Genomic DNA, 71,709 nt, shown 5'->3' on the forward strand with positions numbered 1-71,709 from the left:
CACGCAGGGGAGCCAGCTTCATTAGCAAGGCTCTTGCTCCCTCCCCAGACTCCTCCTCACAGGCTATCTCTTCTGTCCCCTGCAGGCAATAACTCACATGGAAGGTGATAAACTGGTGTCAACCATCAAAGGCATCAAGTCTGTGACAGAACTCAAGGGTGATATAATCACCAATGTAAGTTGGTGCTCTGAGCTTTTGGCTCCCAGTGCTTGGAGCAGGGAGGATGGCGGGGTGGGGGGAGGTGCTGAAGGGTGAGGAACAGCCCTCCTGCTGCCTTTCCTGTTGTCAATCTCTGCTACCACTTACTGAGGGTCTGTGATGTCCCAGGCAGTTTACACACGTTATCTCTGATCTTCCCAACAACCTGAACTTTTTAAATGGGGAAACTGAGGCAACAAACAGCCAGGAAATGGCAGAGCTAGGGTTCCTGTGAACCGGGTCTGTCTCACAGGGCTGCCATACATGGTTGTACAGGGCCCAACCCTAGGGGGAGCTACTCCCACTATAGACAGTATAGATTTGTATACTTATTACAATCTTGCAGTGCATGCCAGTAAGGCATCTTGTTCTGACAAAACCAGTGCAGTATATTTGGGTAGTTTTCCAACAGATAGAAGTGTAGTATCTTGAGGAAGAGGCAACCCTTTCTAATTCACCAAAAGCCCCACGTGTGCTGGCAGCGGCCCCAGCTGGTTCCTCCTGAGTTCTCTTAGGCTGTCCTTCAACCACCACTTTGCAGGTCAGGGTCAACCCCCCAACCTCCCCTACTTCCTTCTCTCCTCATTGCCATCCCCTGTCTCCTCTCCCCTTCCTTCACTAACACCCAGATAAGATGGGGTAAGAGAGGTGCTCGGAAGGAGGCGACCCCCAGGGTCATGCAGAGCCATAGCCCAGCCCACCTTTCGAGGTCTCCGCTGGGATGTAGCCCCAAGGCTCGCTCACAGGCTGGAGGGCAGAAATCCATTCATTCTCTCCTGTGGGCCTCTGATTCATGGAGCAGCCCTTCCCGCTGATGCAGCACCCACACACAAGGAAGGCTTTGTTTGGCCAAAAGTTGGGCTCTTTCATTGCCTTTTCTGTTTTATGAGATTGCGGTATTAGTAGCTATAACTCTCCCCTTCTGCCTCAGCGCTAACCAACAAGCCACAGAGTCCTCCACCTGCCCTGCAAACCCAGGGCGCTCAGCAAATGCCTTTGCCCTTTTGGCATTTGTAAGGAGAATCATATTCATGGCAATTTTACAGCAGCTTTCAGTCTGGCACACTCCAGTTGTGTGTGCCACATCAGCCTTGGTGCCTGCCTGTCGGCCAGGGCCTGTCCTTGATTTGGGGGTGAGTAGTGCAGTGTTTCTCCTGCAGTTATGTCCCCTGGGCTCTTCTTTGCCCCCAGGGTGTGCTTTAGGGTGTAACAGAGGCCAGAACACCACCCCAGGGGTCCATCATAACCTTTTCAAGTGGAGAAATCCCTCAACTAGGGAGAGTGTGAGTCAATCAGGAAACACACAGTCCCCAACCCCTACCCTGGCACATTCACAGCCGAGTAGAAAGGGACCAGCAGGGAGTGAGAGATGAGCCTGTCCTGGACTCGGTCCTGACCAACATCCTTTGATATGCTTCATCTCTGCTAATCCTCTCGTCTCCTGCGAGGGAGGCAGGTTGAGGGATTACCCTGTCCAAGGTCACCCACCTAATGAGTTGTAGAACCAGAATTCAAACCTGGATCTTTCCATTCCATTCCATTGCTGCTGGAGCTAAGGGGCTCCTTTTTAATCCTGATGACATTACCCCACGTCATTGCCACCAGCAAGGGGGAGGGATGTGGGGAGAAAGGAACATCCCTCAAAAACACAAAAACTGATGAATCCAATGAATCTGATGTTTTTGTGTGCTTCACAGCTCTTTAGGAGGAAAACTGCACAACCTACCATGTTCCAGGCTGGGTGCCTAAGTGTTACCACGTACATGTGTCCTTGGTGTTCAACACATGTTTGGTACCTAGTGGGCACTCAATGAACCTTCGAGAAATTGGATTGGACTGGACTTGTTTGGATGGTCTTGTTCTCACAGGCATTGATATAGAAAGGGATTCAGTAAAAGGCAGGATAATTCTCCAAGTGAGGAAGTGAAGTAACAGAGACTTAGCATGAGGTTTTAGAAAAAATTGCCAACCCTTCCTCTGGCCCTATAGAAAACAGAGGAATCCATGAATTGTTTTATATGTTAGCATATCTGGGGCTATTTTGTAGGCTTGGTTATCTTTTACAATTCAACAGCAGATGAACATTTCACGATTTCTTTTCTGACTTTCAGACCATGACACTGGGCGACATCGTCTTCAAGAGAGTCAGCAAGAGAATTTAGACAAGTCTGCATTTCATATTCTTTTACTGTGTAAAACTAAGGTAGTAAAGTGAATTCGTTTAAAAAAAATGTCTTTTCTTCTTAATGGCTTTTCATTGATGGTGCTATTGGTGTCAGTGGGCACTGATCACCTATATTTTTGTAAACCTTGATAATCCGCATGTTCCATCCTGCCGGGTCAGGTCTGATGGAAGCTTCTCAGCCTGAAAGCAGATCCCAAAACACCGACTCAGGTGACCCTCTGAAGAACACGAGATGTGGCTGGATCTGTAGAACAGCCCTAGAATGATCTTTCCTAGTCATCCCCACAGGCAAGGAGCTTGGGCAAGAGGGTGTGCAGTGTGCTGGCCCTGAGGGTGGTTCCCTGTGGGGACAGAGAGGAGGAATGCTGGACAGGAATGAAAAGAGCAGGCACTGACCCTCCCAAATGGACAATTCACCCCCTTAGGGGAGGGCTGAGCAAGGAGCCTACAAGAGGTACCAGAAGGACAGAGGAAGCTTGGGTGGAAGCTCCCTCCGTGCAATGGGCAGAGGCAGAATGTGGGAGAAGGAGGACTCCTCTGAACCGCACTTTATCCCAGGCTCTGGGAGCTGTTTTTGGTTGAGCTGCATCTCCCCAAAATTCACATGTCAAAGTCCTAAGCCTCAGAACCTTGGACTGTGAACTTATTTTGAAATAAAGTCATTGCAGATGTAATTAGTTAAGTTAAAATGAGGTCATAGTGGAGCAGGCTGGGATCCTAATCCAATATGGCTGGTGTCCTCATAAAAAGGTGAAATTTGGGTACATGGAGACACACACAGGGGCACGCCATGTGAAGACTGAAGTTACACTGCCACGAGCCAAGGAACCGGCAGAAGCTAGGAGAGAGACCTGGTACAGATCCTCCCCGACCTCTGTTCAGAGGAAGGATGGCCCTGCCATCACCGTGATCTCAGACTTCTGGCCTCCAGAATAGTGAGATAATAAATTTCTGTTGTTTAAGCCACCCAGTTGGTGGCACTTTGTTATGCCAGCCCCAGGAAACTCATACAGTGCTCATTCCTCATGTCTGAAGAGCTGCCAAGCGTGGGCATTTCTTCCTTCATCATATCTTTCAGCTCCCTGGTCTGTGCCCAGCCCACAGAAAGCTCTCAACGGAGATGCCTTACTAAGTGAATGAACCTGTCACATTTCCCACCTCCTCTCTTCTCACTTCTGGAGTTGAAACTCCATTACTTGTCACTTGGATTGTTTCACAGGCCACTTTGGCATCTCCCTGCCTCTCTCTCTCTTACCTGCAAACCTCCACCCCAGTGGCAATCATCCTCCTTAAACACGGCACTGATCATAACGCTTCCTAGTTCATTGCCTGGCACGTAAGAGTCAAACTCCTAAACCTGCATTCAAATCTCTACATCAGGGGCCAGTAAACTTTTTCTATAAAAGGCCAGAGAGTAAATATTTCAGCTTTGTGAGCCACCCAGCCTCTGTCACAACTCCCCACTTCTTTTTTTTTTCTATTGAGATAACATTGGTTTATAACGTTATATAAATTTCAGGTGTACATCATTATATTTTGATTCCTGTGTAAAATATAAATTTCAGGACACTTCCCCAATTCTGCTGTTGTCGCACGGAAGCAGCCACAGATGGTACACAATCAAATGGGCGTGGCTGTGTCCCAATAAAACTTTATTTGTGGACATTGATATCTGAAATTTATATCATTTTCATATGTCATAAAATATTCTTCTTCTTTTGATTTTTTTTCAATTTTTTTTTTTTTTTTTGAGGAAGATTAGCCCTGAGCTAACATCTGCCGCCAATCCTCCTCTTTTTGCGGAGGAAGACTGGTCCTGAGCTAACATCCGTGCCCATCTTCCCCTACTTTATATGTGAGACGTCTGCCACAGCATGACTTGCCAAGCAGTGCCATGTCCACACCCGGGATTCAAACCAGCAAACTCCGGGTCACCGAAGCAGAATGTGTGAACCTAACTGCTGCGCCACCAGGCTGGCCTGCTTTTTTTTCAACCTTTAAACATGGAAAACCATTCTTAGCTTTCACACTGTACAGAAACAAGTGGCAGCCAGATCTGACTTGTGGACCATAGGTTGCCGACCCTTGCTTGAGCACAGTCTGTCCCACCTTACCTAGGTTCACAGCCTTTCCTATAATAAACATTCCAATCAAACTAAACAACCTCTGGTTCCCCTCACTATTTAAGCGCCACCTCCTTCAAGAAGGCTTTCTAGATTGCACAGCTCAGAGCACTCTTTCCTTCTCTCTGGCATTTTATGTGCACCAGTCTCTTGGAATGCAGGCTTCCTGCCTTGCACGATATTTTCTCCATACATTTGTCCTCCTTCTCCCACATGGATTGGAGTCCTGGGGAAAAAAGGGAGACCATAATTTGGGGAAATGAGGCAGACTTAAGGAGAGAGCTTCAGAGCTTCAGTAAGAACTGAGAGTTGGGAGATACAGAAAAAACCACCACCACAACCACCAGTAGCACACTACAATATGCCATTCACAAAACTAAATTCCAGATGAATTAAAAAGCTAAATGAATAAATGTGAAATATTAGAAATAGATATTGTGGGGGACTGGAATTGGCCACCCCAAGATATGTCTCTTTGGCATGAGGATTATTTTGGGCTGGTTACTTTTAAAAAACTGCAGACAGGAAAGACACTCTGAAAGGTAGAATTTACTTCCCCTTTGTTAAGAGACATTTACATTATAAAGGAAATCTCCATCTGTAACGGTGTCTCCCTCTCTGTACCAGGAAGGAGGGATGACCTTATCTCTAGAAACTCTTAATCAATGCAGAAGGCAGGGAGTTAAATCTGCATAATAACCTGACCCTTGTTTACTGTACTTGTCTGGTAATCTCCCATAACTGACTCCCCCCACCCCCAACATCCTCCTTTGTCTTTGACTGAAGATGATATTTAAGGTGGTGGCTTCAGCCATTTTGACGAGTTGCTCAGGTTTCCTGAGCCTCTCCCACGTATACATGTTATAAAGCTTTGTTTAATTTTCTCCTGTTATTCTGTCTCATGTGAATTTAATTCGTTCTCTGGCCAGAAGAACCCAGAGAGGGTAGAGGAAATGTCTTCCTCCCCTACAATATGATGGTGGATAAATAGCCTAAAGTTTAAAAGACCTTCTTAGACAAGAGCAAAAACCATGAAGGAAAAGATTAATTCATTTTACTACTTCAAAAATTTAAAGTTTTATATGAAAAAAGACTCTGTAAATGCACTTTCAACAAAAAGCAACAATGTGGGAGAAAATATTTGTGTCTCACACAACAAAGGTTAGTAGACAGAATATAAAAACCTCCCTCAAATCAATCAGAAGACCAATAAGTCAATGGAAAGGTGGGTTGAGGACATTTTTAGGGAATTCATTAGAATTCCCATGAAATATACTTAGTCTCATGGAAATCAGGGAGGAGGGATATAAAATGAGATGTTTTAGAAATAAAACTAGTGAAAAGTAAAAAGATGGATAACATTCAGTGTTTGCAAGGATGTGATGAATGGCTCTCCCATTGGTGGTAGAGATATAAACTAGTACAGCCCATTTGGAGCACCATTTAACAGTATCCATTAATATTTTCAAAGTGAATTCCCTAACACCTACCAATGCCACTGCTGTATTTCTCCCTAGAGAATCATTTATACACATACACATATACAGCGTATAAAAGGCACAACAGCCAAAAACTGGAAACAAATGCCCATCAGTAAAAAGGGCTTAGACAAACTGTGGTACAGCCATCCTCTGAAATAACCTATGAAAGATTAAATAAACAAGGTAGATCTTTAAGAACTGTCATAGAACTCTCTCTAAGACAAAGCCTTTTTTTTTTCTAAAAATGCAAGTTTCAGAACAATATCAATAATATCATTCATGTAAATTTTGTTACAACATGGAACAAAATTATCTATTTATAGCGATATGCATACATGTATGTGACCATGCACAGTTGGAACACTAGATAACAGCCATTACCCCTGGGATGGGGACAGGAATTGGGTGGAAAGTCAAGAGAGCTTTTTGCATTATTTATACTGTTTGAATCTTTTCCAAGGAACTAATTTTGTGGAACTTTTTTCTTTTAATGAGCAATGAATATTTTTAAAAGTAGATTATTTAAAATAAAAATATTGGGCTTGAAGACATGGCTGTAGTAAATCAATCCATGATTTTTCAATAGTTTTCTCATCTGTGAAATAGGTGATACAATACCTTCTCTTGTGGCTTTTCTAAGGATCCCATGAAATAATGCAAGTGCCATTCAAATGAAGCATATCATTACTGCCACTCAGATTCCTCAGGGAACTGCAGTTGGGTTTGACATTCAGATGTTTAGCAGAAACCCTGTGATGCCAGAACCTCTGTGAGCAGATGGAGAGGCACAGAGAGGAGAAGAGGTTTGCTCAGGACCACCCAGCTGATAAATGGGGGAACTGAGGCCCTTTGACTCTCAAGCCACAGGTGGAAGAAAGTAGTAGAAACAAGCCTCTAGGGACCTGACAAAATTCCCAAAGCCTCTTCTTAACTGGGAACAACTCTGGGTTTGGGAGGGGATTGTTTGTAGGTTTCTGCCTGAAAAGGAGAATTCATTTTAAATGCTGAATTTGGATTGTGTACAGGTGCCCAGAGAACTTTGGGTCTGAAGCCTGCTTTAAATAAATTGAATAAACAGCTGTTGACAGCATCAGCTATTTTTACCTGGACCCCTCTTCCCTCCTGACCTTTCCTCCTCCTCGCCACCTGTCCTGTGAGCACCCCACTAACAGAGGGTGCTCCTTCCCTGTGAGAGTCGATTGATTTGTAAAGAGTCAGTTTTTGGAGTCTATAGTCACAAAAAAAGGAAACATTGCTGGGTGTTTTTTTCTTTTTTAACTGATTCCCATTAGCGTAAAGAAAGCGATTTTTTTTAAGGGGGTATCTAATTTAGTCTATATTCAATCTTGGGAACACTTTTTCTGTATATACTAGAGACATGTTGACCATCCCATGATTTCCTAGTATTTCTTCCTAGAAAAACATAGAGACATAGGATTAAATGTGTCTTCTCCACACAGCCTGGCCTCATTCAGCCAAATCAAGGCTGGGCAGTGTTAAGCTCGGAGGAGACAATGATCCTCGGGAGACTGGCTGTCTAGGGAGGAGACTAACCCATAATCCATAACGGCAACAGTATGATCCGCACCATGACGTCAGTGTGTACAAGCTCCAGACCCTGCCTGCCTAGGAAAATGTCTCAGAGGAGGTGACCTTTTGGCCAACTCTCAAAGCATCCAAGGGTATTTGCTTGGCAGAGAGGTGGGGTATAAATGGGGGCTTGGCAAGAGACAAGGCAGAGAAGGGACGTAGAGTCTCTGTCATGAATATCCTTTTACTCTGGTAAGGAGTTTGGACTCGACCCTGGAGACAGTGTGGAATCATTGAAGGGCTTTCAGCTACAAGAGTAACCTGATCCTAAATACACTCTTAGAAAAATTATTTTGGCCCTGGTGTCGAGGATCAATGGGAAGGGCCAAGGCTGAATCCAGAGACCATTAAGAAACTGCAGCAATGGTCCAGACAAGAGATGTTGGAGGCCCGAACCAAGGCAGTAACTGTGAGGATGGAGCAAGGTAGAAAAGGTTCAAGAGCATTTAGGAATGCGAATCAATGGTGATTCAATAGTGATTAGATGTGAGAAGTACATTAGAAAGATACATGTCAAGGACGTATCAACAGGAAATAAAGCTCGCTCAAAGGCTTCTCCTGCTGAGATTTTAATGAACGCACTATTTACAAAGGTGTGGTTTGAGTAAAGGGAGCCCACAAGGTAGGTGAGGCATCCAGAGACTAGCAACCACAGAAAGCCATTACCACCTGTAGGCCTGAAGGGCAATGTGGGGAGAGTGTTACTAGAGCTCAGTGAGAGCTGGAGCCATTGGAGAGCGACTGAGCAGGGGCTGCACCCTGGTTAAGCAGGGAGGTGGCAGGGAAGAGAGGGTGTGGTGGGGAATAACACCCCACCTCACTCTTCTGTCTTCCCATCTGCTGCCGGTGCCTCGCATTGGCTGAACAAGCAAGCAGAGGTCAGCCTTTCTGGGCACAGAGCAGGGCAGAGACAGGTGGAGAGGGGATGTAGGGGGTAGATGGAGATAAGCTAGCACAATGGGAACTCCGTTAGTTGCAAGTGAGAGAAACCCACTTAAACTGGTTTGGGCCATAATTAAAGGGGGGAATATGTGGCTCACTGATTCATGTAACTGGAAAGAACAGGTGAATTCAAAGCCTTACAACAATGTCATCAATACTTCTCTCTCCTTATCAACTTCCTTTTCTCCCACAATGCCAGCTATGTTCTCTCAGAATTTCCCAAAGATCAGGGAGCAAGAATACCAGCACCTCCGGGGTCACAAATTGAGAGCTTGTATTTGCAGAGAAGAGCAGGAACTCCTCCTTCTCCAGTTCAGAGGGCCCTGGCACAGGTCTGATTGCCTAGCTGGGGTCACATGCTGTGGTGTGCTGGAGGCAGCTGGCACCAACTCCCAACTCAACATACAGCTTGGTAGCTTGACATTGCCCATGGTGGGAGTATTTATACCCGGGAAATCAGCAAATGTTACAAATCAAGGGTGTTCTCTACATTGTTGTTAAATATTTACCAGCACACCATTGACTCAGGGTGCATTGATGACTCACTCAGGTGTGTCAGGAAATGCTGTGCCGTGGTACGTCAGGCTGGGTCCTGAACTGATCTGTCCTAAGTAGCCCCCTAAGAACTTCGTGGTACACAGGAGGGTCTCTAGAGGAGGAGTTGGTACTCTTATCAGAATCTGGGAGATGCTGGCCTGAAAAGACAACCTACAGAAGCCCATTACAGGGGGTGAAGGAGAGGGAAGCATCTAAGATAATATCCCAGATATTGGACAACTAGGTGGATGGTGAGATGGGGAGCAGAGGTCTGGAGGGAAATGATGAGCTCAGGTGTAAACGGGTTGAGTATGAAGTGCCTACCATCAGGAGTAAGGCAAAATCCTTCCCCTTAGGAAACATATACTCTAATGAGACAGGCAGTGAATAAAGTGCAAAGAACCGTCCTACAAGGCCAAATGTGAGCGCCACCGAAGGACACAAACCACATATCTGGAATTCTATCTGCCGATTCAAACTGTAGTTCCCAGCACTTCCCCAGCTCTTTGTTATACTCAGGAAGGTGCCGGGTCTACAAAGGGGTTCTACACATACCACCTGCCCAGGACACGTGAGCAGAAGGGAAGGAGTGAAGACAGGGCTGTGGTTGACTAAGTGAGAACTTACAAACCCTGTCTCGGTGAAGTGGGAAGAAAAGAAGGCAAACTGGACATGGCTGTTAGTGTGACGTATGGGAAAATTCATTCTCCTGGAGCCTGGAAATCAGGATTCAAGGCCCAAGTCTACTGTTCAGAGCCTTGTAGTTGTGCCTGCATGACTAGACTGAGGGCTTGATAGCAAGTCTGCTGTGGTAGGCTGAAGGATGGCCTCCAAAGATGCCCACGTGCTGACCCCTGGACCTGTGAATACGTTACTGTCCATGGTAAAAGGGATTTTACAGATGTGATTAAGGTAAGGACCTTGATTTGAGAAGATTGTCCTGGATTATCCTGGTAGGCCCAATGGAATCACAAGGCAGGAGTGATGTGATTGTTAACTGGGGGTCACAAACCAAGAACAGTGGGCATTCTAGAAGAAGTTTTCAGAAGCAGGAAGAAGCAAGAAAGAAACTCTTCTCCTAGAGCCTCCAGAAGGAACCCGGGTCTGCCGACACCTTGATTTTAGCCCTGTGAGACCCATTTTGGATTTCTGACCTCCAGAACTATAAAATAATAAATCTGTGTTGTTTGAAGCCACTAGGTGTATGGTAATTTGTTACAGCAACAATAGGCAACAAACACAACTCTTAAAGACATCTGGGAAACTGCAGCACTGTGCCTGGACCAGAAGGTTCTCAGAGCAAGCCACGCAAGGCTGGGGAGGCCGAGGCTGATAATGAGGACTGTGTTCGTGCCAGAGTTAGTGGACCCAAACAGTGGCCTGCGGTCATGCCGCATACTGTGCTTCTCTGAGACTGATGAGGTCCTCCTGGGCAATGTGAGACTGGGCAATGTGTACGTAATGCTCAGCCAGGAGGGGACAAGAGAGCTTCCAGAAGGGCTGTTTGTCTTCACACATTGGATGTTATCATCCACAACTGTGCACACCTTGGTCCAAAAGCTTGGACTCTGACTGCCCTCAGAAACATGCTATTCTCTCTGCTGTTTGCCCCAACTATATGGATTCCCTTCTGCCTCCTTTAGAGAAGCAAACCTTGAGCAAATCGCCCAGGCAGTGGCTATATCTGGCCTTTAATACATGCGGCTGTCAATACATGGGTGGTGCGGTGGGCAAGTGGCTTAGTCTGAAGGGTAGTAATCAGAGGCCTTGGCCTTGTTTGGCATGGCCATGAGGGGTAGAGGTCTTAGAACACAGATTTCACCCCAGTTTACATAAAGATTTCTTTGATCAGCTTTCTAAGTATCTGTTCTGTTACTCCCATGTAGCAAATCCTATTTTTATAGATTGACAACCCTACGGATTAATGTATTCTTCTAAAGTTAAGCCAAGTGTCTTGGCGTAAATATTCCCACCGTGGCTAATGTCAAGCTATTCATGTGATGTTGATAAATGCAGAGTTGGGAAGAGTTGTGCACAGTTGGCTCTCCTGAGCCGGTGAGAGCTGGCATACACACCACTGCTTGTCTCTACCCTTCGCTTCACTTTTTGATTAGGAGAAGGACCACCCCAACAGAAGCATGGTTGGAATGCTCATGGAGCACTTCCGATGGGCCAGGCACTGCTCTAAGTGCTTTACCTTTAAAAAATCTAATTCTCATAGCAACTCTACATGATAGGTAGAAATGAGGAAACTGAGGCAAGGGTGAAATAACCAGTCCAAGGTCATTCGGCTAATTTTAGGAGCACTGAGATATGAACTTAAACAATTTGTCTCAGTGTCCATAATTTTTAAAACTGTACTAAAGTGCTCTCTAACACTGCACTAATAGAGTAGCCAGTAGCCACACTGGCTATTTAAATTGAAATTAAATAAAATTAAAAATTCAGTTCCTTACTCATAGTGGACTGATTTCAAGTGCCCAATGGTCACATGTCACTAGTGCGTACTATACTGGACAACACAGATATAACACATTTCCATTATCATAGAAAGTTCTATTAGACAGCACCATTCTAAAGAGATTGTCAGAAAGAAAGAAGCCACACATATTTTCTTGGAAACACAGAGAATTTAATGGCCTTTGTTGACTGCTGTAACATAAAAACTCAAAATACACAGTTACAGGTCTTTTCTGTTCTGAGATAAGCAAATTCATTCACTTTTTCATTCATTCGTTCAACACACATTATCTGAGCACCTGCTAAGTTCCAGGACCTGTGCCAGGTTCTGGGGATAGAAAGATGGACGAAGGGCCAGAGCTCCTGCCCTCCAGGAGCTCACAATCTGGTGGAGGAGGCAGACAAGTAAAAGGGCAATTCAAAGGCCATGAGGAGAGTGTTATGATGGGGCTTCAAGAGTAAGACGAGGACTCAGACAGGCAGCCAGCTGAATCTAAGGCACTCAGGGAGGGCTTCACGGAAGCAGTGATTTCCAAACGGGATGTTGAAAGATGATTAGGAGTCGGCAATTTGCAGGCATTTTAAGTAGAATGTTTTGAAATTCAAAGAGAGGCACAGGAGAACATGGGTCACTCAGGGACCGGTAAGTGAGTGGGTTTGACTAAAGTGTAGGCTACAATAGAGACTTGAGAAGCAACTAGAGCAGAAGTCAGGAGTTCTCAGCTGGTGTGCTGAGCAGGAACAGATGGAGGGGGAGGGAGAAAGGAAAGAGAAAGCGTTTCACTTTGTACATGCTGAGTTTGGTGTCGCTGCAGATTGTTCGAGAGGGTGTGTGGGGCAAGAACTCAAGAGCAAGGTCGGGGAATACAAATTTAAAAATAACAGCCTCAAGGGGTGATTAAATAAAGGGCCTGGCTGAGCTCATGCAGGGAGTGTGTGCAGAGAGAGATGAGAATGAACCAAGAGTGACTGGAAGAAATAAACCAACTCCAGGAAATGCCAACCTACGAGGGCAGGCAGAGAAACAGGGCCAGAGAAGAAGACTGAGAAACCACATCAGAGGATCATCACAAGGAAGTGGTGTCCCAGAAATCAAGGGCTGGGACTGTCAACTGACGCAGAAAAGCCAAACAACACAAGGACTGAAAAGTATCCAGTAGAGTTGACCTTGGTAAGAGCCATTTTAGCGACGCTCAGAAGGCCAGCGTTCAGTGGGTTCAGGAAGAAATGGAAAGTGAAGAAAGGCAAGTAACAACTTTGAGAGACAAATCATTTAAAAAGAAACACAGCTGTGAAGATTACAATCAAAGAGTCTCCAGCAAGTTTATTGACTGCATTGAAGAAGCCAGTGGACAGAGAAATGTCAAGGATCCAGGGTGGAGAATGAATAATGGGTAAAGCAAGGCCCTGAGGATATAGGAGGGGAAGGGCTCCAGAGCACAGGTGGTGAGTTTAGCTTTGGAGGAGGAGAGGGGCTCCTGTTCCATTGGTGTGAGAAGGAGGGGAGGCAAGGATGAGCACAGACGCAACATGCTCTGAAGGCTGGTGCCATGCGTGGAAGAGGAAATTGAGGGAATCCCATGTTCTGGCTTCTATACTCTCCATAAAGTAGGAGATGAGGTTCTGCTGAAAGCAAAAGACTCAAAGACAGAAGTGAAGGCCTGAAATAGCTCCTGGGAAAAAGGGCAAGACTCAATGAGAGGCACATGAAGCACCTCCGGGCTGTACCCAAAGGCCAGCTGAGTGTCCATAGAGGGAGGGTCCACAGGGGGAGTCCATAGAGGGGCCTGTGTTCAGAGAGGTGCTGTCTTCCCTTTCTGTACTCAGCACCTCCAGATGCAGCAGAGGAAAAACAAGACAGGTGAATTAACCCAGGGTTGGGAGTCTGCCAGGCAGGGAGAGAGAGAGTGGGCAAAAAGGAAGGAAGGCTGACAAACTGAGGAGGAGGGTGAGACTCTAGAGTATACAGGGGCCATATAGTAATTTGGGTTGGAGAAAAGGGACAGAGGTGAAAAGGTGGAAACAATGACCAGAAAGTTAGCCTTCAAAGATGGAGAAATAATGAGTGATGAGTGTCCAGGGTGTGGCCAGGAGAGAGTTAATGGAGAAAATGGAAAGGCACCTGGAATTGAGTAAGTAAAGAGTATGTGAAGCAAGAGAATTAGATGATTCATGTAAGCAGACTTCAAAAACACCAAATTTGAGGGAGAGGGGAGAAAAAACAAGATCGTGAATATGGAGGAATGACCAGTGATTGGCAGACAACAGTGACAAAGAAGGGAAGAGGGTTTGGGGGAAGGCTATATACGAGGGTATAAGAACGATCATTTCAATGTGCCAGTTGGATCCCTGGGAGAAGGCTGGTGCCATGTCTCGGCCTGTAGTTTGGGGGCTTGGAAGACCTGAAGACCTGTCGGTCTACTTGTCGGTCTTCCTGTGAAATCTTCTAGAGAAGCAAATATCCTCAAAGAAGAGCCAAATGCCAGGTGCAAGTATTTTGCAAAGAGGTGGCACGTTTGCAGAGTTTTTGGACAAAGTTTTTGGCACATTTGCAGAGCCACTGGACACGTTCACAGGGATGCAGTGGGTTATTCTGATGATAAAAGGGGGAGAATGCTCTAGGCAGAGATGAAAATATGGGGCCTTGGTGGGATCACTTGACTTCAAGATGTTAGCTAGAGCTCTGGGGTCAAGAGTGGCCCCTGGTGGTAAAGAAAACTTTGTGACACTCCCCCAAATGGAGAGCTTTGCTCCAGGATCCCCCAAAACACTGGTGAGAAGCTTGGGATCCCAGAAGACAACAGGACAACCAGACTGGTTGATTACCAAGACCCTCACTTTTGGATGGAAACCATAGCAGGTTTCAGGCCATGAGAGCAAGTTGGTCACACACCAAATGGATCCTAACGTAGGTGTGCAGAGTCCAGATTAGATGTCCCCTCTGGTGAGAAGAGCAGAGGCCCCAGGGCACAGACAGTGAAAGAAATTAAGCAAGGGAAGTCATAATTATTCATTACTAAGAATAGAGATTTACTGGGGGCCAATGATGAAGTCTAAGCTACTAAGACCCCCAGGCACGTGTAACCAAATAAAACGCCCAAAGGCCAATTCTGCTGGACCTGTGGTAATCAGGTATGCGTGATTCCAAGTTTCTCCCTCAGCTTCACCCTGAAAAGACTTGTTCAATCCTAGTAGGCCAATAGCCAGAAAAATCTCAGATATTGTCCAAGTAGCCCCCACATCACAGGGAACCACAAGGCTTGGCAGTGAGCGTGGGGAAAGGAGACATTCTCTCTCTGTGTTCTAGAAGTCGTTTCAGAATAATACTTGGAACCTAGACTTTAAACTGAGTCCTCACCTCTTTCTGCATATTCACCATTCTGAAGAGGTTTCAGTTCTCTGAGTAGAACCTAAACGGCCCAAACACAGCCCCTTCTTCCACGCTAACCTGAGGGAAATGGACATCACCCATCCTTGTCAGCCAAATCCTATTTCAGACCAAGGGTGAGACCAGGAGCTGCAGAGACACCTACACAGATGGGTGAGCAGCCACCCAAGGCTCCAGGCACCTGCCACTCTCAGCTCAGATGTCATCTCCTCCATGAGACGCTCCACTGCACATACACACACACACAAACACACACACACAAGACACACACCCTCCACTGCATCCCCTCTCTCCGTATAGTTTACCATTGCATTTATTATAACACTGTGCTTTAAGTGTTTATGTCTTTCCTCCCCAGCCACATTTGGAGCTTCTTTATCTCTAGGGCCTACAGCCCAAATAAACATTTGTAGGGTGAGTTAGGCTGGGCTGGCCTGGGCTGGGATAGAGTTAAATTGAACTGAACCAAATTGAAATAAACCAAAATGACACTGAGGAACACAGAACAGTATCTTCCCACAGCAACAAGGTTGAGTGTTACTCTGACTTCCTCATCAAGGGTCTCCCCAGAAGCCCACCACTCCAGAATGTTTTCCCATTCCCCAGCCACAGCGCCCCTCCCCCACCAGGCAGGTCCTCACTGCTTCTTATGGAACAGAGCTGGGGCTGGCTCATTGCTGGGCTCGGCCATGACCTGCATGGGCTGGTTGTTCAGGGCGGCCTCACGCATCTTGTGGTACATGAACTCGTTCTGGCGGAACATGCGCAGCTCCATCTCCGTCTGCACCCGCATGGCCTGTGGGATGCATATACACCATAAACAGTGATGACAAGCCCCCAGGACATGTTGGTCCCTGACCTAGCTTGGCCCTTTTGGAAAGGGCAGACAAATGGCCCTTTTGGAAAGGGAATAAATGATGCCCAGTCACCAAGATTCAACTGTACCCCTTTAGAGGATACACACTCACAAACATATATGCGCTCACACACAGACACACACTCTGTCACACACACACACTCATCCCCTGGGGGCCTAATGTCCTGGAAGGGGGCTCAGTTTTTTAGGAGAGGGAGTGAGACCCCTGAGAAAGTAGCTTGAAGGATTGTTCTCAGCAGAGAATGGTCTCAGGAACTGCCAAGTGGGTACCTGGATTTGAACGCTGCCTCCTGCACTGAAGTCTCACCTAAGGTCGTGGGACCTTAGTAGGCAAGTGACTTAATCCCTTCAGCCCTCAGTTTTCCCACAAGTGAAATGGATGAGATTCCTTTGTACTTTACGATGGGCTGGGAAGATTATAGTGTGTGACCCGTAGAAAAGCCCTCATTCTCCCATACGTCCATTCAAGAAATATTTATCATGGGCCAGACATTATTGAGGGGCTGAGGGTACAGAGAGAATAAGATGACAAAGACTCTGCCTTCGACAAGCTTAATATACTAGATATACAGTTAGTCTTCTCATACATTTTATGACACCAAAGTCTGTCCTCTTTCCCTCTCCTACACTGCCTGAGGATAGTCCTTTGACCTCGGTCACTCTTAAATGAGCCAGCCCTTTAAAGCACAAAGGAAACCAGCAGCCATTAAGAGCTGGCCATTTACCAGGCACTGTTCTAAGTGCTATTCGCCCTTTAACTTACTGAACCCTCGTCACAACCCTATCCTTCTTTTCCATTTTGCTGATGAGGAGACTGAGGCCCATACATTCAATGTTTGCAGTCACACAGCTAGAAAGTGGTGAAGCTGGAATTCAGTCCCGACAGCCTGATTCCAGAGCCTGTGCTCCCCAACTCTACTCTATGTAGCACAGTTTCTAATGTACCTGGCTGCACACATGGGGGCACACGCCATTGTTTAGGTTTTCTCAGTCCAAGCTTGGAGTATCTCAGGTCCAAGTCCCAGCTTTGTCATCCGCTCACTAGGTGACTATGGACAGATTACTCCTCTTCCCTGGGCCTCAGTTTCTTCATATGTAAAACAAGGAGAGCGGGCTAAAGTAGTTCTGAATTCCCTTCTGGTCTAGCTGGCAATCGATGGGCTTTCCAAAAGCAGAGCCTAGAACTCAGCTCTCATCCTCAGAGAGCTCAGACAAGGCAGAGAGGCCCAGACCTGAGATGCCACTTGCCTCTAAGTCCTTGGTGATTGGGTGGGAGGGTCCATGTGTCACCAGGAGAATGGCGTAGGCTTTGCAAATCATCCCATGCCCCACCTCTATGTTACCAGCATGCCAGTTGGTCAGCCCTGCGCGCATCACAGCCATGCCCAGCTGGGCATTGTTGGGGTGGTACAGCTTCCTGTAGGGGCATAACAAATGATCTCAATACAATCCCATCCTTCCTTACATCTGCACAGAATTTGACAACTTACAAAGTACCCTCATTGATTAAGTCCATCTGCTCTCCCACCAGTGCCGTGAGGCATCTGCAGTCCATCGAGGGGGGAATGAGGCACAGAGAGGTGGGGTGAGTTGCCAAACACCCCACTCAGTGAGGCTGTGAGAGCTGAGATTCTGACCTAGAACACTGAGCCAAGTCCTTTCGGGGAAAAGGGGGCAGGACTGCACTCTGAACTCGAGTACAGGAAGCTGGGAGCCCCCAGGAGCATCCAGCCCTCTCCCTGGAAATCAATAGGAAATTCAGGGGGAAAAAAGAAACTTGACTGTTCTTGGGACAGAATTGTATTTTCACCTCCTTGGCACCCTCCAAACAGAGCTTCCTTTTAGCGGGTTGTACAGGTTTACCACATTTTGCTTATAAGGACCATCCTCTCAAAAAAATGAACCTTCTTGTGCCAACTTACTCATTTGGCCAGAAATGCAAATTCACATGCCACTGTGGACAGAGAAGGCAAGAGGGAAGGCAAGGGCACTGCATTTTACAATTTACAAGCAAGGATGGCTGACATCTCTCTCTTTTTTTTTTATAATAAAAGAAAGCTCACAGGATTGCCTGTGTTGATTGTTAGGGGAGGAAACCTTTTCAAGTATTTAAAATCGAGCTTGATTTAGCTTTAAGGAACTAAAAAGCAGAAGATGTCACCCAAGTGATAGATGAGCTAGAGGATTTGAGAAAGATCAGGGAGGACAAACAGGTTTCATCTCGAGTACGAACTCCAATTATTTGGTCATTACTGCTTGAGCACTATGGTGAAAAGGAGCATGATTGATACTGACACCTGCTGTGGGTGCAGAAAGGAGAGGCAGCAACATGTGTGCCGTCTGTTATATATACATAGACACATTTCCAGGAGACTATCTGAGACCCAGAATCGTCACCTACATATAGCCATCCACCATCTTCCTGGCGTAGTATGAGGCCTCCTCAAAGGCCTGAAGGTAGGAGAGGACCTCCGAAACAATGCTCAGTATCCGCAGCATGTAGAGGTTGGTATCAGCAAACACTGGCTCCTGCTTCTGCAGGCACTCCCGGCATAATTTCACAACCTAGAGGAGACACAGGCCCTGTTCATTACCATTGCACCAGAGCACGTGCTTAATTCCCACGTGGGAGCATCACAACGACATTGGACACTCATTCTTTTAAGGTTGAGGAAATCGCTGACACAGGTGGGAAAGCACCTGTTTATGATTTAATAGCAAAATGGTTCTATTTGACTAAGATGTAGGGATAGACAGGGAGATACGGCTGACAAGGAAGAACGAGGAGTTTTCATACATAAGTCAGTAGGTAACAGGGAGTTATGAAAGATATATATAGATATAGGTGTAGATACTCTCACAACAATGCAATGAGATAGGTACTACTCATATTCCCATTTTATCAGATGAGGAGCCTGAAGCCCAGAGAGGGTAAGTGGTTTGTCGTGTGACACAGGTAGTGAGCAATGGAGCAAGGATTCAAACCAAGCAGTCGAGCTTTATCTTCATCATCATTCCTGTGATTCTGCACCCTGGCTGTGCCTTGGGATCACCTGGAGGCCTTTTTAAAAACACCCATATCTGGACCATACCCCAGACCAATTTAAACCAACTATCTCGGGGAGGGACCTTGGCATCTGTATATGCCCCTGGGTGGTCCTTATGCACCGTGAGGTTGGACAATCATACCCTAATAGAAGTTTGCAAGATGGATTGACAGAGAGGGAGGCCCCCAGGAGGCTGGGAGACCCCCCAGGAGGGTGCCACATTGGTCCTGGTGAGGAGTAAGATGGGCCTGACCCCGATCAGCTTGGAGTCAGGCTTTTCCGACTGATTCATGTGTAGACATAGGCTTAGGTTGCATCCTACAAAGTCAGAGGGTCTCTAGATTTCAGTTGTTCATTGTTCTCCTCTTCTTCCCTTCTTGCTGCTGTCATGGGAGAAATATCACACAATTCTATCCATTTCAAATGAATGGAAACTAATTTTGCCCTGAGACTCTCCCAAAAGCCCATGAGGCGATTGGGGAGGGGTGTGGCAAAATGTAGCTTGGCAATCAATCCATTCTGAAGACAACTTTCTTAAACCCCTACACCTGGCCCTGTTCCTACACCTGACGAGTTCTAATGGAAAACAGGAGAAATGAACAGGAGGAGAGAAGCCGAAAGATTAGAAACAGCAGAGCCCTCCTGATTGCTCCAGCTCCTACCTTGTGCCTCTGACATAGATTTTCCCTACTGTACAATAACACTCTGTTCATGTGACTGTCTCGCCCCACCGACAGAACTCCTAGGAGGCAAGGAGCACGTCTTGTCTTGGTCACCCAAGTAAGGGCTCAAAAATGTGCAATGAGTGAGTGAATAAAGGAGGAGAATGAAGATAAGGGAAACGCAGACAGAAATGAACAGAAATTAATCTCCCACATTACCATGCCCTAGGGGCATCCAAACCCAGCTACGCATCTGAGCTGTTTAAAGAGCTTGGGGAAAAAATACTGATTCATGGTCCCTGTAGTCTGCTTCAGATCGGATGAATCACATTTCAGGGGGTGAGACACAGAAATCTGTCTTTCTAACAAGCTGCCTAGGTGAATTCGATGAAAGTGCTCTGCAGGTCAGTGTTTGGCAGTAGGTCTCAACTTAGGGTGCATATTGAAACCACTTGAGAGCTTTAAAAATCCTGACGTCTGGGTCCCACCCCAAGAGATTCTGATGAAATTGTCCTGGGGCAGGGTCTGAGCGTCAGGATTTTTCAATGATTCTAGTGTACAGCCAGTTGAGAACTCCTAGTGCTTCGAGAGCCAGGGTTGAATGCTCAGTTAGCAGAGCTTGGAAACTGTGGCCATGACATGCGTTTGACTCTAGGTAAGCAAGCAACTCACTGCCATGTCCAGTCATCTATCTCTGATGCCAACCTGAGATATCACAGATCCCCCAGGGACATTTGTCAGGCTGCCTGTGCCCTCCACAGACCCAGTTTCAGTGGATTGAACATACCCCTAAGAGGTGCTAAAGGCTTAAGGGCAAGAAGAGTCATGGTTTCAACCAAGGGACATCTTCCAGAAAAACAACCTGCTTGGTAGCCTCCCCATCTTCACCCCAGGCCATTTCTCTCCCTTACTAGACAAACTTTCTGCCCTCCTCCCCACTTCCATCCCCTAGAAAAATGAATTCTTACCTCATGGTACAAACCCTCAGTTCGAGCCTTGTCAATTTTTTCCAGAGTATCCTTGGAGAATTGTACTACCTCCTTCACCACATCCTGAGAGGGCTGGGAAAGGGAGGGACATGGAGTCAGAGATCCCTGCATGAGACAACCCATTGCATCTTTGAATTGCTGCCATCTTTCACATTCATTGTGGTGCAGGATCAGTGTCTTCCTCATTCTGAATGTTTCATTTCTGTAAATGCTACTGAAGATCCCTATACTTTTCCAGCTCCCTCGTCATGCTCTGACTCATGTTGTGTTTTCCACTGACCGAGCCCCAGAGCCTTGCTGCCAGCCAGTCATCCCCACCCTGTGCTCATGCCCAGGCTTTTGGACCCCAGTGCAGAATCTGACACTGATCCCTGTTGTATTTTCTCTGGCACTTTGGATTCTCATTCTATCACCCAAAATATTTTCCATTCTTCCTCTTTACTTCAAGTCAACCACATATTCTATAGGCATGCCCTTGCATTTTCATCTTCACTCAAGTCATTGATTTAAATACCGGCCAGGACAGAGCTGAGGACAGAGGTTTAGGGCTTGACCAAAAACTCAAGTTTGCCATTGGAGTTCATTAAAGAGGTCCCTTGTGGCTATGGGCATGCAAACCCTCTAAGAGTCTTAGCATCCGGTTCATATTTCCTTGTCTTGAGCAAAAGTATACCATGAGAGAATTTGTCAGCTGTCTCGGTGAAATCTAGACTCAGTAGGCTTACTGCATTTGCCTGAGCAGTCGAGTGATCTTGTAAAACAAAAACAAAGCAGTACCATAATTAAGAAACCCATGAGGGCACCATAATTTTGAAGAAAAAGTGGCAAATTTCTCAAAATCCAAAGGAAAAGTTTACTTACTATGCTTATCCATATCAGAAGCTCTTTTCTGATTTTTTACTTTTTTTTTTGCTTAGGCAAATCTGATAAAACTTTTTTCCAAAATGAAAATAACTTTATAATTTATTCTGACTGTAAAATTGACATATGGAAGCTGTAAAAAATTAAAATATATGAAAAATTATGGAGAAAAAAGAAGAAATCCCCAGAAGCCACCCAAAGATGGACATGGCATTTTGAGGAACACTTTCTAATGAATGTATACGGCAATAATACTTAAAATATTTAACAACTGTTCCAGGAAAGGCAGTGACCAATCAGAATAGACACTGACCATCAACGGCGAGTATGTCTACATGGCCTTGTCAGCGCATGCTGGCTGAATTGCAGTCCTATGTGCACACACGCATATGTGTGTAGATGCCAATAGCATCAAATATTTTTTTAAGTGGAATTGCATCATATTTCCATCTATAGTCTGGTTTTTTTACTCAGTAGATTATGGATATTTTCCTATATCAATATAAAAATATATCACCACTTGTAATAACTATAGAGTTTTCCAGTGTATGAAGCTAGCATAATCCACTTAACCAGTTCTCCAGTTGTTCAATTTTTTCACTATAAGGAATTGGAATAAACAGTTCCATTTAGATTTGCTGCTTACATTGCTTTGTGAGGCCACTTTCACTAAACTTTCAAAAAGTAGCAAGAGGATGGGCATTTGTTCCCATCAAAATACACCCCCCGTATAAACGGAGGTCAGGACCTGCCCTCAATCTCCCCGCTGTCCTCAGCCCGTTCTGCAGTGTCCATCTTGCCGTATGAGAGGCTCCTGGCCAGGATAGCTTGCTTCTGGGTCAGGATCTCCTAAGGAGGAGGGCATTATATTTATTCTTCTACTTACCTCACCTACTTTGGCTTCTGAAGAGTTCTTGACTATCCCTACAATATTGACTAGCCTCGTTCCCATAGACTTTTGTAACTGGGCCTCCCTGGAATGCTTTTCTTTGTTTACTTGTACTTGTCCCGTGGCCTGACCCCAACTCGATGCATCCATCAACGCTGTGACTTCTGCTTGCAAGTCTCACTACTGACTTAACCTCTGTCTTGACCTTTGATTTGGCTGAGATTTCTGGCTTCTGGCCGCCTTCCTGCCTGGCTCCCTGACTCCTGCCTTCCAGTCCCAGAGTGTTACTTAGCCTTCTGTTAACTCAGATCAGGTCTTGGTTCCAGACAAATCACTTCTATCTAAGTCTGTTTTCCTAACCCCTTTTGAATCAAGCACAGAAGAAAGAGGGGGTCCAAGTCTCACCCAGTTGTGTAGAGGTCTGTGACTGGCTGTCTAGAGGTATACCACCAATCTGTCAAATCTAGGTTTTTCATTTCATCCATAGCTGTTGCCCAAGGAGTGGCTCATAAAATCACATCTAGTTAATGAACACTAGCCTCTAATCTGCTAAGTTCCATCATCTTTAAAACTCAAAATTCTTAGTGAATCTTCTGAAGTAATCAGTAGCTTGCAGGGTAGATTCAGGGAATAGCAAGTGCTTAGGCATTAAGTAAAGTCTTGGGGGCCAGCCTGGTGGCACAGGGGTTAAGCGTGCACATTCCACTTCGGAGGCCTGGGGTTCACCAGTTCAGATCCCGGATGTGGACATGGCACTGCTTAGCACGCCATGCTGTGGTAGGCGTCCCACATAAAGTAGAGGAAGATGGGCATGGATGTTAGCTCAGGGCTAGTCTTCCTCAGCAAAAAGAGGAGGATTGGCAGCAGTTAGCTCAGGGCTAATCTTCCTAAGAAAAGAAGTCTTGCTCAATTTGATGCTGTAAGGAAGAGCATTACTTTAAGCTCTGGAAGTGAATCAAATTTTTTCAAGAGGGCAACTGCCAAGGTTCCCAAAACAACCTGGCTGGAAGGTTGTTAATTAACACATGCAACATGTGATAAAGCTGTTCTGAGAAGGGAAATGGGGCTGCTCTACTTGGCTCCGCTTTTCAGAGTAAAGGCAGGAAAATCTGATCTGCAGAAAGGATTTAAGGCACCCCGCAGAGAGAGACTCTCCTCTCCAGGAGCTTCAAAATAAATAGAAAACTGGGAGGAAGAGAGAGGGAGAGTGCAGGGGAGGAGCCAGTGGAGCAGGGGAAGGAACTAGAGAAGGTGGGAGGAGCCAGCAGAGGACGGGCAGAGGAAAGAGGGATGCTGGTTCCCCAACCTTGAAAAATCGTCACACTCCTATAACGAAAACCATGGGTGAGGGCTGGAAAGAGAGAAAAAGAAAAACCTAAGCCGCCTAAACAAGGAGGGTCCAAAGCTACCACTGAGGGGAATGTTATACGTTTTGGTGTTATTTTCTCATCTTTTAAACATTTGGTTTTAATTTTTATCCAGGTTTATATATACGTATATTAAGGAGTCAGGAAGGATTTTGATGCCAGTTGAAAGTCTGAGGATGAGTCACAAAGGCTGGTGCACTGAGCGGGGCTTATCAGGCTGGGATAGGGCGTTATCAGGAAAAGAAAGAAAAGCAACTTCATTGACATCATAGATAGGTAAGTTCGAAGGAACTGTTAATAATTTAGTCCAACTCGCCATCTTACAGATGAGGAAACTTAGGCCCAAAAGGAAGAAATTCGCCCAAGCTCAGACATCCAGGGTCTTAGGGCAGAACTAGAACACTGGCCTCCTACTTCTTCTTCCAGTATCCCTTCTTCTACATTATAATGGCCTTTTAGTATGCCTTAGGAGACACTCGCTTTTAGAAAGTTATACTCAATTTTCTTCCCATCAATGTTTTTGTTATTTTTATTTTATTTGTTTATTTTAATAGAGAAAACCAACTTGATATAAAAATAATAGAAATCTTTTGCTTTGAACCCAGAAATCATCAATCTTTTATATCAAGAGAGATGCCAACTCTGCAATTCAGACAGGAAGACGTGGGCATATTGTCACCAGCTGGAAACAGCATATCTAAAGTGAAGGGACAGGAAGTAAGGGCCATACATCACCTACTTAACTATTGGAACTGCCAAGTAAACATCATAAGATTTAGAGAGATGACTACATGGTTGTTTCACTTAATTTTGGAAAGGAGAAAAGAGAGTCTGGCCTCTTAACAGAAAAATTAAGTAGTGGTGGGAGCAAGATATAAAACAAATGCTCAGGGCCAGGCACCAGGAGGGAAAGCTGGCCGGCTTGCAGATAAGACGCACGTTATCCCGCAGGTTCTGGAAAGTCGGGGTGAGGGTGGACACAGTAGCTTATTCTTTTCTGCAGCCCCTGCAGTACTGTGCTGAGTGCCTCACAGATACACGCCAATACACGTTTCCTGGAATACATAACCTTTGAGTCTGTGAGAAGGAGGTTGTTCCTATAAAGAACATGTTAATCCTTGGGTCCCAGCTGCTTTGTATCCTGCGTGGGAGGGATGACTCTCAACTTTTCCACATCGAGCATCCTTGATCTGGTGCTTACAGCTTCCTCCTCCTACTTCTGTCGTGGTATCAGTACTGACTATGCTTGCACACACGTGGGCGCATGGATCTGTGTGTGTGTGAGTGCATGTATCCTTTTTAATTTCTTAAATGGCAGCAGGCAGTGTTATGGGTTGAACACATCATTCCAAAATTCATATGTCGAAGTCCTAACCCCAGTACTCAGAACGTGACCTTATTTGGAAATAAGGTCATTGTAGATGGAATTAGGTAAGATGAAGCGGTAGTGGAGTAGAATGGGCCCTTAATCCAATAGGACTAGTGTTCTTAAAAAAGAACACCAGTGAAGAGAAAGAGACACACACACAGAGAAGACAACGTGAGGAGACACAGGGAAGACAGCCATCTACAAGCCAAGAAGGGAGGCCTGGAACAGATCGTTCTCTCACAGCCCTCGGAAAGATCCAATCCTGCCAATGCCTTGATTTCAGACTTCTAGCCTCCAGAACTGCGAGACAGCAAACTTCTGTTGTGTAAGCTCCCCACTTTGGGATACTTTGTTATGGCGGCCCCAGCAAACTAATACCCATGGCAATGTGTGACCCCTTAGTTCTCTTCCCTTAAGAAACAGAGCTCATTCCATGTCTGTACACAAAGATTTACCTCATTAGTTTTACTGACTACAGGGTATTTTTGTAATTTAAATATTTCCCTATTGGTGGTTATTTAGGTTTTATTCACTATTTTGTTGTTCCCAACAATGCCGTCCTGTAGCTCTTTACATGTATATCATCGTGCACATGTGCAAGTATATCTACAGCATAAATTCTTAGAAGTAAAACTGCTTGGTCAAAGGGTAAAAAATATTATATATTAAGAGTAAAAATAAGTTAGTGGCAAAAAAAGAAGTCTAGAATAGCCAGGCCAGGGGGTGAAAGAAAGAGATGAGTCAAGTGGGGAAATAGTGTTAGCTGATATGTGGAGTAACACAGTCATTGAGAGCGGCCCCAACATCTGGACCTAGAAGTCAGTTTTTCTCATAGCCTTTGCTCTAACCAGAGGCAAATTTCTGCCATACGTAGGATGCAGAAGTTAATTAAGAAGTATTCTGTGTATTTGTACCGTAAATGCACTGATGGTCTGTGAGTCATACAGAAGTGCTCGGTTAGTCTCCCTGAGGAATCCGGCTCCTGGTTATAAACCTACGTGTGATTTTTCAGACCTGACTATAGCAATTACAAAGGCTCTGCCTGGCAGGCCTCATGGGGAAAACTGCCCTCTCGACACCAAACTTGGTGCATAGTCTCCAAAGGGAGCTGCAGTCAAGGACTAGGGTCCCCCTGGCTGGTCCTGCTCTTTGCATAGTTGCATTCCTAGCCCGGGAGCCTTCATTCCTAGGTCTCTTACCTGCGGCCTTGAGCAGAAGTCTTTCTCGGGAGCCTCTACCAGGCCTTCTCACAGAGGAGGAGGAGGGAACCCTGAAGACGCTTTCCCTCGCTCTGACTCAGCACCCTGTACTTTTCAATCCTAGCCCTTCCCCAACACTCTCTTCCTCGTCTCCCCACATTAGGGTCCATAAAACTGCTGGAGCCTTTTGTTCTGGGCACCTCAGCAGTGAGATGACCCCCACATCCGTGCTAATCCACCTGTCCCTCCACCTGCGTGCCTTTCCATGGGGGAAAATGGAACAGGGGGAGTTGGCACCTGCTCCAGTCTTAGCCTCTGGCTTATACCATCTCAGGAAGTGGTTAAAGACCTAACTCTTTCATTTTGGGCTTGGTGCTTTAATTGGCTACTCCACCTGGCGGCTCAGCTCTCTGTCCCAGCTTAGCTGAGCTCCTGACGTCCCCCTCAGTATGCCTTCCTCTGCTCAATGGTCGCACCATCAACAAGGCAACTGCCACTCAGGAGTTAAGCATATTAACAATTGCAGTTAAGCAATTAACAATCTCCACACTGCCCATTTCCATGGGACAAGAAACATCTTTGTGATAACCAGACAACAAATCTCTTTTGCCCATCGATATATGAAATTCTCAGCATTATTTAACCCACGAAGGAGCAAGGATATAAGTGAGCATAAGTGAGGCCATCTTGTTACGCTAAATGGCCCCAGCCCCTCCTCTGTGTGACTACTTGCTGCTCTGCACATACTCTAAAAACATTCACATGCTTTCCTGATTTATGGCCTCCACTTATGTATATACTCCTCGATAGCTTGATAAATTAAAACTTTGTTCTATGAGTTTCTCTCCAGGAACAGGCTGACCACAGGTGGGAAACACACCTACAAAGTATCCATCACAGTGGACAGAAGAATGAAACAATGCGATGCCTGGAGCCTGTCACACCTGGAGACCAACATCCCCGGACCCCTCCTTACTGCCCATGTTCCCTATATAACTGCCTCAAGATTCTGTAATCCCTGAAGATGAGTTTTGAGACATTGGTCACCCATCTTCCGATTAGCCGGCTAATCTAATTAAACTTCCTTTCTCCATCTCTAACTCGTTGTGGTTAATTGGCCCAGATAGTGGTGAGCAGAGCAAGCCCATTACTCAGTATCAAGGAGAGGAACTAAAATTTACTGTGTCTACACTACATGCCACTCTCTTTACATTTGTCGTCTTGTTTAATTCTCATAACAACCCTCTGTAGTGAGCGCCATCTTTCCTATTTTACAGATGAGAAAACTGAGTAGCTTCCCCAAACTCAAACACCTGGCAATTGGTGGCACCAGGACACTGGCTGGGACATCTTTGCGGTGCTCCATCCACCATCCCATACAGCTTTTCCACAGGTTACAGGCTGGTCCTCTGGTAACTAACTGGCAGGGCGCATTGATTAGCTGTGACATCAGCCTTGCCCGGCTCCTGGAAAAGGTGGCCTCAAACAGCCCAATAGTAGGGCTGCCAGTACCTTGGGGTCGTCTTTCACCCCCAGGAAGAGGTCGTCCTTCAGCCCTTTCTGGCAGTGCTCGCACGTGCAGTCGAAGTAGTACTGCTTCTTGAGCTGCCTCTTGCGTTCTTCACTGACGTTCAGGAAGTCGATGTAGGACACCGTCAGCTCCTCTCCCTCTGAGATCTTGCCCAGGGCCCGGAGCTCAATTCTGGAGCAGGGTGAAAGGAAAAGAGGAAATCAAATCCAGGGCTGTGGGAGTGGGATTTGTGCTCTTCAAGGGTTCAAGGAGTTGAGTCTCAAAGACAACGACTTACACTAGCACTTAAGAAATCACCCGTTCCCTCCAAAGAGGGGAGCTGTGTCCTAAAGGACAGTTTCCTGGATAGTTCTGGTTTACTCATTATAATAATCTAATCTGCTCCACTCAGTTAATTACTCTGGAATCAGCTCAAATAGACTGCCAGTAGAGGGCTGGGGTTGGTCATAAAACCATACACAGCATTCACGCCTACAATTATCCCTGTACGTTTAGCTACTGATTGTAACAAAGGAAGCGAAAATAATAAGGCAAAAACTCCAAACAAGAGAAGACTGGATAGTCGTTTCCACTTAGTTTGGGGACTGCTCTCTCAGGAGCACACACATTCAGTCACCCACAGTCTTGGCCCCTTCTGTATCCAACTATAAGTCCCCTTTTACCTTAACCTTCGGTCCATAGCTCAGACCTACAATATGTGAGGACACTTGTGCCCGGAGATCACTGAAGGCAAACAAAGGCTGGCTCTGTTAGCCTGTTGCATTGTACACTCTTATGTTTATTGGGGGATATGGGTTTTTGGTTGAGAGTGGATAGCAAGAGCAGATGGCATTTCAGGCCCGTTCTGGCCTAGACCTGATCCTCCAGTTACCCACAGCACTGCACACCTTACCATGTAACAGCTACAGAATGTGCTGTGGACAAAAGCCCGCTGCAGAACTGGCACACAGCTAAACCAAACAAATGGAGACCAGCCCGTGGGCCCCTCAGCCATTCCCCCTCCAGCCACAAGGCCGGAAGCTACAGAAAAGTGGTGAGTCCTGCAAGCTGATCCTAAGCTGTGCTCCTGTACCTCCCCAGGATCCTGGATCCTCGATGCCCAGTGGGAAACCATTGCCCAGAGAATGAGTGAAAGATGCAGAGGAATGGGGAGAGCATCTGCAGACTGGAGCATGGTCATTTCTTTTACCTCCCAGAGAGGCTGAGTCAGACACCGTGTGAAAGGTGGGACAAGAGCCTAGCACCACAGAAGGGTCCCAGTCAAAGGCAACACCTTCCACACGCTCTGAGGTGACAATCGAGTGAGCAACTGCTGAATGGCAGTGACATGCATGTCCAGGCATCTGAAGCGACCACTTAAGGTTAAAAAACCTTCTCCCAAAATGGGGTACATTGACGTGCCCAATAAATGTGATAACATATATGAAAACAACTCATATGGAGCCTGGCAAAATCTAAGTGTGTGTTCTCCTTTTGTTCCTTCTTTCCTTTCTTCCCCACCCCAATTTTTCGCAGCAGCTGCTACTGAAGCGAAGAAAGGCAAGAGGGAGAGGAAGGCTGGGTGATTCTACTCACGGCTCTGCTTAAAATCCTAATGTCTGAGTGCCACAGGATCAACCTCCTTGTTTCACCAATGTGGATGCTGACACCCAGAGACGTGTAGTAACTTCCCCCAAGGTCCCACAGCACTTGGGCAACGAGAGTCAACATCAGAACTCAAGTGCCACTGGCCTCGCCTGATTGATTTTAGTCTGCCTCCCAGGTCTGCAACACATGGAGAAATGAAATGTACTGAAGTCCTTGATTTTAGGACTCTACTAATATCCTAAATAGTTCCATGCCATCAAATTCTGGGCCATTGTTGAATGTGGATCTTGGGTGTTTTCCTGAGAAAACTAGGATTTCCAGTAGCTTTGCTTCCCATCAGAGTTAGGCTAATTCTTACAAGGTCTCAGAGTATCTCAAATTATTTCTATGCTATTAGAGAAATTTCAAGACCAGATTAATTTGAAGTCACTTAACCATGAGAAAGTGCATAGGCGCATGCTCCGTTTGACCTAACTTGGAATTGGGGATCATGGGATGAATAGAGACCACCACTTCCTTCTGGACCCCAGATGCCTTCCATCTCTAACACACTGCAGTTCTACAGTTCAGCTAATTGAGCCACAAGTAGGCAACTTATTTAAGTATTTCTTGTAGAAATTAGGAACAGAGACCAGAGCCACAGAGACTTAGAACTGGGAAGGTCCCTAGAGATGCTCTCATCTTGACCTTCCCTCTACAGATGTGGAACCAAGTGCCCAGGAGATGATATGAATCTTCTTAAGTCACGTGTAACGCACACCAACACAGACTCAGATGCACCAACCACTCCTACACCAGCATTCCCAGAGTCCAAACTCCCTCGTGCCATTTTGTTCCTAATCCAAAGAGCATTTCAAGTACTTTCAAGTCCAACCTGAGAAAAAGACCCATCTGGGGCCATTTGATTGTCATTAAGAAAGGCAAAAGTGGGGCCACCCCATGGCCTAGTGATTAAGGTTGCACACATTTCGCTTCAGCAGCCTGGGTCCACTGGTTCAGAACCCAGGCATGGACCAACTCCATTCATCAGCCATGCTGTAGAGGCATCCCCACATACAAAATAGAGGAAGATTGGCACAGATGTTAGCTCAGGGTGAATCTTCCTCAAGAAAAAAAAGGAAAAAAAAGAAAAGCCAAAAGTAAAATCTAACCTAAACCATTAATTCATAGTTGGCCAGAAGCAGAAAATAGAATACTATGAATAAATATTTACCAAAAATATCACAGTTATGCATGCTATTTTCAGACCCTAGTCTGGGTGAGAAGTTGGGGGTTATGAAAACACACACAGTCTTTTAGTAGGTCAGTAATGTCAACAGCCCTCATTTCACGATCAGCAGCGTTTAGAGGGACAATGCAGGTCTTTGCTAAGATGATGTGGACTAGAAGGGACTGCCATGCTTTGAGGTTGAAGGAGCGAGAGAAGTAAGGAGTGAAAGAGGGGGAAGAAAGGAAGAAAAGTACAGCAAAGGCATGGCAGGTGGCGGGGGGGTGAGGAAAAAATGATTAATACAAATGCATTAAAAATACAGCGTTCGGCAAAGACGAGACTTTGGGGTGCAGAAAGACATTATGGATGGACAGCAGCCAAGGAGTCTTGCAAAGGGGCAGCCCCGGCAAACTGGGCAAGTGAGGGAGATGGGTCAGAGGAGCAGGGATGTTTGCAAAGACTGACCCACCTCATCTGGGTGTGAAACATGGATTTCACTGCCTCATGACTGAAAGACAAAACAGACACCCGAATGGAAATCGTTACCATTGGCTGATCCCGTACGGCTAGCAAAGGTGCACAGCATTTCAGGTTATGCAATCAAAGCTTTGGCCATCACAACCACCTCCAGCCCAGCCCCTTCTAGCTGGGCTCACTTGACAAGATGCAGCCTGGATAGTGGAAAGTGCACTGGATTTGGAATGAGAGGTTCAAAGGCACTCAGCCCTGGACAAGTCACTTCTCTTCCCTGAGCCTCAGTGTTCTCCATCTGTAACCCGGTAATGCGATGGTCATGAGACAGTGCATTTGAAAGTAGCGTGCTAAAAAATGTGTGGGATGCTATTGTTATCACACTAACCGGCATCTTGAACAAACAAGCATTGCGTCTTTTGATGTCTATCTTGGGGAGAGTTTGAACTGAGTACGGAGACTGGTCAGGTCACACAGGTAGTGTGTAAAATTTGTTGGGGTTAGAACTGGGCTCCTAACACCACGTCCACTGTTCTTTCCACTATGACAGGCAGCTAAGCAGAGACTGCAGTCACCTTGTCTTGCACGACAGCCAAGAAGCCCAGGTAAAACATGGCTGCTCTGAATTAGTAGATGCAAAGAAGCCAGAGCAGACGCCAGAGATGTTCTGAAGAAATGGTTCCCAGGTTCCCGCGGCTGTTACATAGTGACAAGTGGAGCACTGGGTCACCACTGCTTAGGGAAACAGTATTCAGGAAGACTAGCCTCATATGAGGCTGAATTTGATCCTCTCTGCCAACCTGGCTAACCCTGGAAAACACCTCTCTGGGGTGGATTCCATGAGATCCAGGACAGTGATCCCAAGAGGCTCAGGAAGGGAAACACAAATGGTAAGAAAGATTATCATCTGGGTCCCAAATACACTTTCCTGTCATGAGTGACTTTTTCAGTTTCATAAGAGCCAAGTGTCATATGGGCCCTTCCTTCCAGAAATCGGAGGAAAAACGAAAATCAAAATCCTTGCTATATTGGGGCTTAGGCTTAATTCTTGGCTGAGAATCAGAAACCATTGTCTTTGGTTTCCAGGAAGTTTTTTGGGGAAAACTGTTCATTGTTGATGGCTCAGAGTCAACTTGAATCTGTCATAAAAACTCAGCTCTAAGAGCAAAAAAAATAGTATTGCTCAGGACCCATTCCCCCAAACCTCCCCAGCCTGAGCCGTGGACGACCAGGGGCTCATCCTGATGGCTGACTCTTCTCCATTTGTGCCCCACCCTCAAGATCTGCTCTTTGCTCTTCTGTCCCCTGATCTAGGGGCAAGGGGGCTGACCTCTCAGGGCTTCATCACCCGGGTTCCTTTGTCCCCTGGCTTCCGGTTGGGGTTTGGCCAACGGGAGGAGATCAGAAGGTAGAAGGAGAGAGCTTGGGGTATTTAGTCTACTAGATATCTCTCTGCCTCACCATGCTTTCAGCAGTGCCTAGTTTCTCTACAGGCACAGCCAAGCTGTTGGGTGGGGGGAGGAAAGGACCCTCTCTTACGGCCACAGCTGCAGAAACAGTTCTTCCTCTACTTGCCCCTTTGGGTCTAGAGGTGGTAACGGTTTCACGCTGTTGCTAGACCCTGAACACTTCACTATTCCTTGTCAGTTTCTTAAGCTCTACCCACACTTCTGTAAATTGTCCTTTTATTAAATTCTCTTGGGTAAACCCTCAGCGTGCCTTCTGATTTCTGCTGAGAACTTGACTAACATGTGCACCTGTCAGGCACCTTCTCAGGTGATGCTCTTCTGCAATGACCTCTAGACAGATAATCCCAGCCTTCAAGTTTTAAAACTGTAGTTAGAAGTTTACCTAACATATCTAGGTAACCTCAAGAAACATGCAAAGACTCAAAAATTACCCACGTGGAATTCTTTGTTCTCCTCCTCATTACCTTTCTCCTATCCACAACGGCTCTAGGATGAAATTTCTATTTGCTGCCCATTTGAAATCCATGCTAGTTCAGGTTCAATGGTTTGCCTTTGGTCACGTGGAAAAAATACCATAAAGTCTCCCCATTGCCATCACCTCACCCCCAGTTAAAGACATACTCACTTGCCATTGTTAAATATGACGGTGCAGTTGGGCCAACAGTCATGGTTGACCAGGCCCAGGTTGGGGAAGACGCCCACACCCACTGCCTGCAGGCCTCTCTGGTCACTGAGTGTGAAGCCATTGCAGTTGATCTATCCAGACGAAAAGATAAAAGAGAGTTAACAGCCACAGACTACGGACAGGACACCATCCTAGCTGCTGAAAGTTTAAAAAAAGAATAGAAGACCTGATCTCATCCTGGAGATGCTTAGAAAGTCTAGAAATAAAACAGTTTCCTGTTCTCTACATGTCTCCAAATGACCCTCAAGGTTAGTACCATGGGAAGAGTCTCATATTTGCAAAAATGCAATGCCACCTTGAAAGTTTTGGGCAGCCGTATCCTGAAAAGATTAAAGATGGAAATGTTGATTCTGAGAAGTCTCTCTCTTTTCCCATATCTGCAGCTCACAAAAGTCTTCCCCAGTATTTGTCTTGGTTTCTCTCTCTGTGCCCTGCTCGGCTTTGTGTGTATGAGTGTGTGTGTGTGTGTGTGTGTGTGTGTGTGTCTCCCCTGCTTCCTTTGTCAACCCACCCTCAACTCCTACAAGCTGCTCATAAAATAAAATTGACATCTTTTTTTGATTATTTTGTGTCTGGTGAGTATTTGATATTCCCTATTCACAATTTTAAAATCTGATGAGTGCAACATTTAACATTTATCTCCGAATGCGAAGCAAATCAAGTTGGTTAGTACGTATGTGGCACTCAATTGATTTCCTTTTCCTTAAAAATAAGTTCTTCTTTATAGAAACAGATCCAAAATATCTGCTCTCAGGGTATGAAAAATGCATAAGAATAATTCTAACCTGGAATACATTAACAATTGCATACAAATTTCTGCTTTATATATAAATACATGCTATATATAATATAATACAATGCAAATTTTGCACTTACACAGCTATTTGTTATAGATATTGGAGAATATTGGATATTTCTCCATTCATTCTCATCGGACATTCAGCAAGTACATGAAGTTCAATCTCTCAGTGCCACTAATACCTTGAGCAAATTTCTTTCTTCTCTGAGCCTCAATTTTCCCATCTGTAGGTTGGGTAAGTTGGACTAGATGATCTCTACGGGTTCTTTCAGCTCTCAACTTTGGTGATTATGCCATCTTGTGGCTGTAGTCCCAAGACTGCCTTAGGGATACCCAGGATTGGGCTATTTCACCCGTTCACCCTGACACTGTGGAGCATAACTGCTAAGAGAAGCAACTCTGGCACCAGACAGACTGCTTCTAGTCCTTCCTTGGACACCAGCTCACTGTGTGGCCTTTCGAATTCATGTAACCTCTCTGGGCCTAGGCTTTCTGTTCTATAAAATAGGAATGTTAGGAGCACAGATTTCACCTTGTGTTATAAAGATTTCATAAAATAATATATGGGAAGCTGTGATGGTTAATTTTACGTGTCAACTTGGCTGGCTACGAGCATCCAGATATTTGGTCAAACCTTATTCTGTATGTTTCTGTAAAGCCGTCTTTTCGATTGAGATTAACATTTAAATTGGTAGACTTTGAGTAAAGCGGATGAGTTTTCATAATGTAGGTGGGCCTCATGCAATCAGTTGAAGGCCTTAATAGAATAAAGACTGACCTCCCCTGAGCAAAAAGAATTCTGCTAGCAGACGGCCTTTGAACTCAAACCACAACACTTCCCTTGGATCTCCAGCCTGCTGGTCTACTGGCAGATTCTGGATTTACCAAGCCTCCACAATCACAAGAGCCAATTCATTAAATCTCTTTCTCTCTCTCTCGCTGTAAATATATATATATATATATATATACCCACACACACATAGACATCCTGTTGGTTCTGTTTCTCTGGAGAACTCTGACTATTACAGAAGCACTGGCACATGGTGAGGACTTAGAAAACGTTGAGTGTAATCACACTGTTATCACGCCCCTCCTCAGCCCACTCCCCAGCACCACAGAAGGGGCCGGGCCTGCCAAATGGGAGATATCCACCCCCACAGCCCAAGTTCTGAGCCTCCTGATCCACCGGGTTCCCGCTCCCACCTCCTGGAGTCTCATGGCCCTGTGAGGCCTGACTTTGTTGCTCCAAGGAAGCACCCTCCAAAAAACCCCTAGTCTCATCTCCCTGGCTTCCACACCCACTACTCCAGGTCTCCTGTCATCCTGCCCATCAGATCGGGGAAAAGGAAAGGTCTTATTTCCCAAGTGACTGGTGGGCAAGGGATGGTGATTGGGTCTTTGTTTTCAATATAAAGTGGAGAAAAAGTAGAAAGCGCAGATAAACAAGAAGGTAAATCACCATCCACATCTACCATTCAGAGATAATGAATAGTCTGTGTGTGGGATGCCAATTTCCAGGGCAGGAATGACCTTACAATAAGCAAGTCCAGAAAGACGGAGACCCGGATGAGAGCACTTCGTTTTAGACCTCTGTCCCCCTCCAGTCCTTCTCTTGGCCTCCCCTCCCGACCCTGACCTGGCAGCCTCTGGAAACTTCTTAGTTGGGCAATCCCAGGTATCACCCCACCCTCACCGCCACGCCTCCTTCTGAGAAATCATACCACGCCAAAGATGTGCGAGATGTACTGCATGCTGAACTGCTGGCTCTGGGGCGGCCAGTACTGCAAGAAAGTGTCCACGTCCACCCGCAGCTCCTTCTGCTCCTCCTCCCCGAAGTGCTCCACATGGTTCTGCAGGTCGTCCACGGAGACCAGGCAGCCCTCGGTGAGCCCGGTGCCCTCTCTCTCCACCCGCCACATGATGCGTGCCGCCAGCCTGTGGGGGGGCAGGGTTAGGGAGGCCCCACTGCATTTGTTCACTCCATGGACATTTACAGAGTGCCTAATGCATGCCCAGCATGGTGTCGGGCCCAAGATACAGTTTTGAACTGGACGGATTGACTTTCCTCTATCGTGAAGCCTTTTATAGAAGGGGAGACCTAAGTTACAAAGACAATTGAAACTAGTGCTATGCAGAAAATAAAATAAGGTAAGGTGATAGAGAGTGGCTGGGGGAGGGGAAGCTATGGTGATCAGGGGAGGTGACACAGAGGAGGCACACTCGAGCTGAAAGTGGAACAAACAGAAGGAACTGGCTGTGTGCGGATAGGGAAAGAGCAGCGAGCACAAGGCCCTGAAGAAGGGGTGAGCTTGGCAGGATGGAGGAATAGCAAGAAGGCTATGGTGGCTGGAGTGGAGAGCAAATAAAGGTGGAGAGGTGGGTAGGAGCCAGGTCACATGCAGTCTAGGGGACCACTGGACAGCCCTGGGGATGCTGTGAAGTGGGGCAGCCTGAGTCTCTCCTGGTAGCATGGCTAACTGAGAGGAGCACTGGAGAAGGAGTCTAACGAACTGAGTTCAAGGCTGTTTCCACTTCTTTCTGTGTGACCCTAGGCAAATCACTTGACCTGCCTGAAGCTATCCAGTCGCAAGTAAAGAAGGAATGTATATTCCCTGACGGAATATTTGGAAGACAAAGTAAGGTAATGGATGTCTATGTTATGTATGAACTGACTCGTAACCTTAATGATTAGATATAGAGAAGGTGGAGCAGACAGTGTAGGTGGGGAAACAGTATAAGCAAAGGCCCAGAGGCAGCCACAGGCTTGGCATATGTAGGAAGCAGGGAGGGGCCTGGCCTGGCTAGAGCAGAGGGCTCTGGAAGAGGACAGGAGGTAAAATGGGACAGGAGGAAGCCCTAGAGAGCACAGGGCTTTGAGAGTGAGACACGGAGGTGCACTCCACCGTGAGAGCAGAGAGGGCCCCCTTGTTAACCGTTAGGCAGCTCATGCACACAAGACGAACCCTGTCCAGAGGGACACTTTGGTGACTCTCTGCCACTCACTGACTGCATGCTGGCCAGGCACCTGGGAGGGGCTGGTGGCTGAGGGCAGGCCCAGTCCCTGAGGAGGTACCCTCTTGGCAAAGCACAGGCCCTTTCTCCTTTCATTTGGGTCACAGAGTTATTTCTGCAGAGACACCCTGCTAGGGGTGCCAGGTGCCTAAGAACTGAGGCATCCCCACATGGAGCTCAGGACAGCACTGGGGAAAATAAGACTCAGGGAAGGGTGTCTGCTGCCTCCAAAAATTAGGGAAACAGTCACAAAGCTCAGAGAGTAAAGACGAATGGGTGACAGATTTCAACTCAGTAGCAAAAGAAACTACCAACTGGGACTATGAAGATAAAGGGAGTGAGCTCCCCATCTCACGAGGTAACATTTGCTTTGGGCCTTAAAGACTAAGTAGGATAGCGAAGAGATATCTGTATTCCCATGTTCATTGCAGCATTATTCACAATAGCCAAGATATGCAAACAACCTAAATGTCCATCAATGGATGATGGGATAAAGATGATGTGGTATATATTTACAATGGAATATTATTCAGCCATGAGAAGAAGGGAAATCCTGTCATTTGCGACAACACGGAGGGAACTTGAGGTCATTATGCTAAGTGAAACAAGCCAAACAGAGAAAGACAAGAACTGCACAGTGTTACTTATACATGGAATCTCAAAAAATGCCAAAAATCAAACTCATAGAAACAGAGGGTGGAAAAGTGGTGCCAGGGGCTGGGGGTGGGAGAAATAGGGAGAGGTTGGTAAAAGGGTACAAACTTTCAGGTATAAGATGAATAAGGTCTGAGGATCTCATGTAAAACATGGCAATTATAGTTGATAACACTATGTTGTATAATTGAAATTTGCTGAGAGTGGAACTTGTGTTCTCACCAAAAAAAAAAAAAGATAAATATGTCAGGTGATGGATGTGTTAATTAACTAGATAGGGGGTATTCTTTCATAATGTATATATAGATCAAATCAACATGATGTATACTTTAAATATCTTATAATGTTATATGTCAATTATTCTTAAAGCTAAATTTTTTTTAAAAACTTTTAAATTGCAAAGAAAAAAAAAGAAGTTGGTTTTCAATAGATGGAACTAAACGGAGTGGGGAGGCTGATTGAGCCATTTCATTTTGCAGTTTCCTAAAAATTACTAGGACGTGATGATTCCTTTCTGTACTTAAATTTCACATGCTACACACACAGTGAAATTGCTCCCAATTTTCCCTTCTCCATCTTCCCTTCACAGGCTCCTACCTGCAGCCTAGCACCAGGCCCTACCTGGAGAAGCCTCAAGCACTTGGGAGCTCTTGGACTGGGGCTCCCCAGGTATTGGCCCAAAGATTTCTGGTGATGACCACCAGGGGAGGCCACTTACTGTTGCAAACACAAATGCCTTTGGGGGGTAATGAGGCAGAGGGCAGTACACAAGGACTGGTGGGGCTGTGGTGACTTAAAAACCCATATTTTTTTCCTTTTTGAGGAAGACTAGCTCTGAGCTAACATCTGCTGCCAATCCTCTTCTTTTTTGCTAAGGAAGACTGGCCCTGAGCTAACATGCGTGCCCATCTTCCTCTACTTTATATGTGGGATGCCTGCCACAGCATGGTTTGACAAGCAGTGCGTAGGTCTGCACCAGGAATCCAAACTGGTGAACCCCTAGCCACCGAAGCAGAACGTGCGAACTTATCTGCTGCACCACCAGGGCCAGCCCTGAAAAGCCTATATTTTTTAAAGGAAGTGGTTGCTGTGGAGCTCCAGCTCATTTTGCCAAATCTTCAGATTTTTTCTGTTAAAGAGAAGCCAGAAACCTTAATTATTTTAATGTGAAATTTCTCAATTTTTTAACGTTGGAAGATCAATTTTTTAAAAAGTAAACCTCAGGGAGACATACAGATGGGTCTGCAGCCAGCTCCAGCCAGTGGCTGCAGCTTGGAACCACTGCTGTAGACACCCTGTCATCCTCTTAGACAGGCTCCCGTGCCTGAAGGGAGTGTGCAGAAGAAGGGACCAAATGCAGTTTCGCTGAGGTTCCTTCCTGATTTGCACTCAGCCTAGCTTCCTTGGGCCTGGCAATGCTGTCACTGCTGTTACCCAAGCCTGACATTTGAGAATCCCAACCACCACCCCCAGGGCCCAGCTCTGACCTGATGTTCTCATTGGGCACCTTCCCGTATCTCTTGATGGCCGAACACTCATTCTTGTGGTTCAGCCAAGCATCCTTCTGACAGGTGCGGTCACAGTAATGAGCAAACTTGCACTGCCCGCAGCGATGGAGCTTCTCCTGCCTCTTGAAGCAGGTGTGGCACACGAAGTTAACGAGGCTGGAAATGGAGAGAGAAAACACGTGATTGTTGGGGGCACAGTGGAAAGGGTACTGCACTGGCCATCAGGACACCAGGGTTTGGGTAGTGGCTCAGTGGGCTATCCTTGTCTTTCCAAGCTTCCAAGTCCCACCTTTCAAAATGAGGGGCTTGGTCTTCCAAATATCCCTTCTAGCTGTAAGTGTTCTTTTAGCAGATGTTTTTAAGTGAACCCAAGGTAAGGGACACTATTATACTCTGCATAGAAGCTCTTCAATTTAATTCAACAAGTGTAGATTTACAACCCATATCTGTCAGGCACTGGAAATACCACAAGTTGCCAGAGGAAAAATTGAACTTGCGATCACCATGCAGCGTGGGAAGCACGATGATAGAAGAGGCATAGAGTATTCCTGAAACACATTGGAGAAGATACTTGAGGAACCCGGAAGTCTTCTAGGCCAAGGAAGTAGGTGGAAATTCCTCATGGTCCCCTTGCCAAAAGTCACAGGTTATTGGTACCGTGGCATGGGAGGGGAGATTTTGCCTGACGTATTCTTCTTTTTGTTGAAATATGCTGTCCCTTTCCCCAAAGAATAAAAAAAATCATAACTATCTAGAATATGATAGGACATGAAACATGATATATTTTACACAAAATGAGATCTACCTGTTATGATATATATCGTAGTTCTTTGCGTTTTGCAGCAGTAAGAATTACAAGGTGACTCATGTCACTGATGTTATCTGGTATATTCTCCTGGATCAGAGAGAGAGGAGAAGTGGTATGGAAGAATAATGCCCGCCCATTCAATGGGTGAGGGAGAAAGACGCAGGAAGATGAGGTTCCTTATCCTCTGCTTCCGGCCTCCTCGTGTTCCCATTAGAGAGTCTCATGTCTCCCTTTGCTAAACTCACCACTCAAACAGAAAAGGCCATAGGTTAGCAGGAAGGAAACGTATTTCAAGACATAACATAACACCCAGAACGAGTGAAATCTGGTGTGATGCGCAATATCTCTAGACCCTAACTTCATGCTCTTGTAATGTGGGGAAGAGAAATCCTGGCCACTGAAGCAGAGACATGATGAAAACAAGTTTAGCGACATGCAGGGAAGTGCTGAGCTCCCTGGGAGAAAGTGGATTTGTAAACTCAAGTTGGAGTTGACAGACTAAACAGGGATCTCCAAAGTATAAGAAAACAGAGATTTTTAGAATCACAGAACTCTGAGCCTGAAGGAAGACCTTCAACAGAACGTACATGTACAGAAATCCCTTGTGTCCATCCCTGACCATATATTTTTTTAATTCCCATAGTGAAAAAGAGCTTCCTGTTTCCAAGATAAGTTAGTCCGTTGTTGGCCAGTCCTAATTGTTGCAGATTTCTTCCTTGTGTTAAGCTTGCATTTGCCTTCCTGAACTCTATTTTGGCCCTCTTAGATCCTTGTCCAATGGAACAAGCCTGGTCAGGTCAGTTCTTCAAGAATTTGAAGACCACTGCCACGTTGCCTCTTCATTTCCCTTCTCCAAGTTAAACACTCCAAGCTCCTGCAACAGTTGCTTGTACAACACGGTTTCTGGAGATCTCACACCATGCTGGGGGTCTCTTATGTGCCTACGGCAGATCCCTGAAGCCAAAGGAAGGTGAGTGTAACAGGGCAATCAAGCAAGATCCAGGGGCCAATGCTAGGTCGTCAGGCTCAAGGACCAGCCCAAAGACCCAGGACAACATCAAGAGATGGAGAGAAGGTAGAACACCAAGCCAAAGGCACCTCACAGGCTACTGCTCTAAGCTGTGTCCTGGGCTTCCTAGAGTCCAGGCAGTTTTCAGCCTCTGAGTGGCCAGCTCAACATACCTCTGTGTCCCACCTGCTGTGAGGTGCATTGCTAGTAATTTGTTATTCATCATAAAATACTCAAGGGCATGAAAGGTTAGTGCTTATTTATAAGTTAGAGCAGATTCAAGGTTATTCTTATAATAATGTCTTCCTCATTCCCTTGCATCCCCTTAAGCTTTCTTAATGAGAGACGAAGAGTAGAATTACACTAGCATACTTAGAATTGCACAGAATAAACAGCCCTTCATAACTATGCCGCAGAGGGTACTGAGAAGGTCATTTGTCATGAGTGCCCCAGCAGAATAGAACATGTGGGCTCACACAAGACCCTGACCATTTAGTGGAATCTCCAAACCCCCAGAGATGGGGAGCTAGGAATTTCTCACATCTGTCTCAAGTCAGGACTGCATTCTTTGGTAGGAATGTGAAATTCATTAGCAGGGACTAGATTGCTGAAGAACCCAAGTAATTGGGATCCCAATGAGGCGCCAACTCTTGTCTCCTGGCCATTCAAGGGTGGGACCCTGGGTCACAACACTTTATAATTATGGGGCCCAGGACAGAGAGAATGTCCAAGTGTGGTGCTACTCAACTTCCTGGATCTGGACATCATGTTTCCATTAGCTTCTTTAGCAAAAAATTCACATTTATTTAATGTCAAATTACAAATATAGTCACTAGAACCTCCCGAGTTTTCTCAAAGATCCTGCAGCCAAGTCAGAGTTTCCCTTTGTTTGTCCACGTGGCGTTGCATTCTTAAAGCAGCTTTATTGAGGTATAATTGACACACATAAACTACACATGTTTAAAATGTTTAATTTGATAGGCTCTGATATATGCATATACCCATGAAACCATCACCACAATCAAGATAGTGAATATAGCCATAACTGCCCAAAATTCCTTCACAACACTGAATTTTTTAACCGGAAGTGAGGTCTTCACCCTTATCCCTATCTGATTGCTTTCAGGGTAGCATTCCAAACTGTCCAGATCATTTTGAATGTTTACTGTCGTCATTTATATCGTTGTGCTAAGCTTTGAGTCATCTGCAAATCTGAGCATGTCTTAGGTTGGGAAGGGGAAGGAGGAGCATTGCCCACCTCTGGGATATCAGGACCAGACCAGGGAGACAAACCAAGGCAGGAGGGAGGACAGCCAGGAAATGGTCTGAGAGGGCACAGTTAGAAGCAAGCACCATCGTGCTGGCCATCACTTGGAACTTGTCACTTGGAACTCCACACCTGTCTGCTCCAGGGACACCCAGCAGAAAACAACTTCACACTGGAACTACTCTAATATTTTACACTCAAGTTGATATTTTTAGAACATTCTAGCATAATACCCTCATATTTTTATTCACACACATATATTCACATAAATATACATATTATATGTGAAAATTGGACTTTGTACTTACCAAACAAAAATATTGCACTTCACAGTTCTCACATTGTGTTTTAAATTTTAAATACAAATAAAAACTCCAGGTGGCCACCTAGAATAACAGAGGTTCTGCTTCTTCATCTTTACGAGCACTGTTTATTTCTAATATACTTAAACTCAGGAGGATGTACTATCACAGGGACTGGAGACGTGCACTGCGGCCAACGAAAGCTGAACAACTCTGAACGTTAAGAACTTACTCTCAAAACGAACACGTGTTGCCGAGTGCACGTGTGTTAGGGGCTGATCATACGCCTGAGAGTCCTCTGAAGTAACTTCCAGGCAGAACACAACGTTTATTAAAGGAAACATAATTTTTAAATATGCTAATGTGAAGTTTACTCAACAGCAATTGTTTAGAACTTAAACCGAAGTAGATTTTTTTTGAGGAAGAGTATTTTATCCCTGACATTGTTTAGAATTGCTGGTGCATGGTGACAATAAAAAGCAGATCAACTTTTAGTTGGTTTTGTTACTGTTTTTAAATTCTGTTCAGATAATGTCCCCCACTGCCTGCACTGGGGGCCCGGGGGACGGACTTCCAGAGCTTCCTTCTCCTTGGTCCACACTGCCTGTGAGGTCACTGGGGCAAATTTTCCTACCCTGGCTCAAAGGGAAAGACTACATCTGTCCTGACACTTACCTCCAGGCTCCCGTTAACTGACTAAATACATTTCTAACAGAGCCTGATTATAGAATAATCTATCCACCATGAACTGTAGGTATATTATATCCGTAAGAATTTCCAGTGGAATGCCCCTCGTGTCCTCAGAGTCACTAATAACCACCTTGACCAGGAGAAGGCTGGAGACAGAGCCCCAAGCTGCACTACAGATGTGGCCGGAGGCTAGGTGATAGAGAGATGTTAACATCACTGACATAATCAATTATCAGGCCTTGAATCAATTCAACCACCTGTTCCATAATATCTCACCATCATATTGTCTCATGAGATTCTTTACAATCACTTCGCTATAATAAACTTTTAATTACTTTTCATAAAAAGAAAATATGGTCAATTTGGAATGATTTTTTTTTTCTCATAGTGGCTTCCAAATGTTGACCACCAAACTATCCTCTGCAGGCTCACACACCTCTTTTATATTCCATTCTACAATTTACTAGGGCCTAGAGGTAAGTTTTAAAAGCCAGTGAAACCTGAGAGGCGTTGTGAGTTATCTCCTAATTTAGATCTGGATGAGGCTGACCTTTCTCTTCACCACCTCACCTGCCATTGAGGCTTAACCATAAACGAGGCTGGAGCTGGGAACAAGGAGGAGGGCAGGTCTGATGCAGAGCAGCGCTCCTCAAACTCCAGTGTGCATACACATTGCCAGAGGTCTAGTTAAAATTGAGGTTCTAACTCAGTAGGTCTGGGGTGGGGCCTGAGACTCTGCATTTCTAACAAGCTCCCAGGTGATGCTGATGTTGTAACTCTAGTAGCAAGAATATAGAGATAAGGGAAAACCTAAATCCTGCTCCTTTTGCGGGGTATGCAGGGAAATGTCATGAAGGCAGGAATGGGAAGTTTAAAAGAAAAAAAGCCTGTCCTTCTGGTCTCCATCTCCCTTCACTGGTGGCCAGACGGAAGGTCAGAGGTGGAGTTGGCCAGAGCTGGGTTCAGCTCCTGATTTCAGTGTCTACTGGCTCTCTCAGCTCGAGCAAGGACCCTAACCTCTCTGAGAGCTTGGTTTCCTTATGTGAAAATGGGAATAGCAACACTTACACCTTGACATCTTTTAGACTATTACTTCTGTGTGTGTGTGTGTGTGTGTGTGTGTGTGTGAGGAAGACTGGCTCTGAGCCAACATCTGTTGCCAATCTTCCTCTTTTTGCTTGAGGAAGATGGTCCCTGAACTAACATCCATGCCAATCTTCCTCTACTTTGTATATGGGATGCCACCACAGCACAGATTGATGAGCTGTGTGTATGTCCACACCTGGGATCCGAACCTGCAAATGCCAGGCCACCAAAGTGGAGTGCACAAACTTAACCAATATGCCACCGGGCCAGCCCCTAGACTATTACTTTTTAATGAAATGTATTTACTATTTTAAAAAGTTCAAGCAAGAAAATTACAAAGAAATTTTGTAATCTGTAATTTTGTAACCACTCTAACAGTGATTTTGAGGGTTCAATGGAATAATGTGCAAAAGAGCCAGCTGGGAGCCTGGCACAGCATGGGCTCTCAGTAGACGTCAGCCTGGTCCACCATCCATCTGGCACGTGGAGAGGTGATGTCTGAGCCCCTGCTCTTCTCCGGTATCCACTAACTCTCAAGCAGCCGCCAGAGAAGAAGACCTCCCAGTTAGGAGAGAACCCCTGTGGGGGGGGAGGGTACTTCCTTGACAGAAGTACCCCCTCTTCTTTACTTCCCCCAGTGAAAGAAAGTGTCGAAAAGACATGAAGTCCAAGAACCACTTTTTGGATTCCAGGAGAAAGATTCCAGGCTTAGCAGGGTGACCTTCAGCAAGTCTCATTTCTCCGCCTAGTCTCATTTTTCGAGTCCCCACAAGAGGATATTAACTCCCATTTACATACGCTTTGCAGTTTTCAGAAATGCTTTTGGCGATTCTCTATTGTTAAACCTCCACAACAACCCTTTAGGGTAGTTGTGACCACTTTCCTCACAGGGACGTTATTCTCATAGGGGTCCCCCATGCCTGACACTGCTCCCAGCACAGAAGCGGAGGAAGCCACCAAGCCCACCTGCTTTGCCTGCTGCCCTGAGTGGGCCCTGCTCCAGCCAGTGGGTCCCCTCTCACTCCTTGCTCTGCAGCCCTGTCCTGGCCTATGTCATCTGTCAGAGTCAAGAGGGTTGGAAAGGCAGCTTCTGCTCAGCTCCTTGTATGGAAATAACCAGTAACTGGACAGATAAATGCAAAGAGAAGGCGCCTGCAAGGTGGACAAGCCCTTCAAAAACACAGCCAGAGAGGCCTACACAAACAATCCTGGCTTCCTGGGCTGCTTAAAAACTCTCAGCCTGCCAGGAGGTCTCCACTCAAAATTTGAAGGGGAGGGGATGTCTCTTAAAGAACATCCCATCCCTCAACTCAAGCAACTAGAGAACGTCACAATATTTTAAATTCTTTCTCTCCTTCCTTCCATGTTCCTTCCATTGTCCCTGCCTTCCTTCCACAAGTATTTATTGGGCATCTGTTACGTGCTGTGCATGGAACCAGGTGATAGACGGCCTTACGATAAACAGGACACAATCTCACCTTTGAGCAGTCCCCAGGCTGGGCTAGGACATAAACACATGTCAGTAAGGTGAGGCATGTCATCCAGGAGCGCTGGTGGGTTAAAGGAAGGAAGACCTAATTCCCACTGAGGTTGAGGAGGCAAGGACTTGGGAAAGGCAAACACGTAGGTGCTGGGTAGGCATTGTTCTGAACCTCTAAACATGGGCTGAGGTTGTACTCAGAGAGTGTCAAGTTCTTCCACTGAGAGGCACTGGCACGAGTCAAAAGCTTCAAGGCTTCTATGGGAGGGGGTGAGCATGTATAGGAGGCAGGAATAGCTGCTGATGAGATCATAGGATGCATTGTTTTGGGAAATAATGCTGGAAGGATGACCAGACTGTGGGGACCTGGAATCTGACTCTCAGTAGCACATCCTTATTCTGCAGGGAAAGGGGAGCCACTGAAGGCTTTTGCAGAGAGGAGAAACACAGCCAGAGTTGGTACACTCATTTTCTTTTCCCAATGGCATCTACCGAATGTCATTTTTAAATGGCTAATGTCAACCCTTGAGGGGCATCATCAGATTTACGTTGGCACTGTTACATACCTTATCATAAGAAGTTAGGTGGTCCTGGTTCCTTAGATCAGGCCTAGGGATTGCCTGTTTATTTTTAACATCCCTTTTATTAAAATAGCAATACCCAAGATTCTCTCTGCCACAATTCACATGACGAGGTTCATGCACCACACTCAGACCTGTATGCATTTTCATACTCTAGCTGTGACCTCATCCCACTTTCCGTGCTCAAAACACATCTCCAGATGCAAATGAGTGAAGATGACATTGTTATGCAGACAACCTGGCATTTGATCTAATCTATTTAAAAGGCGATTATTCCCAAACTTCTGCATTTAAGGATTATTTAGTAAAATGTAGCAATACAACTCACAACAGGTCATGTGACATATTAATAAATCTTACCTCCACAGCTGAAACTGTCAAATTAAACATATATTTCTAAATCTACTGTGGTTATCCTCAACATCAAACGCAAACGTTTAAGGCTATAACCTGAATACTTTAACAAACAGTTACTCATTCCTATTCTGAACTAACTGTTCAGGAATTTTTCTAATCCCTTTATTAAAGTATTTCCATTTATAGCATCATTTGTCCCCACCACCCACCCACCAGCTGTTAGCAGATTAAAGGCCACACGTGTTTGTGCGTATACCATGGCTAATCTTGGCGTTCCCACAGGAGGCCCACATAGAATTAAATGGGCTAAAAGCCCAGTTGCCTCCACTTGCCCTGAAGAAGGTCATAACCAGCTTGATTTTCAAAGAAAGCCTGGCTGACAGTAATTTCTTTTAAAGTACTCTACTTTTTCTCATGTTCTTGTCTGTTTTTTCCTACACACACAACATATATACAATCGTGCGTTGCTTGACAGGGATACGTTCTGAGAAATGCGTCCTCTGGCAATTGCATTGTTGTGTGAACATCACAGAGTGCAATTACACAGACCTAGATGGTGTAGCCTACTCCACACCTGGGCTAGGTGGTACTAACCTCATGAAGACTGCAGTCATATAAGAGGTCTATGGTTGACCAAAACATTGTTATGCACTTTAGATTACTTAAAGAGAATCATTTAGGAGCTGGTCAAGTTTTTATTTTAAAAACCTTAAAAAAAAGTCCACTATCCTGGGATAATGAATTGGATTAACGGGAAATTCATATTATTGGTTGTGGTTTGCTGAGTAATAGCACCCAAAGATGTCAAAGTCCTAAACCCTGGAACCTGTGAATATGTTACCTTACAGGGCAAAAGGGACTTTGCTGATGGAACTAAGATTAAGCACCTTGAGATGAGGAGGTAATCCTGAATTACCTGGGTGGGTCTAATGTAATCACGAGGGTCTATATAAGAAGGAGGCAAGAGGTCAGAGGAGGAGAAGATGCTATGCTGCTGGCTTTGAAGATACAGTCAGGGATGCAGGCAGCATGTAGAAACTAGAAAAGTCGAGGAAACCTAGCCCTGTGGACCCATTTTAAATCTCTCACCTCCAGAAGTGTAACATAATAAATTTGTGTTGTTTAAGCTACTAAAATTTGTGGTAACTTGTCACAGCAGCAGTAGGAAAATAACACATTGGTTTGTTGTTATAAGCCCTTTTTTCCTGTGTAATCACACGTATGTTCCTGTTTCTTAGCTATGACTTTCTGGATCTAAACATTCTCAGTCCCCAGAACCAGATTTTGATTCTTCTGAAATTGATGGATGAGTACGGTTTCTTTTATTAAGACTAAATATTAATAATCAGACTGACAAGAACAAAAGAAAATTAAGTTGACAATGTTGGGCCCACTTGGTGGGGGAGGAAGGCGGTAAGAGATGATGACTAGACAGGATCCCAAGAGACTCAGTTCTGCCCCATGACTTACCCCTGTGTGACCTTGGGAAGACCTTTTACCTCACTAGGCCTCAGTTGCCCTATCTGTAAGCGAGGATTGAATAAATTCAATGGGGTTTAACCTTCTGGGTTGGGGACCATTTTGAAAGTGATGAAAACTATAAACTTTCTCCCCAGAAATAAAAAGTATATATGCACGTCTACATAAGTGACCTTCCAATTATAGATGTTTCCCTAGCTAAGGATCAATGCACCCAGGTTAGGAACCCATAGGCTAGATAAACCCCAAATTCAAGATATCTGGGACTGTTAAAAAAAGAATAATTAAATAGTAGTTTTGGCTCCTAGAACTACCCGCAAGCTCCATTCCTGTGCCATATTTTGTATTTGATGCTAAAATAAAATAATAATCAGAACAAGTTCCATTCCTATATTAGCCTAGCACTCTCTCTTGCTGCACTGGAATCCTTTGCATGTGGAAGAAATCATGCAAGCTATAGAATCTCAGGCTAGAAGAGATCTTCAGGGACATAGGACCCAATTCTCCTCTATTGCCTGACTCTGTATATACACCATCTCTGCCAAGTTGTCACCAAGAAATACACAACCTTGGAGATAGCCCTTTCCATCTCCAGACAGTACTGACAGGCTTGTTCTACCTATTAGGCAATAGTGGCTCAGTGTCAGGGGCCTAGAAGTTTGTAGGAAGCCCAGGAAAAGGTTTGAGACTAACATCTTTTAATAGTTCCAAAATTTTTTAAAACAAAAACAAGAAATGCAAACTGGAAATTAATAATTTCAAAAGCAAAGTTATAAAAATACATTCCAAAGTGGTAACCAAAAACTACATTTTGAGGGGGTCGGCCCTGTGGTCAAGTGGTTAAGTTCGCTCACTCCACTTCGGCGGCCCAGGGTTTTGCCGGTTCAGATCCTGGGCGCAGACATGGCACCACTCGTCAGGCCATGCTGAGGCAGCGTCCCACATGCCACAACTAGAAGGACCCACAACTAAAAATACACAACTATGTACCGGGGGGCTTTGGGGAGAAAAAGGAAAAATAAAATCTTGAAAAGAAAAAAACTACATTTTGACATATCATGAAGTGGTACCTCTAGAGGTAAGGGTTTCAGTGCCTACCTAATTCTTAAATGGCTTGAGCTCTGACTAGCATTCCCCACGACACCCCATTTTGACCTGAAATGTGACTCCATAACTTCTGCTCAAGGTGCCTAGTTCTCACCCTTCTGTCAATGAACAAAAAAGAATTCAGAAACATCTTTCTTGCAAATGACCATCATTATTTGTTAGATGGCTATCAGGAGAAGAAGTTCTCTGACGTTACTATAAAACATGTTTCAAATTCCTTCACCTGGTCCATTCTTCTGAGTCTGCTCCAGTTTGGCCCTGGATCTCTTAACTATGGGTATCTTTTGAAGACAATGATGATGGTGATGGTGATGATGCGGTCTTATTCATATTGTGATCAGTTTTGCCACATGGATCTTAGTCTATGGGTCAACTGGGTTAATCGACTGATTGATTTACAGTTTGGAAAAGATGGAGGTTCTACTTCCGAGGGCTGGAAGAGTCCTTCCAAGACCAAGCAGAGAAAAGATGAGGATCTAATCTCCTTGCTGAAGGCCTGAGTCACTCTTAAGACTGAAACCGTTTATCTTTTCATTCTGTTTGACGTAAAATAAACTAAAGAAGCTAAAAAAGGAAAATGAAAGAATGCAATGACAGTAAGTAACTGGAATAAAAATAAACTAAAATAAAAAGAAACTGAAAGCTTAGACATCATTTTAAAAGACACATGTAAGATAAAAAATGGATAGTTTTTAAAATAAGATAAAAGAGAGAAATGAAAAATTAAAGAAAGACAAAACTAATTGAGGACTACAAAAGAGATGAAATCAAAAAGGTGAAGAAACCAAAATGATACAAAAGAATTCACTTTAGAAGTCCTGAACCTTAAAGACTAAAAAACAAATGAGCTACACATATAATTTAAAATGAGGGAATCAAGAGAAAATAGACAAGTCACAAAAGAAGAAATGTAATAACCCATAAACATATTTTTTAAAAACCTTTCACCTCGCTAATAATAAAAAAATTAAAAACAAAATAATACTAAAGTAAGTTTTTACAGATTAAGTTGGAAAATACAAAAAAGTAAAAGATAGCTTTCTGTGTTGGCCAGGGTTGGGAGGAGGAGGCAAATGCTATATTGCTAGTGGAAAAAATTGGTATAATCGCCTTTGATGGGGTGATTTAGAAATCTATATCAAGAGCCTCACAAACGTCTTCTGAATCCAAAATTTATACTTCTAGGAATTTATCTTTAATAAATAATCAGAGATGTACGTAAAGATATACTAGGAAAAGTAGGAAACAACCTTTATATAGAAAATATGGCACTTGTAAAATTGATATACAAGAGTCAACAAAAGGAATACTATACAGTCATTAAAAATGGTTTATAAGGATAATGATGGTTTGGAAAGTTGCTCACAACATATTTGTGAAGTAAAAAAATAAGTTACGCAATAATCCCACTTTTTTCAGAGAAAAAAATGTATACAATACAGTGAACCTAAAATACCGTCAATTAATAAATGCATCATTTTTACTTACCATTAAGAAACAAAAGAAATGCTCCCAATTAAGCCATAATGAGCCACAGATTGTAGGATACATCATGATTTCAGAAATGTTAAAATGAAATATGTACCCTAGAATTGATAAAATACTATATTGTGTCATATTCCTTTCACTGTAAACTAAACTCTTCCCCCATATTTTAATACCTTGAACTTAGGGATGTGTCTTATGATCAAGGTATAAATTTAATGTGATATTTCTCCCACCACTCCCACCCTACCTAGAAATCATCAGGACCAAGAAAATATTTTATATGCATCATATTTGCATAAAATGATTGAAAGGGTATACACAAGAATGCTAATAGCAGTTTTCTCTGAAGGCTAAGAATTTTTATTTTCTTACTTTGATTTTTCCGTAATTTCTAAATTGTCTAAAATATATATATATCTGAGCAAGACAGCACTATGAATTCCCAGATTCACCCCACCTCACGTAGAAGCAAGCAGGATCACTCGGGCTAAGGCATAGTGGAGTTTTGGTTCACTGTCCTCCCCAGAACTGGGAAGCCTCAGAGGAGAGAGCAAGAGGGGCAGAGAGCAACCTTTAACAGCTCATCCACCACCCTTGGGGTCTCATCCGCGTTAAAAGACCCCATCTGTGAAAGAGAACTCCTCGGTAAATTAGACTTACGCACCTACTTCACCTGCATCCCTTTCCAGCACCCAACCCAAACACCTAGAAGGGGTGGCAAATAGGCTTCCCTTTAAACACCAGTTTTGATTGACTGGTAGTGGTTGCCTGGAGCACCCAGCTAGAAAGGATTCTGAGGCCAAGTTGGAGTTCAGGAAGAAGGAGTTGCCTGATTGATTAGCCATGTCTGCCAGGGATCATGGTAGCCCAAGTGCTACATATTTGCCAGGCCTGAAAGGACTGTCTCCATTTTATTCTTGTTCCTTTACCTTTAAGCAGGCCACCTGTTTTTCCAACCAGCAAAATTAAAAAGATCCTAACCAGACTGAGGACTATAGTATAAGGGCCTGGATAGTCGCTGTTAATGCTAAGCTAAGTCTGTTCTAACAAAGACATAATTCAGACTTGCAAGTCAGCATTACACAGTGCAACATTATATTTTAAACCTGAATACCACATCCTTTATGATCCAATAATTCCACTCTTAGGATACACACTTCATGTATCTGTTCACCAAGAGATAGAAACAAAAATGTCCATAGCAACCACTTGCAAGAGAATGGAAAAATAAATTGTGGTACCCGCAACCACACAGAGAGTTTATTCATTTTATTTGTTACACAAAACCATACAGATGAATAATAAACAAACATTTGAGTGAAAGCAGCAAGTGGCATAAAACCACATATAATATTACACCTTTGTTTAAAAGATCAAAAACAAAACATAAAAACAAATTATATATTGTTTAGAAATATGTACATATGTGATAAAAGCATTATTCAAAAGGCAGGGGAATAAATAACATAAAATTCAGACTAGGGGCCGGCCCGGTGGCACAGCAGTTAAGTTTGCACATTCTGCTCCGGTGGCCCAGGGTTCAACAGTTCAGATCCTGGGTGCAGACATGGCACCGCTTGGCAAGCCATGCTGTGGTAGGCGTCCCACATAAAATAGAGGAAGATGGGCACGGATGTTAGCTCAGGGCCAGTCTTCCTCAGCAAAAAGAAGAGGATTGGTGGCAGATGTTAGCTCAGGGCTAATCTTCCTCAAAATATATATATATATATGAAGTAGTAGTTATCTTTGGGGCAGGCAGGGGACAGATAGGGAAGATAGGGAAGATGAAACATATTGGAATAGTCTAGTTGGATGGTGGTTTCATGGATGTTCATTTATTGTTATGCTTCATAACATACATAAAGATTTATATGCACATCATATCGTATATAGTTTGAAAGAATTAATTTTCATTCAGTGCAGTGCTCAACTAAAAATAAAATCTTTCCTCATGTTTGGGTTTGGAGGGTAGGACGGAAAGCCTGGCTTGCAATAACATGGATTAGAACGTGCCTCTTGCACAGAGGGACTTTTGTGGGTGAGTCAGTCCTACCTCCCCTGTCACCTTTCTCATCTACAGCGGCTGTGTCTCACCAGGAACCGAAAATGGGAGTGAGGACAGGATGCCTCTCCGGGCTGCCTCAGGTAAACCCAAAGAAAGAACAGCCCCCTCATCTTTGCAGTGAGAAGTGTGCATAAATCACTTTTTAAAGTATCTCTTTTGATTTTTTCAATCATTTTAAAGATCATTTACCCCAGTCATCCTAATTTTTATTACTATTGTAATAAGAATATAACATTTTATGTAGCCTTTTATCTGCAATGTACACTAAGGTTGTTTTTGTAGTTATTACTTCAAATGAATGAGGAATTATTTATAGTAGCAAAAATATGTTGTATTTATATTTATAGTATATATATATACAAACACTATAGTATAGTACACATATTTATAGTAGCAAAAACCTAAATGTCCAGGTATAAAGGAATGGTAGGAGAGCATGCAGCTGTTAAATACTATGTTTCTGAAAAGAATACAGTAACACAGAAGACATCTAAATTATTAAATGAAAAAAATCATAGTTTATATAATAAGATCCCAGCTGTGTAGTAAAAACAAATGAAACCTGTATTTTAAAACAAGATAGAAGGAACTAGACAACAACATTAGAGTGATTATGTTTATGTGAAGATACATTTTTTCTTCCTAAGCTTTACTTTTTATAAAGGAAGGAAAACCCACTCGACTCTAGACATTCTTGAAAAGGAAACTGGCTATGTTGGCTTTTGGGGAATTGGAGGCACTCACAGAGGTGTTCTATACAAGGCAAGGTGGCAACTTGGTGGCAGCACCAAGATCATTGTTCAGAGTCTCTGTGTTTCTAGCTTTTTATGTCTTAATTCTGAATCCACTGACTCCTTAAGTGCACTTACCTCCACTCCTGACACACACATGGTAAGTTAATAAAGTAAGGCAAGCTCCCGCCAAAGAGCTATTAGTGTCACCTGAGCCCCTTGTATTTCTCAGTTGGTAGTCAGCCACGTAACCCATTCACTGCCTTTTCCTTGTAGGTCTCGGTAGGCAGGAAGAAAAGAGAATTCGAATGCTAATTGAATTATCTCTGAGAAGCAGTGCCCGTTCCCAGGATGGTCAGTACAGTGAGCCAACTGCAAAGCTTAGATTATCCGAGGCCATCTTGCTTCAGACCACATAAATGTCAGGCGGGTCACCCAAACTGCGCCCAGAGAATACAGTCATAATTTAACTGTGGTGTAGGGATTTTTAAAAAAAAAAAGATTTAATTCTACAAGTCAAGTGCAGACAGGGTTGTGGGGAAATGGGAATGTAAATTTAACAGAGCTACTGCGGAGAGCCTATTTAAACAGAAAACAGCACACATTATGGCACAGCAGTTTCTCTGATAGCCAGTATCCTAGAGAAGAGCTTCACATGCTACAAGTATTCATGGTCAAGGATTTTAATTGCAGAAATGTTTATTTTTATGAAAAATTAGAAACCACCCAATGTCTCTCAATGGGGGAATGGATAAATAAAATGTCATACATTCATAGGATGGAATATTTACAGCAGTTAAAATTGGTGATCCATATAGTATACGGATCAACATGGATAGATCTACAGGTGGGCAAAAGAAACAGATCTTTGAGGATGTAAAAGCAGTATCTATATCAGGCCAGTCCTGGTGGCCTAGTGGTTAAGTTCTGCGTGCTCAACTTGGGCGGCCCAAGTTTAGTTCCCAGGTGTGGACCTGTACCACTCGTCTGTCAGTGGCCATGCTGTCGCAGTGGCTCACATACAAAAAGAGGAAGATTGGTAATAGATGCTAGCTCGGGGTGAAACTTTCTCAGCAAAAAATTAAAAAACAAAAGAAGTATCTGTAGACTTATACCTCCCATAAAGAAAGATATCAAAAATACATTGTTTAGTGAAAAGAGCAAGTTCTAGAGTGACGTCTGAAGTAGGATACCATTTCTTAAAAAAAAAAAACTAGGCAAACTACAGCTATACATTTTGGTAAGTGCAAATATATATATATATGTAACAGTATAAGAACATTCTAGAAGGAAACACATTAAAATCATAACAAAATTACCTCTGAGGAAAGATAGAGGGAACCGGGATGCGAGGCGGGAAAGGTAAAAAGACATTCCAGCTTCATTGGTGATATCCTAATTTTTCAAAGGTAAATAGATTCTAATGTCACTTGCGTATTTACAATTGCTTTTTTAAAGTCTCAGCAATTACTTTATCCTCTAGTATATGTATTATATCCAAGAAGCTAAAATCATGGAGCCTTCTGTAAGCAAACATTACCCACAGCACCACACCCACCTTCCACTGCCTTTCCCTCACCACACGCAGCGCACACACTCAGCCAAGTTCACTGGTGCTGGGAGAAAGTGCCGCAAAGCCCGTGCTCACCTTTACAACCCTCCCAAGGACCAGAACAAATCACGCTGACAATGACTCCTTGCAGAAAAAGTTATGCCGGAAAACAGTTGTCAGAAGTGTCATTTTGTTAAAACTGGTCACATGGATTTTATCCCTTCCCTGATGATTCTGAGTGCAAAGTATTTTAGAGTTTGGCACCTGCCAAACCAACAGGAGAAAAGAAGGCAACTGCCCACATTTCATACCTGTCAAAAACCACTGCAGAATAAGCCCGCTCAGCAAAGATGATATCCGCAGCCCAGAACTCCTTAGTGGCCTTCAGACCCCTGCCTTTGCCCTCAGAATTGAAGACCTCCACATTCTCCATTCTCTCTATTGTCATCTCACAGTCGTTCAGGCAGCAGGGCAGATATTTAACACTGAGCCAAGTCTCTTGTCGGTGCTGCTATTTCAACACCTTCAGCATCCCAAAGAGCAAGCCTATAAATGGACAAGCACCTCCCCTTCCCTACCCCCTCTTGACACTGGGTCCTCACCTCCCCCTCCACCACTTTTCCTGGAGGCAGGGATGGGGCAGGCAAAAGGCCAGTGATCTGGGAAGGGTCTCATTCATCACCCAACAAAGGTGACAGAGCAGAAAAATGACCATGGGCTGGTGTGGTGCTGGGATTGGGCCTGAAAACTTTTGAAAACTTTCTTTGCAAGAAGAATCTCAGTCCTGGATGGCAGCCGTGCTCAGCTTTAGTTGGAATAGGGAGCACTTACTTGGTCAGTGGGGTATTTTTAGCAGCCAGATGCCTCTGTCAATCCAAAGCAGACAGCTGAAATGATCCAAGAGAAGAGGCGAGCTGATGTGTGCTGCTCTGGGATCCTTCAGCAGTCAGGCTTGCACTTTCTCATGTGAGATGGGCCCCTTGTCCCCCTAGCCTCTCCCATGGGAGGACTGTTCACAGAAAGCAGCAGACGTGAAACTGACCCCTTTGGCATATTACATAACAGTACAATTTACACTCCATGGGGCATCCTTCTTCTCCAATACTATCTGGGGCTCCCACAGCACCCCCACCTAGGGCATGGAAGTCTGGGAGTTCCCTGCTCTTAGCATCACTGAGGATCCAGGTGTGCTGAAGGCAGGCTGGTAGAGAAAGGAGGCAGGCCTTGAAAATGAAAACTCCCATTTCTATCTTGCTACCAAATCTCCCTTAAACATATATCTGCTGCCAGGAAAAAAACCAATGTGCTCTGTCCTTCTTACCCAGGAGTGAAGACACTGGAGAGACAGTTCTAAAATCCCCGTTGAGCTAAATGCCACCGTTCTTGATGGCCAGGCAGCTCTCACTGCAGTTGAAAAGAAAAACTCTCACAGATCTGGTTCATCTTCCACGTAACATTTTTAGTTTGGGGGATGCATCTATTTACAAGAACCCCGTGCCCTGGATCTCTGTGAGTGTAGTAGTTCACAAGCACTGGCTGCATCTGAATTCTGAGCCCACCACTATGACTTCAAGTCAGAACCTGTAAAACAAGGGTGATCATTTCTCCTTCCCTGGATTGTTGTGAGGGTTAAATGAGATCATATATACAAAGGACACGGCACAGCGTGTGGCACTTCATAAAGAATTCATTCAACAATAGCTATTTTATTTTATTTATTCTGTCACATCATCTTCCCCGAACTATCAAGATGTGCTAGAAATTCTGTGTCTTCAACCAAATTGCATCTCCTAAAACTTCTTTGACTCTCGGAAGCAGCTGGAAAATCCTTTGTCAGACCATATATCCTGATTTTTAGGTAAGAACACATAGCTCCTAGAGCTGGAGAATATCTCAGTGACTTCTGATGTATCCCAAAGAGCAAAACAACTTAAGACATTTAAATTTGGGTGCCTCAAAAAGTAAACATCGCATGCTCCCAAGAAAAGAAAAGGAGTTCTTTAATCCAGGTTAGCTTCAAATGAATGCCTAGACCCACACTGCCTGGCAACTCAGAGCCTTGCAATAAGCAGAGCCTTCCCTCAGGGACCAGTGGCTCAGCCTGGCAGGGATAAGGTTGTTCTTCTCCAGACACTGCACCCCTGGATCAGGTCCAGCCCAAGCCGAGGTCAGGGAAGAAATCTACCTGCCCCAAGAACAGAAAGAGAGAGGGGGCATCAAGCCCGGTGCTTTAGTTATGTTTGTCCATCTCAACCTTATCAGAGCAACAAGTATTACATTACCAAAGTATGGTAGACAGAATAATGGCCCCCAAGGATGTCCAGGTCCTAATCCCCAGACCTGTGAATATGTTACCTTACAAGGCAAAAGGGACTTTGCAAATGCAATTAAGTTAAGGATCTTGAGAAAGGGAGATTATCCTGGATTATCTAAGTGGGTCCAATGGAAACACAAGAATCCTTATAAGAGGAAGGCAGAGGGGTCAGAGTCAGAGAAGGAGATGTGACAATGGAAGCGAGAGGGTCAGAGTCAGAGAGACATCTGAAGAAACTATATTGCTAGCTTTAAAGATGGAGGAAAGGGCCAAAGTGTAAGGTAATAAATTTGTGTTATTTTAAGCCACTGAGTTTGTGGTAATGTGTTATAGCAGCCATAGGAAACTAACACACAAAGTATTATACTTATCTCTCATTATGGTAAACGTTGCATAACATCCCTTTTGCTACTCTGAAATGAAATTCATGTATAATATAATTTACTAGCTCATACCTTAAAAATGTAAATTACTAACTCCTATGATCTAACTGTTTATATCACCCTAAAATGCATATGTGGAAATTCTCAGCCCCAAAGGTGATGGTATTAGTAGGTGGGGCCTTTGGAAGGTGCCTAAATTATGATGGTGGAACCCTCATGAATGGGATTAGTGCCTTAGAAAAGAGGCTCCAGAGGGATCACTAGGACCTCCTCTTCCACCACGTGAGGAGACAGGAAGTCTGCAACCCAGAAAAGGGCCTTCACCAGACCATGCTGGCACCCTGATCTAGGACTTCCAGCTTCCAGAACTGTGAGAAATAAATTTCCGTTGTTTATAAGCTACCGAGTATGTGGTATTCTGTTATTGCAGTCTGAATGGACTAAGACATTAGCCTAACCTAATAAGGGAGAAATAAAATGAAAGTTAACTTATAATAAAACTACATATATGCATTGTAAATTAAATATGTCAATGTGTTCACTAGGCATACGCTTGGGCACAACTACTCTAAAAAACATGATAAAGTGGTCAGATGTTTGCTCCTCTCAGCAGGATCACTGTGACAGTGAGAGCTATAAATGTAGGTTGATTTGGGGGGCACAAATACCACACAGGGCATTGTTGTCTGTGACATGATTTTCTGAAATGGCAAATAACTCTTAGTCAAGTTCTGATGGAAAGAAAGAATAATCTTCCTTCAGTTAACAAGAAGTTGCATTCCTGAAAAATTTAGAGTATATTAAAACTTTACAAAAACTATTTCATGATTACATATAAAACAGAGTTCTAGACTCAGATCATTATAAACAAGGTTTTCATGTACCTGAAATGCACATCTGGATATTTGAGGCTGTGAAGAATGGGCAGAGATTCTTCAATGTATAAGGATGTCCCTTGCTTTCTAAGACATCTAGCATGTCTGGCAAGGATCCATGAGACAGGGAATGGTGGCACTAATTATCAGGCTAGTGATGAGGAATGGGACACAGAGCCCTACTAGGCTGCAAATTAATAAAAATCCTATGTAAAAGTTTTTGCCCATCTGGCCTTGTTGCACACATGCCCCCGTATCCTCAGTTTTTCTTTCCATAGAGATCCAAATCCTTCTTGGTGTCCCTGGCCCTGCCCACAATATGCCAGTAGCACCCCATAATCATTGTGACAACCAAAAGTTCCCCCACATTTCTAAAATGCCCCCTAAGTGATGGAACTGCCTCCATCAGGCACTGCTGTTCTTGGTCATCAGGAAAAGTACATCCAGAGTTTTAAAAGGACTTCTTATTGCCCTGCTGGAGATGTTTAGCCAGAGAAGAAAAGATTCAGGAAGGACTTGAGAGTTTTCTTCAATGTCATACATTGAAGTAGAAAAGAAGGAGTGGATTCGTTCTGTGTTTCCTGAGAGGCGAGGTGCCAGTGGACCTAACCATGTGACAATGTGGGTAGCGGTTAAGATCATAGACTTGAGCTCCACAGACCTTCGCAATCACATTTCTGCAGATGAGCCTTTTTCCACTCCAAGAAGATGGAAACTTTTTCTATTGTTAATAATTTTAATAGCCCTCTAATCTACTTCTTTAATGTGTCTGGATAAAGAAGGGTGGTGAGAAAGGGAGAAAAATGAGACAGTTCAAGCCAAAGGACCCCTAGTCCAGGAGGTCTGAGCTGGGAGATTCCGGACAAGAGGATGAGAAGAAGGACCGCTCTGGCTCTATCTCCCTCTGTTTCACCTCCTCCCACCTCAGGCCGCACACACATGCCAAGAACATTACCATGGCTACCCAGTACTCCCACACCCTAAATAAGGTGTGAGGCAACTGAGGCACGACACGCTCAGCAAGGGGAAAGCTGGGTCCCCAGTCGTACACCTTAAGGGTACAAGAAGGTGACATGAAGAGGCCAGGAATGGGGGCTGTTTTGGACAGAGCTGTCAGTGAATTATCACAAGACTAGACTGGGCTTCAAGTATCCTCTTAATATAAGCTCCACTTGTTAACCTGCATCTCGGGCAGAATCTGTTCCCAAAGTCCACACTGCAGCCCCTAAATCTTTAACCACAGTCTGTATTCACATTATGATCCTAAGCCTTTGTGTAAATAATCTCAGAAGGGGGCCAGCCCCATGGCCGAGTGGTTAAGTTCATGTGCTCCACTTCGGTGGCCCAGGTTTCGCCGGTTCAGGATCCTGGGCACAGACATGGCACCGCTCATCAAGTCAAGCTGAGGTGGCATCCCACATGCCACAACTAGAAGGACCCACAATAAAAATATACAACTATGTACCAGGGGCGCTTTGGGGAGAAAAAGGAAAAATAAAATCTTTAAAAGTAAATAAATAAATAATAATCTCAGAGGCCTGAGAGAGTGATTGCGTTCCCTTCAGTTGGGTATGTTGCCATTCAGGGAATATGTACAAATAAGTGTGAAGGTGGAGACATAAATGAAACCCAGAGTAATGGTTTGTGATAACTTTTGAATCATCGGGAAAGTTCGTGAGCCTGTACTAATCCTGCGCCAGCTGATCTATCAAACCCCGGACAAACTCTAACCATCCCCTCTGTTGAAAGGCCCACCGGCTGAACCACACACCTGCAGGGACCACCATCTAGTGGCAAATCAAGGGAGTTGCAAGATTTTAAATTGTTTTGAAGGCCTGATAAAAGATCAGTCCTTTATCACTGAATTCGATCTCCTTCATACCTGGAACTAAGGTTCATTTAGACCAGGGGTCAACAAGGCTTTGGGCCCATGAACTAAGAGTGGTTTGTAACTTCTTTAATGGTTGGGGGAAAAAAATCAAAAGAAGAATATTTTGTGACATAGGAAAATTACATGAAATTCAAATTTCAATGACCATAAATAAAATTTTATTAGAAAACAGCTGTACTCACTTGTTTACATATTTTCTACGGCTTCTTTCAGACTGCAACAGCAGAGGTGAATATTTGCGACAAAGAACATATGGCCCACAAGCCAAAAATATTTACTCTCTGGCCTTTTACAGAAAATATTTGCCAACTCCTGCTTTAGACTAATAATAGCTTAATGCCTGACAATGTTAAACAGGCCAGGAAGAGCTCTGTGCTGCCAAGAGCATTCACAGGCTGATTCTTTCACTCATTTCATAATCACCATGACAGGATCAAAGAAAAAGTTCTTGTGCACATCTGGCACTCACATTCCAGGATGACAGGAGCAGGTTCTTTCCTTAATAGTCCATTATATCCTGTATAATTACATCATTGACAAAACTTCACACTCTCTCTGGTCTCTGCGTTCTTACTAAAATAGCATTCTTGCTTTCATATTTCTTCCCTTGGGTCCAAAAAGTCCTTAGCTGCAAATTGCTTTCCTCCCAAGAATTCCTAAATTCACTCACTCCACATGCATTTGTCAGCAGAGTATCAAACACTGTGCTCAGTGCCCTGATACAAAGATGAATAAAATGTAGGCCCTGTCTTCAAGACATTGACCATTTAGAGAGGATTACGGAAGAGCATGCAAAGATGGTACATCTTTACAAAGAGAGATATAGGAGGCAAAGGGGAAAGGCTTCCAGAGACCCAAGGGCCTGTCCTTCAGGCCCAAGGACACAGCAGCATGAGCAGAGATGTGGAGATAAAGAAATAGCATGACATGTGCTGTCATGTGTAATCTGTTGGGTATCGAGGGAGCTACAGGAGCACACATATTTTTCTTCAGCTTACCATTGGGGCACCAGACTCTTGTCTTTTATGTCCTAGTGTTTCGTGTACATTCGAAAGCTACTCTAACAGCAACAATAACTGTTTAAATGCTTGAAATTGTGTTTTACTTACATTACTTCATATGTTTTCACAACACCCTTTGAGGTGGGTATTATGGAGCCCTCCTAGTTAAAAAGCAGCAGCATCTCCTAAGTATAATCCCCAGAGAAACTCTCACATGTATACAGAAGGAGACTGCACAGGAATTTTAAAGTAGCACTGTCTGTAAAAGCAAAAATGGGAAACAAACTCAATACCTATCAATAGGAGAATGGATAGCATATGGTGTATTCACGCAATGGAATGTCATAGAGCTGTGAAAGTGAATGAATTAGAACCTCACATCTCAGCATGCATTTTTATAAAAAAAATAGCAGTGAGTGAAAAAACCAATTTGCAAAGGAATAAATAGTATGTATAACATTCACGTAAAGTTTTAAGCCACACAAAGCAATACTTCATGTTACTTAAGGATACATACATACGTAGCAAAAGTATAAAGAAATGCTGCTTTCAGGATAGTATTTACTTCTGAGGAGGAGTTCATTAGGAATTAGAGGGTGCACATTCCAGGGAGAGGGCCCAGCATATACAATAAGTTGAGTTATGCAATAGCTTGGTATTTACAGCAATCAGTAAATGTTTAACGTTGCTGAATCATAAAGTGACAGCAGAGTGGGGCAGTGAGAGCAATAGGAAGATAACTGGATCAAGGAGGTGCCCAGAAGCTGGGTAGAACTCACGGTTCAATTCTCCAACAGACAGTGGGCAGCCAGTGACAACTTCTAGACAGAACCGTTTGACAGCTCTATAGAGAGCAGATTGGAGTGGTGAAGTCAGAAGAAGAGTTTCTGTTAGGCAGCTATTGCCATGGTTCCAACAAAAGATGTTGGGAACCTGGAATTAGGCAAGGGCAGTGTGACAGGAAAGGAGGGATACTTTTGCACAGTACACCAGGACACACGCCCATCAACAGGAAAATGGGTGGAATATCATACAGCAGTGAAACAAGTAAGTAACATCTATATACAACAGCTTGGATGAACCTCAACAGGTGGAGTGAAACAAGTCCCAGAATACTGCATAGAGAGAGAGATAAACCTTATGAAATTCAGAAACAGTCTAAACTTTTTTTAGCCATACAGGTATGTGGTAAAGATACACATGCAAGGAAATGACTACAAACCAGGGTACTGATTTCCTTGGAAGATGGGGAATGAGATGCTAACATATGTGTGTATATATATGTATATACATGCATATATACATACATTGACAGAGAGAGAGAAAGATCATTTACGGACCAATGATGACAACGTATCATGACCAAGGATCCTGTTTAATCTACACTGTGTATTAAAGGCCCTAGCAAAGCAAAGAATGATAAAGCAGGAGACGATGTATTTTTCAGATACTCTGGAGGCAGAATCCGCAGATTTCTAGACCTTTTTTTCTTAGCTGGTTTTAGAGTCACTCTCCGAAGGCGACTGGCCTCGCGTGCTTTTCCTTCCCTCCCCACGGCAGGGTACCTGAACCGCACAGGACTGAGCCAGGGGAGCGACGCTAGAGCGAAGCCCCGGAAAAGGCGGATGAAGGGGGCGGAGCAAACAGGGAGTCGGGGCTAAAGGGGCTTTCTGGGAGCCCGGCGGCCGCGCACGCGCAGGAGCGCGCCTCTCCGCCATGGCGTCGGCGCCGTCCAGTCAGCCGCCGGTGGTGGCGGCGACTTCCCCCCAGGAAGCGCGGTCTCCGCCTCCTCCCCCCACCCCGCCTGCTCGGCGGCGGAGGCGGCGGTGGAGGCAGCGGTTGTCCCTGCCTCTCCGCCACCTCCCCCTCGGCCTATCCCCCGGCCGGCGGCGTTGGCGGGGAGGGGGACAGTAGTTGTAGACGCCCGCCCCTGCCTCAAAGAAGGTGAGTTCCCGCCCGGCGGCGGGGGCGGCCGGTCCTCAGGCTCTCAGCTCTGCGGCCCAGCCCGCCGGGCGCGCCCCGACTCTGCGAAATGGCCGACCTGGACGGGGCCAGCGTCCCTCCGCTCCACTCGGCGCCCCAGCCGCCGCCCCGGAAAGGGGCGCTGGGCCCGCCGGTGGAGTGTGGAGGGGAAGGGCGCCTCAGCGTGCTGAGGTTCGAGTGGGACAGACAGGCGGCCATTAGAAGGCTGTGGCCCTGGAGTGTCAGGGAAAGGGAAGGGGATCGACGAGGAAACGCCAAGATTGAGGGACAGAGAAAAGGCCCGAGACGTTGACGGGAGTGAACGTGCGCTGGGCGAAACTCACATCCTGGAAACTGACTTCCCGCAGGCTCCTCGGGGAGAGGCGGAGGGAGCGTGGGAAGAGGGGGAGGCTTTCGAGGGATCCCTCTGGGGCGTTTTCCTGCTTTTCGAGGATAACGCCCTGTAAAGCAAGCTTCTGAGATTTACAGGCCTCTCTTCATAGTGGCCTGAGTTTTAATATATCCAGGGTCTACCCGTGTCAAAGATGACAAAGGCGGACACTAGAGCGAGGGAAACATTTTATTCCGTCACTACGGACAGTGGGGAAAGAGCTGAGCTCCGTTCCGATGTGCGCAGTGACTGGGATTTTAAAGGGAAAGTGAGGGAATGAGGGAGAGGTGGGGTTCAAGTCGAGGCAGGGAGGTGAAAAATGACCGAGGGTTGTAACTGCAGTGAGGTCGGCTCTGCCTGATTACCGGCAATCACGGTAGTTAGCAGGACCCTGCCCTTCCTGATGGTTACATTTCGAAGGAATGAGTTTCAGGTCCTCGAGAAGTTGTGGGAGACAGACAGACATCTCAAAAGAACAGAGGAAGGATGCACAATTGTCAGCCCTTTTTAGTTAATGCTCGAAAAAAAAGAGGTCAGGGACCTATCATCAGGTGTTGGCTAGAACAAACAATAAATTTATTTTGACAGCCCTGAGCTTTTCCAAACAGGAGCCCAAAACGGGGCTGGGTCATCCCAGGGATTCAGCCTCAGGCTCCTAGAGGCCAGGTTACAATTTGGTCAAGTCCGTTCCTGTGGGAAGTTTTTACAGTTCTCACCAAGACATTGCCCCTAACACAAAAAAGCTGTTTCTTGATCATCTCAATCTAGGAAATGTTTGAGTTCTTACAAGTGCTATAAACCTGCAAACAGCCTGCTTGCTCCGAACTGTGAGAAAAGGCTTTAAGGCCGTTTGGGGAATGATTTTAGACGGTGGAGTGTGATCCCACTGCAGATCTCAATAAAACATTTAGCCATCTTCAATTTCATAATTAACTTTTAGTATTTGCCGTGTTAGCTTATGTTGTTTTTTGTCTGCAGGGTGAAAGATGGTGGAAATCAGAATATTGTAGAATAATTTACATTCCTTTTTCCTGGAAGGACATCAGTAAATATAATAACCTCATAAAAATAATTTTTTCACCCTCTTCCATGATATATTCTATTTTTGTGTGCTATTCCATAATCTCTTACACCTTTCACTTTGGAGGAATGACAAAGTTCTACAATATTATAAAGTTCTTAAAACATTTTTGTAAGCACTTTATATAAATTTAATTCACTAAAAATGGAAATTAGAAATTCATTGCAACTAAATGACATTCCATTTTGTCTCTTAGTGAAGGCAACCTTTGGAAGACTAGAGTTAGTGTCTTCAATCACGGTTCTGAGATAAAAAAAAATAAAATCTGACTTTTTTTGTCTTCATGCCAAACTTCGTGCCTCTCACCAACAAGTGAGCCTGGGTAGTTTATAGATGTCAAGCCTGCACTTCAGTTTGGCACCCACAGCCAGATTGCAGGAAGATTTGGAAACAGTTTCTCATGGAAAAACAGCATTTCGTCAGGCCTGGCATTTTGTTTATTTTTTGCAAGGACTTTGAATATGTGCAGTTACTAAAGACTTTAAACAATGTCAGTTCACACAATGCTAGCAATAACCTTTCTAGACCACTTCAAGGTGCTATGATGACAATACTGCAATAGGAGTCTTGACTAGTAATAGGTTTTAGTGCTAGTTTCTCCACTAGCTGTATGACCCTGAGTAAGTCCCTAACTTATCCTTCAAATTTTCAAAGTCCCAAATTTTCCTTAGAGTGTTTCATCTGTGGGGAGGGGAAATTGGACCAGCCCAATTGCGTGCTCTCAACCAGAGGTAATTTTGCCCACTCCCCTCCTCCACCCCGCCAATTCCCCATCCCAGAGGACATTTGGCAAGATCTGAAGCATTTTTGGTTTTCACCACTGAGCAAGGAAGAGTGTAGTGAGCACAGGTGCTATTGGCATTCATTTGGTATAGGCCAGAGATGCTACAAACATCCTAAAATGCACAGGGCAGCCCCCAACAACGAAAGATTATCCTACCCAGAATGTCAGTAGTGTTGAGGTTGAGGAACTCTTGCACTAACCAAACTCTGAGGTCCTTGACAGTTTTAAAATTCTGAGCTGATTTTGAAATTTCCTGTTATACTCTCTCCATGGCTAACTGTACTAGAGCAGCAACTCATAAAACATGAAATTTCCACCTATAATGGCCATCGGATGACAGTCAAAGAGTAATGAAATCTCTGTTGAGTTAGGGTTGAGACTATTCACTAGGATTCGGAAAACAAAATAGAATTTTTTTACCTAAAAAATTACCTCGTCGCTTTATTTCAGATAAATATCCTTCATTAACTGTTCAGTTAAATGCTACTTAGCAAATGTAAATATTTGATATACTATTTAAAACACTAGTAGGACTTAATAGATGTTTTTAGTTTAGATATTTATAAAAGCCTTAAATAATTGCCAATTAAGATAGTACATAACAAGTAGAAGGACCTGCAACTAAGATATACAACTATGTACGGGGTGGGGGGGAGGTTTGAGGAGATAAAGCAGAAAAAAAGAAAAGATTGGCAACAGTTGTTAGCTCAGGTGTCAATCTTTAAAAAAAAAAAAAGATAGTACATAAACAAGAAGAGAAAAAAAAGTGTTGCTTGGTACTTAGCCAGTGCCTTTTTTTTTTCTTAAAAGACTTTATTAGGAAATTACTCCAAAGGTACCAAAGAATTGTCATGCTTCTGGTTCTTAAAATTCCACTCTCACTTTCATCCTGATAGGACCATTAAATCTAATTTGAAGAGCATCTGCTAATCCATTTTCCCCTGTAACACTTTTATGAGGAGCTCCTCTGTATTGGGCTTGATAATGAACAAAAGTCAGTAAGGATTAAAAATTGGCAAGCAGGAAAGATATAGAAGGTGTAAGATTACAAATAGGAAATTGAGAAATTAAACTCAATCACAAAAAAAATAAATACCATGACCAGACTTATATGAAAAGAAATATACATGGAATTTACGGTCAAGGTGTCATAATATTGTCCAGGACACTCTAATTCATTCAATGAGGTTTCTCAAACACTTTTGACAAATAAATTTGTACCAAGTAATGATATTCCTGACAAATCAGTAAAAACAAAACCACAACAAAAAATTCTTGCTTATCTGCTTTTTAAGAAAGAAAAATTAAATAGACTCAGTTTTAGAATGAAGGACATTTCTGACTTATTGAATCATTAACCCATTTACATAGCAATTACCTAAAAATGTTTTTCTTTGTTTTCATGATATTAAGCAAAGATTCAAGTCAAATGACAGAAAATTTAGCTAATAGCCCTTCTTACATTTATTCAGAAAATATTTATTGAGCTCCTGCTAAAGTACCAGGTACTATGCTCAGTACTAAGGATATACAGATGAATTAAACACAGCCATTTTAAAGAGGTGAGTGGTAATGTTTTTAGGGAAATTAGAAAAAAAAAAAAAGCAAGTGGAGAAAATGCAGTTTTAAATATGGATTAGTCAGACTCCTGAAATATCATGGGTAGTTCATTGTTTTGTATAAATCTGTGCTCTGCCCACAACATATTTGCTATAGGCACGTCAGAGCACATTATGTTGTAAACCTAATATTGGCAACTGGGAAGAATGGTTGGGAGGAGGATGTCTGGAGAGACATTTATGGTTATTTGTTTCAGATCACTGGATTTATTAAGTGTCAGTATGGTAATATTAACTAAGTATGTTAAAATGACTAACTTAAGATTGCCACTACTATATTCAGCACATATATTAGGACATGAGCATTGGGGGTTTTTTCCTCCTTTTACAGATCCATTCACATTTACTAACCCTTTAGAAGGAATGGCATGCATTTGATGGCATTCTGATGTAGAATGTCTGGCTTGGATCCAAATAAAAACTAACTTCACAAGCATGATCCTTGAGCTGGCTAGCCATAGAGTCCTTATAATTATTGATGTTCAAAGACTTAATTTAAATAAAGACACCTTTTATATTAAACGTGTAACTAGACTCCCAGTTATTGTTAATCCCTTTGTATTGGTCATTGGAAATATGCCACAGTAAACTCTTAGTTATTTTGGGGATTGTTTTATTATTGTGAAATAGCTAGAGCTTGGCAAACTCATAGGTCAGATGTTAATCTCATTTCCTGAAAGGCAAAGTTAATAACTAATATAGCTAGGAGTATTCAAGATGCTGACAGGTACATGGCTGCATTTCTAGCACAGTTAAGATCTCTAAAAACTTAAATGGGGTTTGACCTTCAGGGTTAAAAAGGAATGAAACAACATGCTTTGGCAAAGATAACAATCAGTTACGTAGTCTCCTAAAACATAATGCTGTGCTCTGCTTAGTCTTTCCTAAGATTATAAAGGTATTAAAAGATTGCAAAACTCAAGAGCAGGAACAAGGCAAGGATGTCCATTCTTAGGATTTCCATTCTGTATTATGCTGGAGATCCTAGTCAGTACAATCAAGAAAAAGAAAGAAAAGGTGTACAAATTGGAGAGGAAGAAATAACACTGTCTGTATTTGCAGAGGATATGATCATCTGTAGAAAACCCCAAGGAATCTAAGAAAAGCCTACTAAAGTAAGTGAGTTTACCAAGGGCACAAAATACAAGATCAGTATACAAAATCAATAGTATTTCTAAACGTTAGCAACAAGTAATTAGAAGTTGAGATTTTTTTAAATACTATTTGTTATTGCAACAAAAAACAAAATACTGTTGGATAACTTTAACAAAATACAATGAATGCTACATAACATTGCTGAGAGAAAGAAGATGCAAATAATGGAGATATAAAACCTGTCTTAATACTTCTTAGTGAATTAGATTTAAAAATATAGGACCATGTCATTTATTTGGTGTATTTATTAAACGGGAAGAATTGAGCTACTTACACCTAAAACTAACCAAATTAACATCCTAATTTTGCTCAAAAATGTTTTTATTCGAAAATTAAAGACATTTAATAAACATTTTAAAAAACCTTTATGGGGGGCCAGCCTGGTGGCGCAGCAGTTAAGTTCGCATGTTCCGCTTCAGTGGCCCGAGGTTCCCTGGTTTGGATCCCAGGTGCGGACGTGGCACTGCTTGTCAAGCCATGCTGTGCCAGGCATCCCACATATAAAGTAGAGGAAGATGCGCACAGATGTTAGCTCAGGGCCAGACTTCCTCAGCAAAAAGAGGACGGTTGGTGGCAGATGTTAGCTTAGGGGTAGTCTTCCTCAAAAAGAAAACCTTTATGCTGTATTATGTTTAATGCCATGTCATGACACAGATAATGTGCTGTGGGGCATGAAAATTTTTATTAAATTTTTCAGTCAAATTCAGTTTATTCATCAAACGTGACACATTAAAATGTTTGTGTGTTATTTCATACAATGCAAAAGTTCAGGTTTTGCAATTTCTAAATGAGGGGTTGGAATGGAATAAGTTCTCTCTGATAGGTCTAGAATTAGGAAAAGTACAGTGTTTCTTAGATAAGCTCCTTTTAGACAGTTTTGAATTATGAGTAATTCATACTACTCGTGTGTTTGTTTGCTTTTGGGTTTTTTTGAGGAAGATTAGCCCTGAGCTAACTGCTGCCAATCCTCCTCTTTTTGCCAAGGAACACTGGCCCTGAGCTAGCATCCATGCCTATCTTCCTCAGCTATATACATGGGATGCCTACCACAGCATGGCATGCCAAGTGGTGCCATGTCCACACCCGGGATCCAAACGGCCAACCCCGGGCCACCGAGAAGTGGAACGTGGGAACTTAACTGCTGTGCCACCGGGCCAGCCCCAATGTGTTTCATATTTAACACACTGGTTGATGTGCAGTGTTTTTATTAGTGTAACTTTCACGACAGCTTCACATACTGTTACATAAAATGAAAAGACCAATCCTTGTACAACTGTTGAGTAATAACCTGCATAGTTTCATTTCTCCAAAATAAAAGATTCCATATTCTTCCTCTTCGCACTATGGTATCTTTCCTGGAAGTAAATGAGCAAGTAAATGGCGCTGTGGGTGCTCATCTATAACTAGGCTTGTGGTGTATGTGCAGTACAAATAGGAAACCAAGTTTTCAGAGTTTTGCTAGGTTTTTTACAAGAGTTGTAGAAGATACATCTAAGAAAAATACTCTAGATGAATTTCAGTTAAGACAAACTATTTCTTGCTTGGGACCTAATACTAGCCTGTAAATAGCTAGTAAAATAGCTAAGATCCCTAGGTGTTTCTGCTTGATAATCTATACTCTTTGGGGTATTAAGTATTTATGGCACACATTAACACAGGACATAAGCTGAAATCTTCAGAGTTGGTTTAGAATCAGAGCAATCAGGAGAGACAATAAGGATCAAGTCCAACTTTCAACTTTCATTTAAAAAAAGTCCCTCTAAAACATGAGTTAGCTTGAAATAGAAAGAATTAAGTACTCCTGTCACGTACTCCAGCCTTGTTTACACATAACCTTTCCTTTATTGCGCTTTCTGTAGTTACTAGAATAACTGGTTGAGAGAACATTTCACTGTCAATTAAATAGACGAAATTCTTAATAACAATAAAAATAGCTCACTCCTACAGTGCTTGCTGTATGCCGTACACTCTTCTAAGCACTTTACATATATTAATCTTAAGGCTCACAGCTGTGAGGTGTATGTTATATCCCTATTTTAGTGATGAGGAACCTGAGGCATAGAGAGGCTGAGAAACTTGACCAAGCTGCCACAGCTGATAAGTGCTAGAACTGACTGCAGAGTCCCTGTGTCCGGCTCCTCTGAGCAATGAGGTAAACAACAATGACAGTCGTTCCACATAGGTGACTTTGCCTTTCTTAGGTAGATGATCTTTCTGTAAACAAAGCCAACATTGAAAAATCCAGTTTAATAAATTAAGGTAGAATTATTTCTTTTTCTGAAACATCCATTATATGTTTTTAAGCTCCTCTAGTACTCTTTGTTGAGATATATTTTACTTACAATAAACTGTACATATTTGAAGTGTACAATTCAATGAGTTTTTGACATGAAACCACCGTCATGAACAAAATGCTAAATGTTTCCATCCACCCCAAAAGTTTTCTCATGCCCCTTTATAATCCTTCCCTCCCTCCACTCCTGTTGCCAGCAACCACTAATCTCTCTCTCACTGTAGATTAGTTTGCATTTCTAGAACGTTTTATAAGTAGAGTCATACAGTATACTCTTTTGTGTCCTTCACTTAGCTTGATGACTTTCAAATTCATCCATGTTGTGTGTATTGCTATTTTGTTCCTTTCTATTTCTGAGTAATTCTATTGTATGGATATGCCACATTTTGTTTATCCAGTCACCTGTTGAGAGACATTAGGGTTGTTTCAGTTTTTGGTTATTACAAATAAAGCTGCTATAAACATTTATGTACAGCTGCTATGTACATGGACATATTATTTCATTATTCTTGGGCAAATACATATGAGTGAATGGCTGGGTCATATGGTGGATGATTAACTTTTAAAGAAATTGTCAAACTGCTTTGTAAAGTACCATTTTAAATTCCAACCAGCGATGTATGGGAGTTCCATTTGTTTGACGTCCTTACCAACACTTGATATTTTCAGCCCTCTTCATTTTAACGATTCTAGTGGTGGTGTAGTGGTATCTCTTTGTGGTTTTAATTCACATTTACTTGCCTGTTTATATATATTCTTTTCTAAAGTATCTGTTCAAATCTTTTGCCCATTTTAAATTGAATTTGTCCTATTGAGTCATAAGAGTTCTTTATGTATTCTAAGTATGTCTTTTGTCTAATATGTGAG

At 43.9% G+C, this 71,709-nt stretch overlaps 3 protein-coding genes and 1 long non-coding RNA gene across 10 annotated transcripts in view; 3 read left to right on the forward strand and 1 right to left on the reverse strand.

The window, feature by feature from the left end:
• Nucleotides 1-2,430, forward strand: part of FABP1 (fatty acid binding protein 1) — a 9,963-nt gene extending 7,533 nt beyond the window's left edge. The window contains exons 4-5 of the mRNA XM_001497720.7: nt 86-175; nt 2,311-2,430. Coding sequence (XP_001497770.1) covers nt 86-175; nt 2,311-2,361 — 141 coding nt within the window. The 3' untranslated portion in view covers nt 2,362-2,430. The remainder of the gene's footprint in view (nt 1-85; nt 176-2,310) is intronic.
• A 9,237-nt stretch (nt 2,431-11,667) lies between these two features.
• SMYD1 (SET and MYND domain containing 1) lies at nt 11,668-55,651 on the reverse strand. 2 transcript variants are annotated; one of them, XM_001497790.5, is made up of 10 exons: nt 55,405-55,651; nt 39,071-39,247; nt 35,639-35,852; nt 33,059-33,189; nt 30,963-31,001; nt 27,678-27,867; nt 20,460-20,552; nt 18,184-18,347; nt 17,031-17,199; nt 11,668-15,701 (listed from the first exon to the last, which is right to left on the reverse strand). In XM_001497790.5, exons 1-10 carry the CDS (start codon nt 55,539-55,541, stop codon nt 15,543-15,545), a joined length of 1,473 nt encoding a protein of 490 aa, XP_001497840.2. In that variant the 5' UTR covers nt 55,542-55,651; the 3' UTR covers nt 11,668-15,542. The 2 variants fall into 2 exon arrangements, with proteins under 2 accessions (XP_001497840.2, XP_005599909.2); XM_005599852.4 differs by lacking the exon at nt 30,963-31,001 and having other exon boundaries at nt 55,405-55,647.
• Nucleotides 17,258-24,384, forward strand: LOC138917825 (uncharacterized). The gene is made up of 3 exons (XR_011426332.1): nt 17,258-17,367; nt 23,713-23,873; nt 24,203-24,384. It is a non-coding gene; the product is annotated as an uncharacterized lncRNA (long non-coding RNA).
• Nucleotides 55,652-63,235: 7,584 nt separating the features above from the next.
• The window catches only part of KRCC1 (lysine rich coiled-coil 1), an 18,445-nt gene continuing 9,971 nt past the window's right edge, over nt 63,236-71,709 (forward strand). Inside the window, exons 1-2 of one of the 6 annotated variants that reach the window (XM_070236205.1) lie at nt 63,355-63,501; nt 68,457-68,509. The gene's annotated coding sequence lies outside the window, so the exon portion shown is untranslated. Of the gene's footprint in view, nt 63,502-68,456; nt 68,510-71,709 lie in introns of all 6 variants that reach the window. The other 5 variants (XM_070236207.1, XM_005599853.4, XM_005599854.4 and 2 more) reach the window with 5 other exon arrangements.

The sequence above is a fragment of the Equus caballus genome, chromosome 15 (assembly GCF_041296265.1).
Source record: "Equus caballus isolate H_3958 breed thoroughbred chromosome 15, TB-T2T, whole genome shotgun sequence".
Classification (NCBI taxonomy): Eukaryota; Metazoa; Chordata; class Mammalia; order Perissodactyla; family Equidae; genus Equus; species Equus caballus.

Coding starts and splice junctions, on each gene's coding strand:
- SMYD1 (XM_001497790.5), bottom strand. CDS start 55,541: ATGACAATAGAGAGAATGGAGAATGTGGAGGTCTTCAATTCTGAGGGC. Junction 31,002..33,058: donor GTCATATTTAACAATGGCAA/GTGAGTATGTCT, acceptor TTTGTCTTTCAG/TCATGAGGCAGTGAAATCCA. Junction 20,553..27,677: donor GGGTGAAAGACGACCCCAAG/GTACTGGCAGCC, acceptor TCCCTTTCCCAG/CCCTCTCAGGATGTGGTGAA.